Consider the following 72089-nt stretch of genomic DNA (forward strand, 5'->3'; position numbering starts at 1 on the left):
ATAGGAACATAAAACTGGAAATGTTTGGTCTCGATGAAAGCATACTAGCCCTAGATTCTATATAAGAAAAGACTTTCTGATCATTCACATTTCAAGGAGTAACAAAGTAAAATGCTGACTTACAAGGTAGTGAGCTCCTTATTGCTGTATATTTTTAAATCTCTCTGGGATGTTGTAGGTGAAACTCCTACATTGACTCCCACTTTCCCAATCTAAATGATTTCTAGGAATCTATTATATTATGCATTTCAATATTGTTTTTCTGGTCACTGGAATCTCTTAAGATTTTCATATACAGCACTGTAAAATACAAGATCTGGAAATAACATTTGAGATAATCTGTGTAAGACTCTGCTTTTTAGAGGTGAAAAACCAAGGCTCACAAAATTTCCTTTCTTTCATTTGTCAAAGGTTTTCTGAGTGTTTGGTATGTGGAAGACCCTAAAATATGTACTGTAAAGAATACCAACATGAACACAGAGAACTTGCTTGCCATAAATTTATAATCTAATATCGAGGGTGAAAAATAGCCAAAATATAACACAGAGATACAAAGCATAGAGTTGCATAATAAGCAATTCATTCTAATTGGCAAATCAGGAAATTTAGAAGTTGAGAAGGTGTCACAGCAGAGAAAACATTAACAAACTCAGAGGGAGAAAAGTGTTTGGGAAGTGGCTTCCGTGAAGTTGAAAGTTCATACGGGACCAATTCAAGATAAAGGACCATGTAGTTATTGGAAGTAGATTCAGGCCCATTGGATCAAGAATACTGAGATCTGGGTTCTAGCTACCTTGAATATGAATCTCAAAGGTAGACACAAGTTCTAGATGAGCATACCCCAATAGGCCCACGGACTTATTGCCCCATAAAGAAGGGCATAGACAAGAGGTCTTTGAAAGCTTAGGGACAAGGGCAGGAGCCCCTCTTGACCTAGCGTAGGAATTTTGATTTATTCCAAGGCCATATGGGAGCTGTCTGAGTTTTCTGAAGAGGGAAGTGGCATTGTTTGCCTAAGGTCATGCTTCTGAGCCTGGAATCCACATTTTCACATCCTTAGTCCAATGTATCCTTTATTACTCCACACTGCACCTATTACCTAATTAAGATCTGTGTTACACATTGATTAAACTCTAAATTAACCTTGATGTGCATCCATTGTAAATAATATTTTTTAGATATGGATCTGACATTTCCAAGAGAAATCAATAGATGCCCATTTGCATTGAAAACTGATTTTACTTAGAGATAAAAAAAATGTGGAGAATGTGGACAATAAAGACCAGAAATTATTAAGTCAGTCCTAAGATAATGTTACTATTTATTGAACATTCCCAAAGTGTACATATATTACTTCTAATTCTTGTAATAACTCTACAAGGTAGATATTATTAATCTCTATCAATAGATAAGGAACTGGGTTTGTCAGTGTAATGAGAGCCTGTAAGCCACTGAACTGGGTACAAACTCAAATTTGCCTGAATCCAATGCTCATGATATTCCCTCTATAGCACTTAACAGTCTACTGTGAGAAAGAAGGCAGGCTTGTTCAGTTTGTCCTTCTTTGTATGTTAATCTCTATTTTATAATAAAAATAACAGAATGTATATTTCTTAAGGAAAACAATGGTACTTTATGCTACCTTCCCTTCCAATGCAATCAGAAAAGCAACAGCATATAGCAAGCAATTTAATTTGATTAAAAAACCATTGATTCATTCTGCAAATATTCATGAAAAATCTACTATGTGCCAGGGACTGTTCTTGGCCCTGATCATACCTCAGTGAACAAAACATGCAAATTGCCAGCCCTCATGCAGAATTTAGCTTCTTGCAATTTTAAGATCAAGGTCCTTGTGTTCTTGATTGATGTCAAAGAAGGCTGTTCTCAGCTTTTTGAGGACATCCACCATTCCCTGACACATGGCCCTCTTGATAACATGACAGTTGCCCATTAAAGGCCACCAAGAAAAAGTCTCTGCTGCTTCTAGTCTCTGACTTTTGTCTCTCTCATCTAGATTCAGATTTATAGAGCTCCTGTGATTAGGTCAGACACATCCAGATTATCTCTGTTTTGATTAATCCAAAATCAGCTGTTCAGTAACCTGAAGAACATCTGTAAATTTTTCAGTAATTAAAAGCAAAATCTACAGTATTTAAAAATGTAACTAAAATGATCTTAATTACACCTTCAGGAATCCCTTTGCCATATAATATACCATAATTACAGGAGCGATATTTCATCATATTCATAGATTCCATCCACACTAAAGAGGAGGAGATTATATAAGGATGAGATATGGGGAGTTATTTTAAAATTCTATCACAGGTAGTAAAAAAGCTTGAGGATAAAATTATTCCAACCTTTTGCTTTATATTTTTCACTCATTAATTCACTCATCTAATATGTTTACTAAGCACTGGTCTATGTACTGTGCTAGGGGTTGCAGCTAAGTAAATGAATAAGACAGAAGTCACTACTTTCAAAGATCAAAAAATCTAAAAAAGAAATTTTAGTAAATAATAGTAATAAAAATATGTAAATGGCCAGATTTAGCACAAAAGTGAGCAATCAACTCGAAGAGCCAGAGAACATTGTGAAAATGATGCAATACCTACTATATTAATAGGTGGATTCAAACCCTTTTGAATAGACTTAATTTTGAGATTTTCACAGGAATTATCATGGTGACACATTCTCCCTTACTACTTTAGCTTGCTTCTATTTAACAACTGTGAATGTTAAGTTTTCCCACTTCTACTGAAGTGTACCTTACAAAGTGTGGTTACTCACTCCATGAGCTAATCAATGCTTCAGTTAAGTCTGTAAAGTGAAATTGATGAGTCTATGGAGAGGTCTTTCTACGTTTGTGAATAGGGTCAGAAAGGTCCCAGTTTCTATTAACAATAACAGAAACTACTGGTTTTAAACTTTCTTCCATATGCAGGTTGGAAATGTAAGTAAAGTCATACCACTAGTAAATCTATAGCAAGATCCCACAGGGCAATAAAATATAGTGAACACATTCATTTCTTGGCTTCTATACAGGGAAAGTACATGGATGCCTGGGCCCCAAAGGAACGACTTTGTATAGTTCTGTTTGCAGTTACACATGGTCTGTATAAACAGATGAAGGGTCCTTGGCTTCCTTTTGAACCAGGAAGGGTAGTAAGATTCTAGCAGCCAAACGTGAAACACTGATTGTTGGCTACAAACAAGTTTGATCAATGTTCTGGGAGCTTCAACTTGCCATTCTATTTCCTTAGCAAACATTTCATCTTGTGCCAGCCACTGCTGTGTGCCCTGTTTGATTTTGGGGACTGGCTATTCAACATTCCTTCATTTTCTCACCAAGCACAAGGGTGCCAACAAGGCTGATTGTCGTCTCAAGATAGCAGGTGGCAATGTTGGCAGTTAAACAGTTAGCAAGACATTAATCTTACTTTTATTGCTGTGCTCCAGAAAAACATAAAACTGAATAGAAGCCCATTTTCCCACTTCTCAAGTTTTTTCAACTATCAGATTGTTTCAAAAACAAACAAAACACAAAAAACTTAGCAACATAGAAGTTTCTTATAGTACAGGAACTCTAACTGATATTTATTTCAAGAATAAACAAATTCTTCACAGAAAAAGCCTGCTTATTTTATCAGGAAAAATTTTTTTCCTGTAAAATATAATATTGGAATTGCCTTTTGTAATAAGATTTGAACAGTTGATTGTTTCATTGATTGATCCATTTATGTAATCTGCAATTTCTCAACCTCAGCACAATTGACATTTTGGGCCTTATATCATCCAGATTAAAATGAAACATGATGAGAACGCTGTCAGTTCTCTGCCTAGATCTTTTCAGAATCCTTTTATATTTTGTTTTGTTTTCATGCATCTCTTCCCTAGCTACTACTCTGTACTGTGCTCCCAAAAGCTAATCCTCTTCAGAGGACAGTCCTTGGGTGACTGGAGATGCTCTGTCCACAGGTGCAGTGAGCTAGGAGTGCCTAGGAAATATTGGCTGTCAGGGTGGCTCATAGCTATGGGATCAGCTCTGTGATGTAATTTCTATTCTAGCCTCTCCTATAGACAGGCTATGATTGGGACTTGGCTTGACTTCTCCTACCTACATCCCCATCAACTTTTGGAAGAAATTCCTTAACAAATGATCTACAAAATCAGATTAGTATTTTGAAGAGATCTCTTTGGCTGGGTTATGGAGAACAGAAGGTTGGCTGAGATTACATAAAAATAAGATCGACCCCCTAAATACTTAGTGTAGCACAATTTTCTGGAGTAGAAACATTTGGGAGGTCATGTAGTCCAACCTTCGCTCCAAGCAGGAACTCCATTTAAAGCGTCAATCACAAATTAGCTTCAGCCTGAAAATTTGGAAGCTCACTTTCTTATAAAACAGTCCATTCTTTTTTACATAGTTGCAACTATTATAAACTTCTTCCTATAATGAGCCCAAATCATCCTCCCATGAGCTTCGCCTATTGTTCCCAGCTCTGCTCTCTAGAATCTTACAGATTAAAATTAAACCTTTGTCCACGTGTGGTTAATTTTGTGTGTCAACTTGACTGGCCATGGGGTGCCCAGACATTTGGTCAAACATTATTCTGGGTTTGTCTGTGAGACTATGTCTAGATGAGATTAATATTTGACTCAGTAGACTGAGTAAAGCTGATTATTCTCCCTAATATAGGAAGGGCTGATTCAATCAACTGAAGATTTAAATAGGACAAAAAAGCTGAGTAAGGGGGAATTCCTACTGCCTGACCATAGGGCTGGAACATAGGTCTTTGTCTGCCTTCAGACACAAACTGAAAAAGCATCTCTTGGGACTTGAGCCTGCAGGATTTCGGACTAGAACAATATCATTAGCTGCCCTAGTTCCTAAGCATGCTATCTGCAGATCTTGAAATTAAACCTCCATAATCACATGAACCAATTCCTTACAATAAATCTCTCAATAAATATATATTCTATTGCTTCTGTTTTTCTGGAGAACTCTGACTAATACATCATGACATACCTCAGGTAGGGATTTACCCACCTGAGGCAGATTTAAGAGTGTCAGATTTAAGAGTGGCCGATATCCCAAAACTCACACCCTCTGGCCTGTCACAAATTATTGGCATTGACTATACTGTTTTGGAATTAATTCTCATTGCTTTGGATTAAGTTAAAATCTACCACTTTGGATTAAGGCGTTGTACCTTTATGAAAATGTAGTTTTATGCACATTTACATGAGAATTACATGAAAAAATAATACATTAATTCAAGAATAATTTTTGTTATACTATCACATCTTTAAGTAGATGAGATATAGGGAAGTATATTCTGATGTGGTATGTAGAAGATGGATAAGAGGATAAATGCAGGAAATTAGGCTCTTGTAAGTCTCCATAATTCAAGCTTCTAGAAATCCTGAGTGGCATAAGGTGTTTACAATGAGGAAGAGTACAAAAAGCAGACAAAAGACATCTGGCCATCAATTTCTTCTCAGACTGGCCCAGCATAAAAAGAAATATCCACTGATGATTTTAACTGATGTCTAGTTTACACATTCTTCTAAAAAAAAATAATAAATTTAATATTTTTGTATAAATTTTTAGACATGAACTATTTCCTTTTGCTACTCTTATATGTGGTGAATCCAACGGTTAGTGACAGAATCAACAGAGTACTCTTTGGCTATAAGATAACTGCTAAGACATACATTAATATCTGACTTGGCTGGCAACTTTAAGAAAAAATTCTCTAAGAGTATAAGTCAGGGAAATAAAATCTCATGGCCTTAAATAACAACCATTCATGTAATCTAGGATTTTAAAATTCTAGAGTACAGAGATTCTGCATGACTTAAACATGCAAAGAATTTTTTGTGTTAACAAGAATAGTTATTTCCTGGCAAAAATTATTATCTTCATAAGATGATTACTTTCATCTATTTTTAATTTTAGTCATTCCTCTTAATGTATTACTTAACAATTAACAAGTTAATAAAAATAATTTTAAAAATGAGAACAGGCAGTGAGCCATTTGAAGATTTAGACATCTTAATTGGATTCATTTATTTAACTTACAACATTCTACACTTGATAGTAATTTTCCTTTGAGTATACACCAATAGCATTTATAACTTCAATCAACTTTATTTATATACATACTGTCTGAAGAGAATGTGTATCATTTTTAATTTATGGTCCAAATTGTTTTTAATAATCTCTTATCGTATCAGATGATTGGTATTTATTTCAATCTTGCCCTAAATTTCATCATCTTTTAAAAAAGAGAACACTGATCTGACACTCAAAAGAACTGGTTGAAGTCCAAGAATTAAACTATGGCTGTGTGACCTTGAGGAAAGTCATAACATCTCTTTAAGCCTGTTTTTTTTCCTTAGATGTCAAAAGAGGCTTTAAAGAATATGATTTCTGAAATCACTCTCAACTAGAATATTCTACAATTATAATAAGATTCTTTCAATACTAGTTATGTGTATGCTCTTGTTTTATCGGTATTTATTTTTTAAAAAAATTCAAGTAAATTTAAAAAGAACATGCAATTTCAAATACTTATAGGAATGCCTCAGAAATTAAGCCATTTCTAGCCCATTAACTTTACAATCTCTAGCTTATAAAGTGATGGGGAATGTCAGAAGATGTGGGGCAGGGGTAGGGAAGAATCTTCCCTTCATTATGCAATGTTCTACCTATAAAACTCAGTAGGCTTGCTGAGTCTACCTCACTTTCTGAGATCTTAAGAGAGAGCAGAGATTCTCTCTCCACTCTAGATTCCCTGCTGATACTGGGCTTATATCTCAGTTTGAGTGGGAAATTAGTTTATTATTGAATTGTGAGTTAAATTGTGCGGTTTCAACCAATAGGAAAGATGACTGCCAGACTACTGGCACACCCAAACTATATGTAGGATTTGCGGCAAAAGCACCAAGAACTCTCCAGGGAATGCTCCTGGAAAGCATGTGGTAGTTTCTCTTCTTTTGCAGACATCAGATTTTGCAGGCTCACATTTGGAGTATGTACATGTAAAAAGATGGAGAGTCAGCATAAATTGAGAAAAAGCTTTTGAGCTTGAAGTACCCACATTGAATCAGTCTCATTTATTATTATTATTATTATTATTATTATTATTATTATTATTTTGGTTCTCAATATCATGAGAATACCTATGAATTTATTCATCAAATAATCGTATTTAGAGTGGCTAATGTATCCATATTAATGTAGGGGATAAAAAGACAGATATTATAAACACTGCCCTTAAAGAGATAATCTAATTGAAGAGACAGACAAAAAAAAGCAAATATAGCATAAATGCACTAATCGAAATATGTATTAAGTACAGTGATAATAAAGAATTAAGGAAGATTCCACTGGGGCAGCATACTTGATTTTGTTCTGAAAGAGTGAGTAGTACTTCTCCAGGTGGACTCAGGGTGTTAAGAATATGAGGCAAAATCAGGACTCTGAGTATGGAAACTGCACACATAAAGGCACATGGGACTAGAAAATCCATGGTATTTTGGGCAAATGAAGAAACTATTTTGATATTTTTGTAATTTAAGAAATGAGAGGAAGCTGGTGAGGTAAGTTGGAGAGGAAGGTTATAAGTAGGTATATATGAATATATATATGCATTTGAAGTTATACATTTAAGTATTTAACTTACACTAATTTATAATCTCAACCATACAAGTTCTATAAGAAGTAAAAACAAGACAAACAACCAAAATACAACTAAAACCTAAACAAATAAAATCAAAACCTAAATTCATCAATTCCATCCATTCTTCCACTAAATAAACATGTTACAGCATAATCATGCTATGAGAGTCTAAACTTTGCTATTTTCTCTATTGGTCTCAGTTCCAGAACATCCCTCACAGTGTATCTCTCCTTACTAGGTTAAAATTGTTAAAAAAAAAAAAATGCATATCCTTATTGGATTTAGTATATACCCTTACTAGATTTAGACTGTGTAAAAAATACATATTTTTAAAACGTAGTTTTTTTTATTTTTTATACAACCTAAATACAAGACAATTGCTTTACCTGGTGTTTAACCCAAATATAAATGATCTGTTCCAATGCTGGAGAAAAAATAAACTGCATTGGACTATGCAATAGATGCTATATTAATCCCCAATGTGCAACTTCTTAAGAGACTTAGGATAATTCTGATTTTGCAAAAATTTCATTCTCTGCATCCTCCACTTTGTATCCTAACTCCATGGTATTCTGTTGATGGTTGTTCTTGTTTTTTCAATTCCAATAACTAATATTAGAACTTCGAGAAAATAGACCAAAAAAAAAAAGTCCATGATGCAATAAGTCTATCAATACGAAGCATAATTTAATATTAATGAATATTTATAATTATTGTGATATCCCATCACTAAAGAGCATCATCATCATCATCATCATCATCATCATCATCATCATATTATCATCATCATCATCAGGCATATATTTCTCAGGTGGAAAACAAGAGAATATTAGCAAAACTTTGAGAAGGTAGAGTATACTCTATAATATGTAAAGTTCTTTGTCCTTGGTGAATGGTGTCATTCATGCCATTCTGACTGGCTTATTTTATGCCTTCATTCGAATTCCTTACCATCTAAGAAAATGTGTCCACTTTTTTTTTAAAAGGAATACTTCATAGTTTATACAGGTCCATGACATTCTGCTGGGGGTAAGCGAATTGCCTAACATTCTGTTTTAGAGACAACAGGATGATTTTGATAAATATTTGTAAAATGTTTACAGTGATACATTCCTTTAGAAAAGCCTATCCACAGCTGGGATAATCAGTTGAATATGAAGCATACTGATATTACTGAATCATCTTTTTCTCCATTCAGGTAAATACTTAATAAATAGTATGGCTCTACTGTCTTTCATGGAGAAGGCAGAGTCTGGGTGTGGGGACATTGTGGTGGGGAAAATCTGAGGAATATAAGTTGATTCAAAAATTTGTTGGGATATGTGAACAGATCAGATCTAAGCTGAATATAGTAAGTCACCACCAGGCCAAGAATATGAGCTTCTCTACAATAAGAATGCTGGTTATTGCTCTATTGTGGCTCATCTGGGCTGTAGTTCTCACACTATGTGTGAAATGCCATTGGTGTGGGAAAGAATAATATATGTATATTTGAATCTCTATCCCTTGTACATTGTGTAGTAATGAATATTAGATGGAAGATATTCTTCAACTGCAAGACATTATTATTTCATCCTTTGAATGCCTAAACTAAGCATGACATTTTAATAAGAAATAAAATGTGGACTTTGCTTTTCCAGGACAGTTAAAACACCACATAACTTACAATGGAGGATTAAATTATCAGAGATGTAAAAAATCAAGAGTTCCTATATTATATAAATAAATAATGAAATTTCATCTAGAAAATCTCTAAGATGCTATATTTTCCTCCATGATTCGTCCTTTCTGATATTTAAGATACTCATAAATTATTGATCAAAATGTTAATATTGTATAATGAGTTTGAAAAATATGAAAATGGTTTTAAGAGCAAATGAAGGGAAGTCAGAAGAGGCCACAATGAGAAGTTGAACTTAGTTTAAGTTTAAAAGAATAGAATTTAGACTTACACAAATATGAGTTCCTAAGGCAGAGGAAACAGCAGGATCAAAAGCAGAGGAAACAGCTGGATCAAAGGCAGAGAAATAAGATTGTTCATGACTCATTTTGGAGTTAATAGAAAGACTGATGTGGCCTGAGTAGGGGGGTTATTTTGAAAATAAGAGGATTAGATTGGAGGTAGAATATAGAAAGCTGAGAATGCCAGTTTCAAGAAGTTAATATAAAAACAAAATTTAAAACTATTAGTCACAGAGATTTACAGAATATTTTTTTATAATTTTATAGTAAGATATCTTTAAAGCAAAAATTATACACCATAAAATGATTCATTTAACTAAATTCAATTTTAAAACTTCTATATGATGAAAATTAAAAGACAAGAAATAGTAGTGTAATTTTAGAAGACTGTTGTAGCTTCTTACAAAACTAAACATATTCTTACCTAACAATCTAGGCCCTTCACCTCCCCACACTAAAGATTGTGATGCAGGGTGTCTGGGATTAGGCCCAAGGCTCTGCATTCTGAGGTTGATTAGCTCATGACTATAATTCAAAAACCATGTCTAAATCATCTAAATCCCATTAAGAAGAGCCTTTGTAATAATGCAAATTCTTTTTGTATGTATTATATACACTTAGGTATACATTATATATTGGGAAAAAAAGTCTTGAATTGGTCCAGCAAAATTGAAAAACACTGGAAATTAGACTGTGATTCATAATTATCACCCATCTTTGGCTGCAAATCTGAGAGAGAGAAGAGAGTATGACCAATACCTAAGCAGAGAAAATGTCAAATCAAAGGCAATTCACTTACCTGTTGGTCAGTTGGCAAACATTTGTTTTTCCTTGTTTAAGAAGAAGTTAACAGAAGGATAACAACATGGAATTCATGGAAAAACAAAAATGAAAGGACAAAGTTCTCTAGATACTAAAGAGAAGAATAAACCCCTGAAAATAACATAAAACAGAAAGAAAGAAAATTTTATAACATCTTTTGATCTCTTTAAAATCTAAGAAGATGAGTTCTGGTCAAGATGGTAGAATAGGTAGGTGTGTGCTTGCCTCCTCTCACCACCACATCAAGGCTGCAACCAAACTACAGAATAACCATCACTTGGAGTTTCCTGGAGTCTAGTCGAACAAAAGTCCTGCAACTGTGGACACACAGAAGAGACTACCTCAAGACTGATAGGAGGAGTAGAGACACAAAATGGGCTGGTCCCATACCTGCATGTGGCGGTTAAGAATGAGGAGAAAAATCTAGGCTGTGGAGGTTCCCTGGCAGAGTGGGGAGTCCTGGCCCAATACCAGGGTCCCCAGCCTGGGGTTCTAGTGCCAGGAAGAGAAATCTCCACAACTCCTGGCTGTGAAGACCAGTGGAGATTGTGATGGAGTGAGACAGAGGACTGAGGGAGTTGCAGTCTTTCCTCTTAAGGGACCCGCATGCAAACTTGCTCGGTGACAGAGTCACTTGCTCTGAGCTATAGCTCTGGGGCAGCAGCTTGAAAGACAGCAGGCACCAGGCAGGAAGGGACTGGGCTGTGTGGCTTTAGGTAGAGGGCTGGAGGGGCAGCTTTCTCCCAGACAGAAGTGCTGGCCGAGGGCATTGTTCCTTTGTTGAGCCTTCTCCGGCCCAGCTTGCAGACCGAGGCGAGCACAATATCTGAGTCTCCATCAACCTGGCTAACACTGGTTGCTCTGCTCTGATGATTCCCTGAGACCCCGCCCCACCCAACTTGTGGGCCCACCCGAGCCACTTCCAGTGGATTTTTCATACAAACAGCCTGTCTTGGCTCATGCTGTAGACTTTCCTAAAATCTTTCAAAGGTTCACAAAATCCAAACAAACAGCAACTAGGCCTTGGCGTGCCCAATACCTTTTGCTAAGCAACCCTAAGCTAAGCACTAGTGGCAGCTGGCCTTGATTTGCAGCTTGGCCTCTAGAGAAACTTCCAAGCCCAGCATGGGTGGCAGTGATCTGTGGATTGCTTGGTGGCTCATGCCAGGTGATCCCAAGCAGGGTACAGACTGCATCTGAACTTGGCCTGCAGCAGGGCCCCTCCCAAGAAGCCCCAGCCTAAAAACCCGGTGGCTGCCTTCAGTCTGAGCCAAAGCACCACCTGGGGTCACATCTGAGGACAACATACTGCAAAGCAGACAGAGCAGGCATCAGAGCCCTGCTAAAGTGAATCTTGATCCATGTAATCAGCCCCTGCACAACAGCTCCTCCACTAATCACGGCCAGTCATCACAACCAATCAGCCCGAGGGTCAATCCTTTCCATTGATGAGCAAACTAAAACAGCATGGCATACACAACCCATACAAGGGACATATCTGGAAGAACCTGCTTCAGGTAACCAGGGAAGGCTGTGTCACTGGGCCCTGCAGCACACCTACTATATAAGGCCATTCTACTAAGACCAGGAGACATAATAGCCCTAACTAATACATAGAAACAAACATAAATAGGCAGCTAAAATGGGAAGACAAAGAAACATGTTCCAAATGAAAGAACAGAACAAAGCTCCAGAAAAAGAACTAAACAAAATGGAGACAAGCAATCTACCAGATGCAGAGTTCAAAACACTTGTTATAAGGATACTCAATGAACTTAGGGGAAGAGTAGATGAACTCAGTGAGAACTTTAACAGAAAGATAGAAAACATAAAAGTAGAGATAGAAAACATAAAAAAGAACAAATCAGAAATGAAGACTATAATAACTGAAGTGAAGAATACCTTAGGAGGAATTAACAGTAGATTAGATGAAGCAGATGACTGAATGAGTAATTTAGAAGATAAGGTAGCAGAAAATACCCAAACAGAGCAGCAAAAAGAAAAAAATCTAAAAATATGAGGACAGTTTAAGGGGCCTCTGGGACAGCATCAAGCATACCAAAATTTGCATCATAGGGATACCAGAAAGAGAAAAGAGAGCAGGGAATTGAAAACCTATTTTGAGAAATAATGACTGAAAACTTCCCTAACCTAGTGAAGGAAATAGACCTACAAGCCCAAGAAACACAGAGAGTTCCAAACAAGGTAAACACAAAGGGCCCACACCAAGACACATCATAATTAAAATGCCAAAGGTTAAATACAAAGAGAGAATCTTAAAAATGGCAAGAGAAAAGCAGTTAGTTACTTACAAGAGAACTCCCACAAGGCTCTCAGCTGATTTCCCAACAGGAATTTTGTAGGCCAGAAGAGATTGGCAGAAAATATTCAAAGTGAAAAAGCAGGACTTACAACCGAGATTGCTTTATCCAGCGAAGCTATCAGTTAGCATAGAAGGACAGATAAAGAGCTTCCCAGACAAGAAAAAGCTAAAAGAGTCCGTCATCGCCAAGCCAGTATTACAGAAAATGTTAAAGGAACTTCTTTAAGAAGAAGAAAAAAGAAAAAAAAGAAAAAATATATGAATAATAAAATGGCAATAACTACATATCTAGCAACAATTACTTTATTTATTTTTTTTCTTCCTCTCTTTAATTCCTGCCCCTGCCACACACACACTTCCACCCCTGACCTACGGATGTTGCTGTCACCCCTTAAGAACTGAATATCTGAAGGCAAGGCATCTCCTTCCACGTGCTCGCAGCATACACCCGGAGCCAGGCGCACCCGGGGTATAGTCCATGGCTCCACCTGGGGCACAAACCCAGGACCTTCTGTGTCTAAAGCAGACGTGCTAACCACTACACTATGGGGCCACCCCTAGCAACGATTACTTTAAATTTAACCATTTAAATGCTCTATTCGAAAGATAAGATGGCTGAATGGATAAGAAAACAAGACTCTTCCACATGCTGCCTACAAGAGACTCACTGCAGATTGAAAGACACACAGACTGAAAATAAAGGGATGAAAAAGATGTTTCATGAAAATGGAAATGAACAAACAAAAAAGCTTGAGTAGTAATACTTATACCAGACAAGATAGACTTTAAAAAAAAGCTATAACAAGAGACAAAGAAGGACCTAGTTATCCTACTTCTGGATATTTATCTGAAGAAACTCAAAACACTACTCTGAAGGAACATGTGAATCCATGTGTTCATTGTAGCATTATTTACAATAGCCAAGATATGGAGGTATCCTGGGTGTCCATTAATGGATGAATGGATAAAGAGGTGGAGGTACATATATACTATGGAATATTACTCAACCATAAAAAAGCATGAAATCTTACCATCTGAACAACATGGATGGACCTAGAGGGTATTGTGCTGAGTGGAGTAAGTCAGACAGAGAAAGACAAATGTGTGTGGAATCAAGAGAATAGGATAAACAAACAACAACAGAAACAAGCTCATAGACACATAGAGAGCATTTTGATAGTTGTCAGATTGGGAGGTGGGGGATGGCTGAAGTAGGAAGAGGATTAAGAGGTACAAATTGGTAATTACAGAATATCCATGGGATGTAGAGTATAGCATGGGGAATATAGTCATTAGTATTGTAATAACTATGTATGGTGTCAGATGGATATTGGATTTATCAGGGTGGTCACTTCATCAGTTGTATAAATGTCTAATATCTGTAGGTACACCTGAAACTAATATAGTATTGTATGTCCACTATAATTCAAAAAGTTAAAAAATAGAACTACCTTATGACCCAGCAATTCCAATTCTAGGTATTTATCCATAGAAATCCAAAACACTAATTTGAAAAAATATATGCACCCTTGTGTTCACTAAAGCACTATTTACAATAGCCAAGATATAGAAGTAGCCTAAGTGTCCATCTAAAGATGATTGGATAAAGAAGTGGTACATATATACAATAGAATATTACTCAGCCTTAAAAAAATGAAATCTTACCATCTGCAGCAACATGTATGGACCTAGAGTGTATCATGCTAAGTTAAATAAGTCGGACAGAAAAGACAAAAACCATATGATTTCACTTATATATGTGGACTCTACAGAATGAAATAAATGAATAAACAGAAATAGACTCATAGATACAGAGAACAAACTGATGATTGCCAAATGCGAGGGGGTTTAGAGGGTTGAGTGAAAAAGGTGAAGAAATTAACAAGTACAAATTGATAGTTACAAAATAGTCACAGGATATAAAGTACAGCATAGGGAATACAGTCAATAATATTATAACTATGTATAGTGCCAGGTAGGTATTAGACTAATCAGGGAGATCGCTTTATAAATTGTATAAATGTCTAACCACTATGCTATACATCTGAAACTCATATAAAATAATGTTGAATGTCAACTGTAATTGAAAAAAAAATACACACAACAACTTGGATGAATCTCAAAGATACTTTGCTGAGTGAAAGAATCCAGATACAAAAGCATACATATTGTAGGATCCATTTCTGTGGCATTCTAGATTAGGCAAAACTAATCTATATTGATAGTCCTCAGAAGAGTGGTTGCCTGGGGAGAGGGCAGTGTGGGGAAAGGGCACAAAGAATTTTCTAGGGTGATGGAAATATTTGGTATATTAATAGGAGTATGAATTACATGAGTGTGCATTATCATAACTCGTCAAACTGTACACCTAGGATGTATGCATTACGTTGTAAGTTACATTGCAATTTAAAAATATATAATTTAAAAAAGAAAAATAGAAATTAATAATAGAAAAAGCACATATTCAAATTTAAATATTATAATTCTAAATATTAAATAAGTTCAAGAAGAAATCATAAAGGTAATTAGAAAATATTTTGAAATAAGTTTAAATGAAAATACAACATATCAAAATCAGTGAGCTACAATTAGTTCTTTTAGGTAACTTATTGTTTTAGATGCTTTCATTATAAAATACATAGTCTAAAATCAATAATTTGCCTTACGAATTTATAAAACTTAATTTTAAAAAAGAGCAAATTAATCTCAAGATAGAAGAAAGAAATAACCAATTTAAGAGACAAAATGAGTGAAACAGAACATTTTTTAAAACCAATAAACTAAAACTGAGTTTCTAAAAAAAATCAATAAAATTCAGAAATTCTAGTTTCAAAAAAAAGAGAGAAGATACAAAGTACTAATCTGATGATTGAAAGAAGGGACATCATTACAGATACTACAGATATTATAAGGTTAATAAAAGAATATTATAGATAAGTCAATGCCAAAAAAATCAAACACTTAGATGAAGTGGAAAAATGATAGATGTAAATTAACAAAACCTAGAAGAAAGAACAGAGTGAAAGAAATTGAATTTGTAATTCAAAGTCTTCCCATGGTGAAGCCTGGTAGGAAGATTAATACACTGATAAATTCTACCAATTATTTAAGGAAAAAATAAAACCAATCTCACTCAAACTCTTTCAGAACAGAGAGGAGAAAGGAATGCTTACCAACTCATTTTCTATATAGACACATTATAAGAATATAAAAACTTCAGAGCAATATCTCTTATAAACATGCAATATCTCTTATAAACATAGGTTCAAAAATTCTTTAAACATATTATTGTATCTAGTAACATATAAAAAGCAAAATATAGCATGGCCAAATTGGGCTTATCCTAGGACAGCAATATTGATTTCACATTGGGAAATTAATTTAACACCATATTAATAGAATAAGGAAAAAATCATATAATCATTTCAATAGACACAGAAAAAAAACACGATAAAATTCAATACCCATTCTTGGTAAAAATTCAGCAAACTAGGAATAAAAGAAAAAAAAATAGCTTCCTTCTTTTAAAAATAAGCTGCACTAAGACCAGAGTCCCTCCTATATCCATAAAACCCTATATTACGTGTCTAAATTTTCCTTCCGCTGACACCTGAAATTGGAAATACCACAAATAAAAGTTTCAGATTAATCTACTATTTACAAGTGTTAACAATAAAAATGAACAAATACTAGATGATAATGGTTACTTGTAATCATTTAATGTCATTTGAAATTCTTTATTACCTCTTTGCTTCTAGATTTTCTGACCCCTTCTATCCAGAATTCAAGAATCATTTGAGCTCTATTTTCCTTCCCAGAAGTCTATTCCAAATACCAGTTATTACTCAAATCAATAGACAGGAATTAACCTCAAAGCCAACTACAAATCATTCCTGAATATCTTCATGCCTTCATATTTGACATATGCGGGGTTATGTTCTTGACTGGAATACTCTCTCTTTCTTTTTCCACATCCAGGAGTTTATAAACTTTTTCTTTAAATGCCCAGTTAGTAAATATTTTAGGCTTTGCAAGCCAAAAGATCTCTGTTGCAAATATTCAACCTTGCTATTTTAGTGTGAAAGCAGTCATACAATAGATGAAAAAATGGATTTGGCTGTGTTCCAATTAAACTTTATTTACAAAAGCAAGCTGTGACCTGGATTTGATCCCCAGGCCATAGTCTACTTATCTTGCTCGCTAATATCTTTTCCCCCTTTCATATTTTACAGTTAGGAGTGAGAGGACCAAACCATCTACTTCTTTTCTCTTAATACTTGCAGTCGTTCTAGAAGAATAAATGAATAAGAGTGAAAGTAGTTCAGAGAATTACTAAGAAATGTTATCTGTATATTTGCCTTCTTTCTGCTATCAGAGTTAAATTACTCAGGACTAGAACTCAAAGTCTCCCATTTCTATTCATACTAAAAAGATGAACAAAAACTAATTATAATCATAATAATCAAGTTAAATTAATGTAAACTTAAGAAATATCCAGTTAGTGCTTGTGATGAAAAAAATCTCAGCAAAGAGAAAGGCATCCATTTTGAACCTTTGCTTGATCAGTTTCTGAAGTGATCAGGTAGTTTATAGCATAGCCAAGGGAAGAATAGACATCATGTGGTGTTAATCTTTTCTTTGGTTCCCAAGACTGGATAAATGGACACAATGAAAATAAGATCTAACATATAGCAAGTGCATGGATCTTTGGTGTTTGATCCAGATATGTATTGACAACACTTACTTGGGCTACTTGTTCAAAACTGCAATAAAGAACTAATCCAAGAACAAATATCAGTATTAAGGCTCATCATAAGTGCTTTTAATTAAGTTAGTTTTAAAATGTTAGCTAAATACTGCCATAGCATTCCATTCTCCCCAATAATCCATTGACAAGCTCTCCTGATCTAGGTCCAGTATATCTTTAGCAGTGAAATAAATCTCGTTCCAATCACCAAAGTGATCATATTATTATAGTTTCCTAGATACTACATTTAGTGTATATAAATGTTACACATCTCTGCCCTACTAGAGAATGCTGGCTCTTATGTGGTTTGTTGGATATGTCTGAGAGTTCTTGGCTCAGTTTGGCTTATTTTGAAGTCATGAGGCTTGAACCCTTCTCCATTCTCATACTGAGGTCTCTACACAGTACGGGTCATTACCATCCCCTTTGACCGTATTTGTGTTGAGGTAGTAGGTAAGCCCTCAAAACAGCAATCTGGCATTTCTCTCTCCTATAAAACATTGTCAAGTCTAGCATATCCTTAGCTGAGTCAAATGACTTCCATAAATAGAATTTATAAAGAATATAAAGTATCAACAAAGACAGGCAGAAAACTATATTTCTAGTGCCTCAACCTAACTCTCTTTTGGTTAACATTTATTTGATACTTTGGGATATATGCTTACAACAAGTGGAGTTCACTGATGTATTATTCTCAGTGCCTAGCACAAATATGTCTGTTTAATAAGTGAATCAGTGATCTTAAAATGAGAAATTGAAAATTCTTTACAAGAATTTGCATTCCACCTACTAATTGTACCCTATTTTACAAATTTATTACAATAAGATTACTTCAAAAAATTTAATCTGAACTTTCCATACTTCCTTGGTTTTTGATCAACCAATGCTATAAAGTTAGGGGTGAAATTATTAAAATAGGAAATTTTAAAAATTACTTTTTAAAAAAATCACCACTAATAAGGAAGATAAAAGCCCAGAAGGGAGAATATACTTTCCATTTTAATCTTTAACCTTTTATAATTTATTTTTTTATTTATAAAAAATCCCTTCTCTTTTCTTTATAAAACTTAAGAAATCAAGGGGAATTTCTTCTAGCTTATTAAACAGAGTAACTGTAAACTTGCCTGTGTTATGTGTGAGTATGCTTTTCTTTGCCAGTCCACCTAAATCTAAACATAGACATGATGTGCCTGGAGGAAAAACATAATAGTTTAAGGAGTTTAATGCCAGATCCTGTATGAATTTACTCTTTCCCATATTTAGAATTAAAATCTGGAGTGGTTAGGCTTCCATGAGCCATGCTAACCACACTAATAATTCAGGTAAAAGGAGACCCCATATAACTCAGGCATTAGTCCTGATAGCTATCAACAGTATTGTGGAGTACTGTTGGGGGAGCAAGTATTTATCTTTCAGTATTTGATCCCCTTGTATATAAGAAACATATGCAATCATGACTTGTCCAGACTACTCTATCTCCACCATCTCAAAGTCTCTTAGTTCTTTCTCTTCCGGGTAGTGCAGCTCCTAAAAGAAATTGATGCATCCTCACTTTAGTTGTAAGAGAATGTTTCTCAAAGAGGTAAATACATCTTTACAGCCTGTAAATACTCTCGGAGCAAAGAGATAAAAGTAAATGTATCAAAAGAAAAGGAAAAAATGTGACAGAACTAATCAGTGTTGCCTATGGGTGCCCACCAGGTGCCCTGCACAATGCATATAGGCAGTGTAAATGGAAAAACGAAATATATATATATATATATATATATATATATATATATATATACACACACACACACATATGTACATGTAATGGAAGTTCAAAACACAGTCACTCTTCTCCACTTGCTTACAATCTAGTTGAGAAACAAAATTTACCCACTTGAAATAAAATTATAATTAACTTTTTTATTTATATTGAGTGTAACAGACATTTGAAAAAGAGGAATAGATTGTGTTATACTGCTATAGGTCAACTTTGATTTTCCTATCAGTGATATTCAAATGCAATCTTTGTTGGCAACCTAAGTAATACTAAGAAATCATCTTATTCAAATTGCCAGAGCTGAACCCTTTTCAGTAGAGCTAATGTTAAAACTAAAACCATCACCCAAACTCTGGAACTGGGACACTTGAGCTCATGTTTTGACTTTATTAGATATATGGCCTTGGGCAAGTTACTTGACCTCTCTGGGCCTCAGTTTCTATATTTATAAAGTGAGGTATTTCTAGAATTTTCCTTATAGGAGTACAGTGAGGATTAAAAAAATTCATGTCATTTTTAGTACAGTGCCTGCTGGTAAATGCCATATAAGTATTCACTAGTACTTTTAGCACAGTGCCTGCTGACAAGCACTATGTATTTGCTATTTCTGGTTTCTACCACCAACACAGCTGACCTTCTCCAAGATATCAATATAATTTGAAAATGATAGACCATCACCGCACCTTGCAATTGGAAATCCATGAATGCTGAATGCAAGAATCCAAGCCAAGCAGAGTACAGATAGTTTGATGATGTCCAGAAGGCAGTGATGTGAAAAATTGGCCTCATTGTCCCATTGCTTTGACTGAGGAAATGGTTATCTTAGTTAAAAAGACTTTGCATCCACAGGCTGAATAGGTCATAATACTGCAACTGTGTCTGCAGGTGCTATTTTTATGGCCTGCAGCTTTTCTATCTGAAGCCTCCTTCCCCAACATGGGGAGGCCTGTGTGTATTTCTGCTTCTTTTGCCCCAAAGGTATCATGAGGATTGATCTACTATGAACTAATCAATATCGAGATTTTCAGACAACCATCAGTGCAGCACTTCAGGAAAGCAGTAGGAAATTAGACGTTATTAATATATTTTCTTAAATTGCTCAGCTATTTAAGTAAATATATTACTTTTGTTTTTCTTCACCAGAAAATTTAGTATTCCCTTTCCTCCTGGTGAAAAGTCAAAAGGTTCACACATACATCTGCAGCTGAAAGAGAAATGCCCAATTAGACTTGGAATAGAAATAATAGTCTCATGCCATAACAATTTTACGTTTCTGTAACGTTTTGCAATTTTTTAAAAACTTAGTTTTTACATATATTGTTTGCAAGTGTCTTCACAATATTTTTATAAGATGGAAAAAGCATTTGTCTTTAGCCTCACTTTTGATGAGGAAACTGGATTAAAGACATAAGATGCTTTATCTAATTACCTTTTTCACACCAAAAATGGTATTAATTCCAGTTGGGCAGACCCTCAATTTCATTCTCTTTCTAATCTTCAAGACTAAAAACTTGAATTCTCACAACTGCTGATAAAACTGTAAAGAATAGGGGTTTAAATTACTTAGAGAAAAGGTCTTAACTTGACTCTTATCGATTTATATTTTATCCAGTTATAGTTGTATCCAAAGGGAATGAAAAGGAATTATTTACTCTATCTTTCTCCCAAGTCTTTTTGGCCTTGTCCCATAGTGGAGAGTCCCAGGTTTCAATCAATGAATAGACAACTTAAAATTATATTATCTGTCTCTATGCACTTCCTTTTCATTATTTCTTGGATCCTAGTTAGTTCCTCATAGTTGATAGACAACCAGTGTTTAGTCCCTGTCACCTCATGCACCCAAGCCCAGCCCATCTTCCAGACAAGGGGAAAAAATAATCCCCATAGTTAAGGTACAAAGAGGAACAAGTGTCAAGAGTTTTTTTACACTGGCAGAAAATGCAAATACTCCATTTTCTTATCGAGTAATGAATTCATTCATACATCCAACAAAATATTTACTAAGAATTTATGATAAGCTAAGCTCTGGAATAGGTGCTGGGAAACCAAATTTAAAAGATAATAAAATAAAGTAAGTGAAATAAAATAAAAAATAAATAAATCTGATCTCAAAGAGCTTATATCCACTGAGAAATTATAAATTCTCTGAGATGTCTAAGGAAGCCTTCCTGGGCAGTAACAATATACAAAAGACCCAGATCTTGTAGCAACACTCAGCATTAGAGAAAGAGAAAACATTTGTTTCCACTGAAATGCCACCAGGATCATTGAAACTTATCTGGGAATAAGGTATAAAATAAGGATGGGAAGAGTCGGTGCTTCCCTTCCCCAATCCAAAGATATTTTCACATAAATGAAATAAGCATTTAGACACCTTTGAAGGGAAAGAGGTGTACAAAAGGCAACTTGAAGGTAAACAGATGGGGCAGGAAAGTTTCCAACCATCTTCTACCTTAGTGGTCCAGGAAGCAGTGCCTGAGGCGAGTCTACACACTCACCTCACTATTTCTTTCAGCTCCACAAATGTTTCCAGATTCACTGAAGATATAGACAGAAATCAGGAACCCTGGGTGATAAGAAAAAGTATACAAATAAAACAGAAGGGAGATGAAGCCCTGATCAAGGGCAGCAGAGAGGGAGATAAATGCAAACAAAAAGGAAGAAGTACAGCGTTATTTCTGTTTGTTGTTTTTCCCTGAGCAGAGGTTTTAAGCCATTCAGGAAGCAAGAATGAATTTTAAAACTTGGCATAAGTAAACAAGATTTACTTGTTTTACTATTGATAGGATTTTGTCTTTGTTCTTTTATTCTTCCTTCCTTTTTATTTTTAATTATTTTTGAAGCATTCTAAGTCTTCTAAGAGGGATACAAAACAAAAAATTCTCACCAAATAAATATCTCTTAACAGTCTAATTCAGTTCTGATATACTCGATGACAATAAATTACAGTAAATAAATAAACGAATAAATAAATAAATAGCACATGTAGTTTTAAAATTATAATTATAAACAGGACACTGTGAAAAGACTTGTCTAGAGTAGGCAGTTGACAGGGTTGAAGAGAGGAAGGATAATGAATAATGGTAAAGGAATGAGTCTGTTAGTGCTAAAGGGTATGCAAAAGGAAAATTCCAAGTATGTCTCAGTCTCAGAGCAGGGGGTGGAGGCTGTTCAGAAACCTAGGGAGAAGCCAAGTGAGGTCATGTTCTAGGCTGAGGCCATACCTACATACTGGGAAAGGAAAGTTAATACGAAAGATGTCAAAGTGGTATGTCTTTCCAAGAAACCATTAATCTTTAATTAGAATATCTGGGGAGCAAGGTGAGAATTGGGGGTGAAAATGCTCACTTATCTATGTTAGTTGAATTTTTAAGATTCAGTAATTTTAAGGATAAAGGCAATCAAATATTTTTTAATATGACATGTCTGCAATTACTGATGGGAGGCCTCTAGTATAGGATGATTATGTTAAGATGGGGTCTTTAAGCTTAGAAGAGCCTGGGCTGCTGGTGGGGAATAAAGATATCTTTCTTCCCATCCTGTATGATCCACTGGGTTTTTCTTGAGGGCAGAGATCTGTCCACTGAGATTGGTCAGATCTTCATTTGACTGATGTACCTCTGCCATTCTGATTGTTAAATATTTTGAGTAACATCCCTCGAATCATCTTCATGCCAGAAATGTGACCTAATAATGTAACTTTGAGAATCACTTCTTTAAAATGACTTTTCTATTCTCTTTCTCCTTGATTCAAACTGGCCTTATACTCACTGGCTTCTTTTCTTTCCTTATTCTTCCACCTTTGTACATATTGCACATCCATTCTCTTAATCATTAAGCCCTTAGAACAGCATCAAACATTCTTAGGAACAAAGCCTCAAGTCTGTTGACCACAGAAACAGAGTTTTGGTCAAAATAAAGATAACGTCTTGACCTCAGTTGTGTTTCAGTTCCAGATTTATGAAGTCGGAATGACTTTAGTGTCATCAACTTGAAACCAGACAGAATGACACCGTGAATGACATCAGGGCCTGATGCGATGATTAACTGCTTCCCATCCAAGCCCCAATCAATCAGTAGAGCCCATGACCCCGAATCCCTTAGCTATTAATGAGTTTTCCCTTATGTAATCTATCCCTTAGAGGCCATCAGGGAGCCAGCTCTTTGAGCGTTAGCTCACCTTTGTCTTTGGGCTTGTCACCATTTCCTTAAATAAACCTTTACTTTGCTGCCAACCCCTGCTTGTATCTTGTTTGCCTTTGATGCTTGCAGGCAAAATGAACCCACTCCCCTTTTTATTTGGTAACAATAATAAGAAAAACATCCCTGGTCAAGTGGTATTGTTTGCTTCCAGGTGACTATTACAAAAGAGCAATCCTCCTATTGCAATACTGTCTTCCTAAAGAGTGGGATCCATTAGTAGTAGAACCTTCTGAGAACTCTCTATATTAAAATAAATAATTATATGAAGACAATATGTAGCATTGTAACTATTAAATGGACTGGCTCAAGAAAACCAGAACTGTTTATTGGCAAACCTAACCCTCCTGACGGACTCACACGAGGTTTTGTGTTCTACACCTGGGGAGGAGATATGGGGAAACACTGGTCTCTTGGAGTATTCCCAAATTCAATAATACCAAAGAGATCTGTAATCCAACCAAGACAAAATTCTTCATGCACTCTGGACTCTTTCCAGACTCTCTGTTCCCCTCAGCATTCAGGTAACAATAGTCAGCTTTCACCTCCAGCCACTGCAGTGCACAGACCACTTGCCTCATGCACTGCAATCTCTGGAACTCTCTAATTTTCACAACCTGGTGTGTAATGTGTGAGGAAGGGCAGCCAGATAGATCATGAGGTGTGATATTAAACATGCAAGGTCATTCCACCTGGGAGCCGATCAGCAGACACAAGGTCAAAACAGTAGATGGGCTCTGGAGTAAGTTCTCCATCCAGAGCAGGGACTGATGGTTCCACGCAATTGCTTGCTGAAATCTGACTTTCAAGAATCTAGTTCTCACCAGACAGAGACAACGAAACTGCAGATAAAAGCTGAGGACAGGGATATAGAAAGGCCTACTGTTCTGTGTTTGATGAAGATTTTTTTTTTTTTTATTTTATAAGAAAACAACTTTCTTATTTAGTTTTTTTTTTTTTTAACATGTTTCTGTTTACTTTGTATTGAGACATGTCACAGAACTTCAAGGAGTATGATAGGCATCTATTTGGATCTAGTAGGAAAACTACCATGGATAATAAGTCTGATATTCAGGTGTTCTTTGGACACATCTCATCTCATGGAGTTTAGATTTTTCTGTTCCTTTTTTATTTAGAAATGATTTTCATGGCATTGACCTTCTCAGACACCTGGTATCAGATGGCAAAAAAACCATGCTCAGATAGTAGCAAGTTGTCAAGGCAGGACAGGTATTTGTTTTGCTTCACTTCTAGAGCAGCCTGCATGTGGAAACATGGCTTTGATTTTCCTTCACATTCTTCTTTCTATACACATGTTGTCAAAAACTCGAAGAGAAAATATCCATGCCTTGAACAAAGAATTGCGCCTGCTATTCTCCCTCTTGTCATTTGCTATATAACGGCATACAGTGTAAGTGCTGAAAAGAACAATAAAGCAGAGGCAGAAGCTGCAATACAGGTGCTCTTTAATGTATTGTTAGAGGAAGTCTCCCTGGTCTGGGTTTGAGGAAAAAGGAATTTGAACAATCAAATAATCAAGTAAGGGTTGAGAGCACAGAATATGATTTTACATTGTTATAGATGATAGCATAAATTTTAAAAATATAAAAATGTAAAAAATATAAATGGGTGAAGTTTATGGTAAAAGGTACAAACATCTAGTTAAAGATTAATAGGTTCTGGGCTATAGTGCATAGCATGGCAACTATAGTTAATAATACTGTATTGTATATTTGAAGGTTGCTACGAAAATAGATCTCTTTTTAAATTTTTAATTAAGTTTATTTGGGTAACATTGGTTAATACAATTACATAATTTTCAGGTGTACATTATCATTTGACATGTGTATATTCTATTGTGTGTTTACCACCCAAAGTCCAGTTTCCTGCAGCTACCATAAATTTTATCCCCTTTACCCACTTCACCTTCCCCCTAAATCCTGTATTTGACCCCCTTTACCCTATCTACCTCTCCCCTCCTCCTCCACCCCACTAGTAACCACTAGTCTATAGTCCTCTGGTAAATACTAGTCTATAGTCCATGTCCATGAGTCTCTGTTTGTTTATCCTGCTCATTTGTTATTTTTAGGTTTATATCCCACATATAAGTGATATTCATGTGATTGTCAACTTTCTCTGTCTGGCTTATTTCGCTTAGCATGATTATCTCGAGGTCCATCCATGTTGTTGCAATCAGACAAGAGAAAGATATAAAAGGCATCCAAATAGGAAACAAATAGGCTGTATTTCATCTCTTCTTATGGCTGAGTAATATTCCATTGTATATGTGTACCACAGCTTCTTTAGCCAATCACCTATCGTAGAAAACTTCCGTTGCTTCCATGTCCTGGCCACCATAAATAATGCTGCTATGAACATTGGTGCGCAAATATCTTTTTGGATATGGGTTTTCAAGTCTTTGGGGTAAATATCCAGTAGAGAAATTGCTGGATCATATGGTAGATCAATTCTTAGTTTTTTGAAGAACCTCCATAGTGGCTGTACCAATTTGCAGTCCCACCAGCAGTGAATGAGGGTTCCTTTTTCTCCACATCCTCTCCAACATTTGTCATTACTTGTCCTGTTTATTATAGCTATTCAAACAGGTGTGAGATGGAATCTCATTGTGGTTTTGATTTGCATTTCCCTAATAGATAGCGATATTGAGCATCTTTTCATATATTTGTTGGCTATTTGTATGTCCTCTAGGGAGAAGTGTCTGTTCAGGTCTTCTGCCCATTTTTTGATTGGATCATTTGTTTCTTTGTTGTTATAGAGTTGTATGAGTTCTTTGTATATTTTGGATATTAGGCGCTTATTGGAGGTGTTGCTTGCAAATATATTTTCCCATTCAGATGGTTGTCTCTTTATCTTGTTGATGATTTCTTTTACCAAGCAGAAGCTTTTTAGTTTGATGTAGTCCTATTCATTTATTTTAGCTTTTATTTCCCTTGCCTTTGAGGTCAAATTCATAAAATCCTCTTTAAGTCCAAGGTCCTTGAGTTTCATTCCTATGTTTTCTTCGATACTATTTATTGTTTCAGGTCTTATATTCAGGTCCTTAATCCATTTTGAGTTAATTTTGGTGTGTGGTGATAGACAACAGTCTTGTTTCTTTCTTTTGCAGGTGGCTTTCCAGTTTTCTCTGTACTATTAATTGGAGAAGGTTTCCTTTCTCCACTGTATGTTTTTGGCATCTTTGTTGAAAATTATTTGCCCATATAAATATGGGTTTACTTCTGGACTCTCGATTCTGTTCCACTGGTCCGTATGTCTGTTTTGCTGCCAATACCATGCTGTTTTGATTACTGTCACTTTGAAGCATAATTTGAAGTTGGGCAGACTGATGCCTCCAGCTTTGTTCTTTGTTCAGGGTCTTTTGTGCTTCCATATAAATCTGATGATTTTTTTTGTTCTATTTCTTTAAAAAATGCCAGTGGGATTTTGATGGGGATTGCATTAAATCTGTATAATGCTTTAGGAAAAAAGGTCATTTTAACTAGGTTGATTCTTCCAATCCAAGAACATGGAAAATCTTTCCATTTCTTTGTATCTTCTTCGATTTATTTGAATAGGGTCTTATAGTTTTCATTATATAGGTCCCTCATATGTTTCATTAGATTTATTCCTAGGTATTTTATTCTTTTTGTTGCAATTGCAAAAGGAATTATTTTTTCCACTTCTTTTTCTGACACTTCATTATTAGAGTATAGGAACACTGTGGATTTTTGAATGTTGATTTTGTATCCAGAGACTTTACTGTATTTGCTTATTGTTTCCAGTAGTGTTCTTGTGGAGTCTTTAGGGTTTTCTATATGGAGAATCATGTCATTCGCAAATAGTGACAGTTTGACTTCTTCGTTTCCTATTTGAATGCCTTTTATATCTTTCTTTTGTCTGATTGCACTCACTAGGACTTCCAATGTTATATTGAATAACAGTGGTGATAGTGGACAGCCTTGCCTTGTTCCTGATCTTAGAGGGAAGGTTTTTAGTTTTTCACCATTAAGAATAATGTTGGCTGAGGATTTGTCATAGATGGCCTATATTATGTTATGGTACTTTCTTTCTATACCGATTTTATTAAGTGTTTTGATCATAACTGGATGCTGTATCTTGCCGAAGGCTTTTTCTGCATCTATTGATATGATCATATATTCTTATTTTTTAATTTGTTTATGTGGTGTATCACATTAATCGATTTACATTTGTTGAAGTATCCCTGTGCCACTAGGATGAAGCCCACTTGATCATAGTGTTTAATCTTTTTAATATGTTGCTGTATTTGGTTTGCTAGTATCTTATTGAGGATTTTTGCATCTGTGTTCATGAGAGATATTGGTCTGGAGTTTTCTTTTTTTGTGTTATCTTTACCAGGTTTTGGTATTAGAGTAATAATGGCCTCATAAAATGTGTTGGAAAGTATTGCCTCCTCTTCGAATTTTTGGAAGAGTTTGAAGAGAATAGGTATTAAATCTTCTTTGATGTTTGGTAGAATTCACTGGTGAAGCCATTTGGTCGACTTTTACTTTTTGGTAGGTTTTTGATGCTTGTTTCAATTTCCAAACTGCTGATCAGTCTATTTAGATTTTCTAGTTCTTCTTGATTCAGTCAAGAAGGAAGTCAAGACTGAAGGTTGTATTTTTCTAAGTACTGGTCCATTTCTTCTAGGTTATTAAATTTGGTGTTATATACTTTTTCATAGTATTCTTGTATGATCCTTTATATATCTGCAATGTCAGCCATAATTTCCCCTCTTTCATCCTTGATTTTGTTTATTTGTGTCTCTCTTTTGTTTAGTGAGTCTAGCCAGGGGGTTGTCAATTTTATTAACCTTCTCAAAGAACCAGCTCTTTGTTGCATTTATTTTTTCTATCTTTTTTTGTTTTCAGTTTCATTTAATCTGCTCTAATTTTGATGATTTCTTTCCTTCTGCTGACTTTAGGCTTCATTTGTTCTTCTTTTTCTAGTTTTTTAAGATGAAGCATTAGGTTGTTTATTTGGGCTTGTTCTCATTTTTGGAGGCAGGCCTGTAATGATATGAACTTTCCTCTTATGACTGCTTTTGCCATGTCCCAAAAGTTTTGATATGTTGTACTATCATTATCATTCATTTCTATGTATCTCTTGATATCTTTTTTCATTTCTTCTCTGACCCAGTTATTCTTCAGTAGCATATTGTTTAATCTCCATGTATTTATGTTTTTTCCTGATTTCTTTTGGCTGTTGATCTCTAGTTTCAAAGCATTATGATCAAAGAATATGGTTCGGTATGATTTCAACCCTCTTATATTTATTGAGGCTATCTCAGTATCCCAGTAGTCAATTCTTAAGAATGTTCCGTATGCAATAGAGAAGAATGTATAAACAATTGTTTTGGGATGGAAGGCTCTATAAATGTCAATTATGTCCAGTTGGTCTAATGTGTCATTTAAGGATGTTATTTCTTTATTGATTTTCTGTTTGGATGATCTGTCTATATCTGACAGTGGGGTATTTAGGTCCCCTAGTAAGATAGTGCTTTGGTCTGTTTCTCTCTTTAGTTCTGTTAGCAATTGCTTTATATATTTCAGGGCTCCTTGATTGGAGAGAGAGATATTAATAAGTGTTATGTCTTCTTGGTGCATGATGCCCTTTATCATTATGAAGTGTCCCTCAGTATCTTTCTTTACCTTTTTTTATTTCGAAGTCTATTTCATCTGATATTAATAATGCTACTCCCACTTTTCTCTGAATGCCATTTGCTTGAAATATCATTTTCCACCCTTTCGCTTTGAGTCCATATTTGTCTTTGGAGCTGAGATGTGTCTCCTAGAGGCAGCATGTGGTTGGGTTTTGTTTTTTTGTTCCATTCTACAACTCTATGCCTCTGTATTGGTGAGTTCAGTCAATTTACATTTAGGGTGATTATTGAATATGAGGTGTTCTGATAGCCATTTTATCTTTTGTTTTCTGGTAGCTCAGTGTTTCCATTGCTTCCTTGTCCTTGTGTTTGTTTTCTTTATTTTGGTTGGCTTTTGTGGGTTTTCTCTCTGGTCCTTCTTGTTTTATGTTATGTACAATGGTTCTGAATCTTTGGCATGTGGTTACCATTATGAATATGTAAAGGACAGTTATATATATTTTCTTCTGCATGTGCCTTCTCTCCATTCCCCTTTGCAAATTTGGATCTTTGAATACCCCCCTTTTCAGTCATTGTTATCTCAATTTGTTCCTATGTATACTGAACATTCATTACTATCTTTTTATAACAATTCCTTTCTTATTATTTAAGCTTATAATTCCCCATTCTTAGTAAGGGTTGCCCTTCTCTGCTTCTATTTGCCTGATAGTCACTTTACTCCTAATTAGGTATATTTTTTTTTTGTTATTTCGCTTTAGATGAGCTGACACTTTCAATATTTCTTGTAGTGGAGGCCTCATAGAGGAGAATTCCCTCAATTTTTGTATGTCTGGAAAGGTCTTAATTTCTCCTTCATATCTAAAGGAGAGCTTAGCTGGATACATTATTCTAGGCTGGTAGTTCCTTTCACTTAATAGTTTAAATATTTGATGCCATTCCTTTCTGGCTTGTAGGGTTTGCACTGAGAAGTCCGAGGATAATCTAATGGGTTTACCTTTTTAAGTTACCATTTTTTTTTCTCCCTGGCTGCCCTGAGAATTCTTTCTTTGTTATTGATTTTTTAATAATTTTAATACAATGCATCTTAGTGAAGGCCTTTTTGGGTTGAGATAATTGGGTGTTCTGTTGACTTCTTGAGTTCCAAGCTCCAGCTCATTCCTTAAATTTGGGAAATTCTCATCTACTGTTTGTCTGAAAATGCTCTCTAATTTTTGTTCCTTTTTTTTTTGCCTTCAATAATGCCTTTTATTCTTATGTTTCCTCTCCTGACAGTATCAGCTAGTTCTTTAATTTCTCTCTCATTATTTTTCATTCTTCGATTTCTCTCTTCTTTTTTCTGATTTATTTCTAGATTTCTGTCTTCAATATCACTGATCCTTTCCTCCATTTGGTTGACTCTATTTCCCAAGCTTGCTATTTCATTTTTCAACTCTTGCAGTGTGTTCTTCATCTCCAGAAGTCCTATTTGGTTCTTCTTGAGAGTTTCAATCTCATTGCTCTGCTCATCTAGTTTCTTATTTATTTATTTTTTATTTCTTAAATTGTTGATTTGAGTTGTTTTAGATCTCATTGAGTTTTTTCAGAAGTACCATCCTGAATTCTCTGTCATTTAAGTCACACATTTCTATGTCTGTAAGCTTATTTTCTGGAGATTTTTCTCTTTCTTTCTGAGATGCCTTGTCATCTTGGTTGTTCATGGTGTTTAATGGACTATTTCTCCACTTGGGCATTAATGGAAGTGTATTCTGCTGTTTTCCAGAAAGATTTATTATATAAAGGTCTCTCTTTAGCCTGTTGCAAAGAAGGTGCTTTTCTTTTGGTTTCCAGTAGGTGGCATCTAAGCTTCTTGGATCTATATAGAGCCTAAGGTCTTTTATTTTCTTGTAGATTTTAATCACACTCACTACTCTCAGTTTCGGTCTCTGTTACTGTTAGCAACAGTTTTGGTTGTGTTTGTTCAGGTTCCCCTGGGTCTCTGTGGTGATCAGTCTTGGAGGGTATGGGGGAGGGGGCCTCTGGGTTGGGGATTGGGGGCTGTGGCTCATCCTTGGTTTTGCAACCGCAGTCGGCAAAAATCAACTGTTGTTCTTTTGTGGTCCCATCTCACTTCTCTGTTTTCTGCCCTGATGTCTGGGCCCTGCAGCCCGCCGGCCTCAGGGAACTCTTAGCCAACCCCGGGCAGGAATCTTCAGAGAACTCGCCCTGTGAACTCACTGGTCCTTCTCCCCTCACCCTCCACCTGCAGGGACCTCCTGCGGCAGCAAGGACCTCCTGCGGCTGCAAGAGACATCTTCTTTATTACTGCCAGTCCACCACCACCCGACAGCTGGGGTTCTGACCTATGGTAGCTTTTATGTGCAGATCCCACACTCAGACATGCTCATGTGCAGTTAGGGTGTTTTTTGTTGAGTTTTAGTTGTTTAGCTTATTATTGTTTCAAGGAGAGAGATCTGGGAATGTCTCTCACTCCACCATGTTTCCAAAGATCTAGAAAGTAGATCTTAAAAGTTCTCTCCACAAGAAAAAAATTTGTAACATGAAGCGATACATGTTAAGAAAACTTATTATGGTGATCATTTCACAATATATACATATATCAAATCATTATGTTGTACACCTAAAACTAATACAGTGTTATATGCCAATTATATCTCAATAATCTTGGAAAAGTATATATAAAAATGCATAGCATTATCTAAATTCACAAACAAAAATTTTTGGCATATTTTCTTCACAATAATTCTTTAAGATGGATAGAAGATTTAACATTATCCTCTCCCCTTTTATAGATAGTAAAACTGTTAAATAATAAGAAATTTAGATAGTTGCAAGAGATAAAGCCAGGATCATGAACAAAGATTTCCTCACTTGAAATTCATCATGTGTTCAAAGTATATTTATTATCTATTACCAAAGCTACGTATTAAGCTTTGTGGAGGAGCTCATTTATTATAGATTGCAAACCAAAGTAGACTTGCCTATTATGGCCTGCACTGTTTATGACCCCTGATAGAAGTCCATGTTTGTGTCTTCTGTCCATGTCCTCTTCCTCTTACAGCTGATTCCTACCAGAATAACCCAAGAGGGAGGGTTTTATTTTATTTTATTTTATTTTATTTTATTTTATTTTACTTTATTTATTTTATGCCTACAGTACCTGGTCTTATTAGGTGGTCTCCCATTCTGAGTACTAACCAGGCCTGACTCTGCTTAGCTTCTGAGATCAGACGAGATTGGGCTTGTTCAGGGTAGCGTGGCCATAGACAGAGGGTTTTCTAAAAACTTCATTCCATTTGGTAAGAATTTGAATGAAGAGGTCAATGATCTATAGACAGTGGATTTTATGGATGAACCGAACTCAAGTAGAGCACTCTAATAAGCTAATTGCACAAGGAGAGAGAAACAAAAAAGTTCACTGGCAGAGAGGGAGTAAAAGAAGGAGGGAAGAAAAGAATGGAGTAAACTATCACTGAGAAACAGAGATAACTGTATTTTTCCTGTAGAAAGTATAAAGTTGCCAAAGACACTGCTTCAAATTCTCAGCCAAAGCACATGTCATTCATGGAAACTATAAGATTGGTGGCTGGACTAAAAAAAAAAAAAATCCAATAATTTTTATCCCAATTAATACCTCTAGGGATAAAATCCTACATTAAAATGACTGTCATTAAAAAAGATGAGATAGGAGCTGAAGAACTGTCATCACTTGTTTAATTTAGCTACATAATATCCCTGAGAGGCAGAGAATGTGGATGGAGAAACTAAGGCACCAAGAGGCTTCATCCAGGTCACTGAGCTTATTAATGGTAAGGAACTCCTGGCTCTGAGTCCTGTGTCTCTTCTTCAGCCACAACTACATGACAGGACATATTTTATTCTCTTAAAACACTCCCTAGCAACACTTTGCCATGCTCAAAAACAAACCAACAAAAAAAAACCCAACAACAACAACAAAAACAAAGCTTAAGACCTGCCATTTCAGAATAATCACAGGCCAACGGGGCCCAACAACAACAACAACAACAACAACAACAACAACTTTAAATTAATGCAAATAAAAAGTAGGGATGGGAGGAGAAGGCTATTCTTAAGTCTATAGCTTATACAATAGGATGTATTCCAAAAACTTCTTAGCTTGCTTTCTAGTGCTATCCCTATTTATTAGGATAACTTACCCAAAGTCATTTAATTTCCCCAAGCCCAACTTATATCTGTCAAACAGAAATAACAATACTGATCACCAGGATGCTATGAGAAATACAGATGAACAGAATAAAAGGGGCACTAAAGGCATGAAGAACTTAAAATCATGGATTAAGAGGGTAAAAAGCCTTGATAGGTAATCTAGCTTTGAAATATAGAATTAGGTTAAATATTCTCCCCTGCCTTGGCAGCAAATAGAAACTTACATACACATGTACTTATATCTCCAGAACGTGTTGTCACACAATTGCAAAGAATGCAGAATGAGAGGGATTCATTGATCTGCTTCTATTGCTCCCTTCCACTCTGGGACTCCTTGCTCAATCCAGGATGAAGGGTTGGTTGAGAAAACAGAGATCATCATGAAATAGAGTAAAATTTATTTTGGAAACTTTCCAACCATTTTCATCGTCCCACCATCCCCACTCCACCTCCTAGCTGTCCTCCTCTCTATCCTTTGCCATATTCACTAAGTGTCTATATGCTATCCACTATTATCCAAGGCTATACACTACTGACTAATATGACGAGGGACGTCCTCACCCAAGAAACTAGTTCTATTTACCTCTAAACCTACAAAAGTAATAACTAATACATAAACTTCATGTGTTCCTCTACAAATATTTGTGGACCTCATAATTTATTCGGTGCCAGCTTCAGCTCTTAGATATTCTTCTCATACCACAACAATTCTTAATCAGATGAAATACAGCTAGGTTCCAAAAGACGACAATGCTAGAAAGGTCAGGTACACAGTAAGCCAATAAAACCTGGTACTTACATCCCCTAGAGATTGGGAGGGCAACGATACATGTGGGACAAGGCTATTGCTTAAAAAGTTGAACAGAAGCGGGATCTTACAGTGGTCTTGACTTTCCTATTCTCTGGCCAGCTGCCAAGACTATGCTTTCATCAGTGGACACATAAGCATATGGGAAGCTCAACTCTGGGCAATCACCGTAAAGTCAGAAGATAAGAGTGGCCAGCAGGTATTGCTCTGGCTCTGAAAGGGAGAGAATCTGGGGTGGGTGGAGGAAAGCTTGTTCCCTCCATGCCCAAAAGACAAACAGTTCTTTTCAAAAAAATTGGAATGAAGTCTGAGGCACACATGTGATCTCAGATTGAAGAACAGCTAAGAATTTACGGATTTCTCTACTGATGTTCAGAAAGATTCTCCATTCAGTTGAAGTGGCATGTCTTCAATTCTCACAGCACTTGTTATGAATAAACCAGACTGGCCTTGTTACCATCTGAAATTCTATAACAAGTATTTTTCAGCCTTGGCCAGCATTCTAAGAACAGCAGAATTCTCACCACTGCAAAGTCCAAGGAAATCAGAATATAAACCTACTGTTGATATATTTTCTTTTGACATACACAATTATTCTGAAACTGCTGACTTTGAATATGAAATACAAAGATGTTTTATCTGAAAATTCTACAAGAACTTATGGCTTCAGGAAAGTCCATTATACCCCTATTGCTGTAATGCCATATTGTGTTTTGATTCTTAATTCACTATATTCTTACATCTAGAAACCCTTTCAAAAAGTTCAAATTATAATCTCAAATATAAACCCCCTTCTCCTTTATTATTCACTTTGTAATTTTCATCAATGCCCAATGTGAAAGATACTTCATTTAGTACTACTGCTAGCCGTATATCCATTCCCAGGTTTCTGAGACATCTGCCAAGACCTATGTCTCAGTCCATGAGCAAAAATATCATGGACTGTTTGTAGAGCTTTGTTTTCTAGAAAGATACGTGAAATGGAAATTGGCAAATTGCAATTGCACTTTAGCATGTCTGGTGAAATTATTTTGGATCTTTGATGTATGGGAAAGTGGTTTGGATGGCTGGCCAGACCAGACATTGTGCATGTTCATGCCAGGGGAGCCAAAGCAATACAGTGACCCATTCCAGACTATTGGGGGAAAAGCTGCTTAATTAGGGAAGTCTCTAGTTCTGAAGGATGGGTGATTTAAATGCTCAGTAGGAAAAGTTATTGGTCAGTTGATGGGTCAGCTACGGTCTGAAGACTTTTTCTCTTAACATAACAATTTGTCTTTTGACTTTTTAAAACCTCCAGTAGACTCCATGCTAGCCAAATATTTAGTGGTTTTGTGATATTTTTCGGTATTCATATCAGCTGCAGTTTTTCAGAAACCCATTTAAAATGTTGTTTCTCTTCCATATGGCATTCTGAAAGGGAATAGGGTATTACAAATTTAAGATTGTGACAAAAAAGAATGCGCTTTGTAACTATTTCTGTACTTTCAAGCTTCTTAAATGAGTTTGATTTATATTGTGCCAAGACTGAATACCATGTTTATCATTAGCACTGTGATTTAAAAAAATATATAGTCCTTTGCAACTGGAATAACAGTATGTATACTACATGATAGGCTTTGGTTTTTACCTTTTGCTATATTTTGAAGTTTGATTGACTGATTCCATAAGTTAATTTTGAAGAAGGACAGATCATCCAAGTTTCATCTCAACACTTTCAAAACATGTTTAGCACCACTTCACAGCCTAGGACTCAAAGCAAAGTTGTTCTTAGTCTAAACTATCGTCCCATGTATGCTGAGAATACAAGTCTTTCTTATATTTTTCAAACTCTTGGGGCTGTAACTTCACCTGTTCTCATGAATGTGACTCTATAAGACAAGACAAATAATGTACCCTTCTGAGAAGGCCTGGAGTCCCTGCCAAGCCCATGGCTCCCTTCAAGGTGGTTCTTCATCCATAGATTACTGTATTTTATATTCTGTGGTCCCCAACCCTCCCTCCCACCTACTTTGACTGCAGCTTTTCTTGCCAAAGAATGTGTGCCCAACCCAAAGGCAGCTATTCATAGACTGGGCAAGGGCCAGGAAGGAGTCCAACTGGAGAACTCTCCTCAACAAAATGGTGGAATGACTGATCCTATCAGATCTCTCACTTGGAATCTGAGGGAGGTGTACAATGTCACAGTCAGTAGTGAGAAAAGAACTTGAGAGGAAAGTAAAAGAAGGTAGAAGGTAGAAAGAGTAGGAGCCTGAAGGTAGCAAGAAATAGAGAATAAGATAGAAAGGAAACTAAACTATGAACATGGCAGAATGTCACTGGAGTTGTCATGTATCACCAGAACTTCAGATTATTAAAGTGACTGCTGCATTTTGACTGGTCTTCGAGTTCTTTATCACTTTGGCTGTGGAGTTGCTAACACATCCTTTTTATATCACATCTCCATTACACAGAGATACAAGAGTCAGGGACTTTTTCCAGTTTCTTACAAATAATATTGAAACCCGAAGTAAATAATTTATTTACTATGAAATCAAACCTCTATTTTGTGGATAGATGTTCTGACAAGTTTTATGAGGACTACAAAGATGAAAATCTGTAATTACTGCTCTTAAGGGGCTCATTGGTTTAAAGAGATAAGATTATAGAGTGCTTATTAAGGCAATGAAAGGTTAAAAGTGAGCACTCTGGAGCCTGATTGCCTGCTTTCAAAGCTTACCCCAACATCACTAGCTGTGCAATCCTGAGCCAGTTACTTAACTTCTTTGTGCCTAGGTTTCCTCATCTATTTAGGATAATATGAGGTAAGTTCTGTAATGGGCTCGGAATGGAGTTCAGAATAACTGAGGTTGCCCACGCCCTTCCCAGGTGTCTGAGGTCCTTGTGGAAAGGGAAGGAATTGGGTGGATTAGGAGCAACTTCGTATAAACTCATTCCTCTTGAAAAGACAGTTCGTATGCCAAACCAGGCAGGATAATTGGGGAATAATATCTAAATTCTAAGGCAGCTATCCAAACAACAGATACCACTCAGTGCCCTTGATCCTTGTCACAGAAGATCCTTCCTCTCATTGGTCACTCACATGCCAGGGAAGAAATTTCACTCCCCTGTGTCCCCACTCTCCTTTTGCCCTTTCCTTTGCCAGACATCTGCTACACATGCTGTTCTTGTGTCTGTTTCACCTTTCCCCCACACGATCTTGTTCTCTCCCCTTCTCTTCCCTCTTCATACTTTCTTACAGGAAAGAACCAGGGGCAATTTTCTTTACAACATATGTAACCACACAAAACATACATTTCCCACTTGGCTCTGGTGTGTTCATGAGTCGATCAAGACCATCTGTGCTTGCATATCCAATATCACCCAGTCCACCCCATCCCCTAAATCTAATCCTTTCTGTGTAATTTAACAGAGTCTTTGTGCTACAAAGCCCTTAATAATTTTTAAACAAAATTGCCTTAATACATAGCAATTGCTAAATGCAATACGGAAATATTTATTTCTCTTGCCAGCTATAGATTCCAGAGTCTGTAGCTGCTTTGCGCAACTTGCAGAACTCCATGTGATGCAAACCATAAAGACATGTTTCTTAAAAGCTACTCCTTTGGGGAGTCTAGCAGCACATGATATTCAATTCTACAAGAAATGAACATTGCAAATTATCAGCAGGTTAATTGCCAGGACAAGAACCCAAGCCAGCCCTATGATGTTGACTTTCCCATTGACCTGTCTATGGCTGACATCCGATAGGCAATGCTAAGTCTTTCCTGTGACACCTGATTTCCAGTTGTTGACTTGTGCTTATCATCACTGCAAAACACTCAGGCATAAGTTCTACTGACAGACTGGAATCTAGCTGGAAAGTAACAGCACCAGAGCATCCTGGAATATGTAATATGGTCATATATCTACAGTCATATATAAGCACTGAAGATAAAAAATAATTTTTGTAATTCTATACCTACAAAATTATTTAAGTGTTCACGAATTTTCCAGTGGATGTGGAAATATCTAAAGAGTCGTTCTTTCGAGAATTCTTGAAACCCTATGAGTTTGCCATTTGCTCCAACGAATCTTTGAAATATTTTGTGTTCTGCCAGATCATTCAACTAATGCTGGTCGAACCCTTTGTTGTATGCAGTACATTTGGATAGATTCTATGGAGAATGCAACAGCAGCAGATCAGATACACATTTTGGGCCCCAAGAACCTTATCGTCTACTAGAAGAAATAAGACATGCATACAAGTGGTAGGGAAATTAACAGCTACTTAAAGATGTCCACTATCTAATCTCTGGGATCAGTGAATGTGTTACTCTAGTAGCAAAATGGGACTTCAGGTTAAGGACCTTGTGATGGGGGAGATTATTCTGGATCATTCAGATGGGTTCAAAGTAACCACATGATTCTTAAAATCAGAGAGATTTACCCATCTATAGTTGGAGGAAGATGTAAATAATGAGATGCAATGCTGATGGCTATGAAGATAAAGGCTCCATGAGCCAAGAAATGTAGGTGGCCTCTAGAAGCTGGAAAAGACAAGGAAACGAATTTTCCCCTAGAGCCTCCAGAAAGGAATACAGTCCTTCCCACACCTTGATCTTAGCCAAGGAAGAGCCATGTCATATTTCTGACCTCTAGAACTGTAAGCTATAAAAATTGTGTTGTTTTAAGTCCCTAAATTTGTGGTAATTTGTTGTAGTAGCAACAGAAAACTAATATAATACATAATTTTAATACAAGTTAGAAGTGTCATTTGCTATAGAAAATATATGAAGTGAATGGGATCTTAGATAAAGGTTAGCATGAGAAAATTGACTATCTTTATCTTCTCTTACTCTTGTCATTTTTGACTCCAGCTTTGTATCCCTTTAGAATTTTTAATAGATAACATCCATATGAAAATATCATCATAATGTCCTCCCCATCTTCCTGGGAGCTCTGCAACTCAAAGCTATGGAGATCATGCAAATGGAGTGAGTGATTTATACAAGATGGGAAGGTGACAAAACTGGCTAACCCTGAATTGAACACAGTCCACATCAAGAGGAAGTTTCCAAAGCTGTGATTCACATAGCCAAAAGTAAATTTCTGAGATTACAATGACAGATTCACGATAGAATCTTAATGATGCCACATGCCAGGTTATCTAAAACCTTGTTTTCATTTTAAAAATTATTTTTGTAGCATTCCTGGAGTCAGATACCCACTTTAGCAAACTGAAGAAACTAGGTCCAAATATTAACTCCTTTACTCTAGTCTGCATAGCGAGTCAAGGATGGAGTTGAAATTTCTAAAATGTCTGACTAAATGGAAAAGATAAACAAAATACAAAAGTGGGAAAAAATAGAATCTAAGTGGGGATCAATAGAATTTACACGTTATATTTGTTCATGCATATTTATATATGATTGCACTTAACACTCAACACAACGATGTGAAGGTCTTAGTATCCTTGCTTTATCGATGAGGGAACTGAGATCCCAGAGGTTCAATAAGTTGTTATTTAGTAGCAATGCCTAGATTTAAACCAAGAAGTGACTAGAAACCCATACTATTTTTTGCTAATGACATCCAAGAGAAAGATAATAGATTGTAGGTCTCTGTAGGGCAAAGACTGTGGATGCTAGAAATAACTCTTCATGCCCAGCACTTAACATAGTGCCTGCACATAGGAGAGCCACAAAAATGATTTTAAAATGAAAGAATGCAGTCTGGCAAATAGCAGTCTTCTCTGTATGCCTCATTACTAGGCAGAAGACAAGGTAGCGTACATTTTGACAAAGTCCTCAAGTGATTTTAGGCAGAGGTTTTAAATCTTTGGAACATATCTGAATCACCTCTGGAGCTTTTTAAAATTCAGACGTCTGGCCACATTCTAGTATCTAGACTTGCTGTTTTTTGTAGGATCCCTGTTATTGGGGATTGTATTAGCCCTTTTTTGGTTTAGGTCTCACAATGAATCTTTTCTTTTTTTTAAATAATATATTTTTTTATTTTTTCAGTTATAGTTGGCAAAACTATGAATCTTTTAATCCCCATTGAAACACAGGTTTCAGGATAACAAATAGCAGAAACCAAATGGTTTTGTCCTTTATTTTTTTCCTATTAAACAAGATAATAAACAAATGACACCTAAAACTCTCCAGCCTCCTAATATGAGTGAATACAGTTCTAAACTGTGAGTGGACCTAGTTTCCCCAGTAATGAGGTGCACCCAGAGTTCTGCTCACATCTGCCAATCAAACTCTGTTGGTGTAGGGAGAACAATGGTCAATTGAAAAACTGTACTTGTTTTGGAGAGGGCTATATGCTTAGACATATAGCCAAAAATCAAAGGTTCTTGAGAACCTTGTACCATAACCCACTTACTTCATTCTTTGTTCTGAGGGCCTTGTTTATGTCTCTTACCTAATAGAAATATAAAACAATGAGCACTCATAATTCTAAGTAGAACTGAAGTTTGAATGGAAACTCTGCAAACATTATACTATCTCCCTTGTTGTAGCATGTAGTTTATTTTCAGCAAAAGGGGCACAGAGATCTGGGTGAGTTAAGAACAATGGTCATAGTTTATTGAATCCATCTGTTTTCTTAAAAAGTTGAAATTTTACTCGATGGTGTGCAGGGTTCTCTTAAGTCCATCTCAGATGGATGCACTAGACACACTGAATTTTAAAAAAGGTCCATAAGTCTTTTGATGCACACAAAAATTGATGACCAATGTTCTATAATCAAAATCCCAAATCCTCATATAAGTGAATAGTGGCCAACCTTTCAAATATTCATCATATAATAGGTGTAAGTCTTGAATCCACACACCCTCCATTGTCTTAATGAAGCCGCTCTTCTCAGTTCTCTTAAATAAAAAGAAAGAGACTCGTGGAATCTAGGACTGGAAATATTATACAAAAAAAAAAAAATCCAAACTTTTGAAATTGTAGCTAAAAAGAATTTAAGTAATAACAAATTATTTTAAATGATATAATGGTAGAATTTTCTCAAAAAGAGAAAAACAAATGTTCAAGTAGACCTTTTGCAAGACAGTTTCAACAATGAGGTCAATCAAGCAAAGTGGCATTTTTCCTTGGAATTCATTGAGGTATTCAGGTCATAATTGGCTGCGGCATTTGGGAAAATATGGGGGAAGAAACTTGGCTCTTGGGAAGAAGGGAAAAATTATCTCAATGCCCCAGAAGTTCTCTTTTAAACTCCATATTTGCAGTAAGAAATTTAGAGTTAGAAATTTCAATAGAGAATATATCAAAGCCACAGATTTAAAACAAGAGAAAAGGTCAAGGAGGTAGTTAAAAAAAGAAAGGAAAACTCTATAATAAACAGTCTTAGATAGTTAATGGTAAAATAATCTAACTAAATCATAGAAAAGACTGATGTCATGTCTAAATGTTAAATTGGGGGTAGGTGTCTTCTGCTTATAATCTTTTTACACCTTTGTTGAATAGAGGTACACTAAAAGGATGACACTCCCATTAAAAGGTTTTATTTATCAAATTTAACATTATATTTCTTTATCATATTCCTTGCTTGCTTTCTATATTCTTTTCTTGAAAAGATTGCGGATTATTAATATCTGCAACCCATCACTTGATTATATATTTCCAAAGTACCCACTATGTGCCTGGCAATGTCCCAAGTAATATAAGAACCACAGAAGAAGTAAAACATGATGTCTACTCTCAAAAAACTTAAAATATTATTGCAGAAATAGAACTTATGCACATGCAGACATTAAGTAACAGTCGTCTGTACGATGCCCATTGGAAGTATAATGTAATTTCTGGAATGGGAGCAAGCAATGTGGGCTAGGGTATTTTGGGGAAGACCTCAGAGAGAGGTTGGGCTTGATCTAGGCTTTAATGAATGGAATGGGGGTGGGAGGCCTTAAATAAGAGTGTAAAATGAGCTCAGAGGTAAAAAGCTCAGAGTATAAGGAAATGAATATATCTACCTGATCATTGGACTTGAAACATAGATATCTGAGATTTGGGGCCAAGTAATGGAGAAAGATTGTGGCACAGGAATGAGCCCTGGTTTTGAGACCGAATTCTAATTTTGCCACTGTAACTTCAGCTTCCATTTAATATGTGTTTAAAAAGCAGGAATTTTAGATTTACTTATTTGAAAATTGCTCCTGATTTATCTCTATTTGAATATTGTTCCTCAGCCTCAGTGCTTCTCAAAACTGTTCTAGCTCTGGCCTTGGACGACTGTCCCTTTCCCTGATGCAGGTCACTACCCAGAACTGTTAGGTAACCGTCATTGACAGGCTGTTGCTTCTTTTTGCATGGAGAGAGTGGTGTTGAGCAAGATGCAGTATTGCCTTGACCCTTTTTTTTTCCCCACAGTGCCTTAAGATGAGGCTAAATGAGCACAACAGGCATAACACAGTAATCCTCAAACTAGGCAGCACATTAGAATTACTTGAGAAACTTCTAAAATCCTGCTATTCAAACCATTGAATCAGAATCTCTAGAGGTTGAAACCCAAACATTAGCATTCTTTAAAGCTCTCAATCATCTAGCAGATTCCACTGAACAGTACTGACTGTCATATTCCAGAGTCCACAAAAAGATCTGGAAGGAGAGAGACTTGCTGCTAGAGGTTCCATAACCTAGCTCAGGAGAGTGTGGGCCCACATAGTACATTCTATTTAAGATCTATCTTCTATTTAAGATCTGTCCACCAGTATGGGTTTCAGACATCTCTGTTTCCTCCTTTGATTGGCCAGAGAATAATTGTTGAACCAAGCATATGCATGGCTCCAAAGATAAATATTTATTCTGAGAGATTGTATGGTCTAAACCCATGATAACAGTAGAAATATATTCATAACTGCCTCATAATTTCTCACAATTGAGTTGATGTTTTACACAATTATGCAGATGTGTGTTCATTCCTTTCCTGCCTTTTCTCTCTCTCATCCCAAGCCTTTTTCAGTTTGTGGTCACTTTTAGCCTTCTCAAAAGTAAGGAAAAAGTATTTTATTCATTTAATAGCAGTCTTTTAGCCATACACAGAGTAGCTGAAGTTTAAGGATTGCACCTTAAAAGAATTATGTGCTCAAACATCTTTGTTTCTCTGTGAGGGTTGAGAAGGTATGATTATGTTCTTCTAGATAATATCTGTGTAACTTTTGGCCGAGTTTCTTAGCCTTTCTTGGCCTCAGACTTCTCATCTAGAAAAAATAATGCTAGCATCAAACTGCAGGGTCACTTGGATATTATATCTCATTTATGAAATATTGTATGTGAAGCACAGTGGGCAGAACAAGAGTGTTCAAAAGTTGATCATTAGTATTCCAATTTGAAAAGATAGGTCAACTTTTCATTTTAAATAGGAAATAGAAGAAAGGGAAGAAGGAGAAATAAAAAGAGAAGAGCTAAAATTCATATCATTCAAATGCTCACTAATGTGCTAAACTCTGTGTTAATCTCTTTATAAATATGTTATTTCACTAATACCTACCCATGCAACAGGTATTAATATGGTCATTTTTATAGATTAGAAAATTAAAACCTGGGGAGCTTAATAGAGGAAGCGACTAAGTCAAGATTAGAAAATAGATTTTAGGCAACCTTGGCTTATGAAGTTTTCTTGGGCTACTTCCCATACCCATCCCCACTAGATGCCTATGGTTTACACAAAGTTTTCTGACTCTTGTTGCCGTCTTTAGGAGCCTCAGAGCCTGGAGCGATATCAGAGCTCGTGTGTGCGCTCACGTGCACGTGCATATTTCAGGTGGAGAGAGGTATTAAGATTGAATTATTTCTATTCCTCCATAGTATATTTTCTCCACTGGTTTATACAGGACCATCTCATTTTTCACTTTATTCATCGCTAATGATTTAAATCATCGCTAATGATTTAAATCATCGTTAATGATTTAAAGAATACAATTAAATAAAGTAATGTTTTCAGTTTATCCTTTATTTAATTGTATTCTTAGAATAGCTATATTGACGTGCGTGTTTGTGTGTGTGTGTGTATGTGTGTGTTTGTGTGTAATTGGCATAAGGCGTGATGATTATCATATGTTTCTTTTTTCACTCAATATTAATTTTTAAAAAGCTACCTACATTACTGTGTCCTTTTCAAGAATACAGATACTCCAAGTATTTCTTCTCTTTTTCTCCAACATTCTATAGTGTGTACTAAATCACAGCCCCCAGTGGCAGACTTTAAGTTTGGCTGTATGCCTCAATGCCACATACAACATTTTTTTGTAGTCTGTGTGAGACTTTCTCTTGGAGATTTTATATATCTAAATATCTCCATATGGTAAACCTATGCTTCTTTGAAATAAATTCTGATCACTAGAAATGGTCTACATGCAATCTACTTGTACAAGAAGGTTCCTACTATATACCCACAGAGCCTCTAGCTCTTGGAGTTGTCTGGAGAACATGTTATTTTAAAATAATAGTCACCTCTATTGACATTAAGTTCTAAAAAGAGAGAAGAAGATGATCCAAAGAAGGACATTTTGTTAATCAAATCAAGTTCTTGAAACAGGTTGGTTATAATCCCTCTTCTATAAGAGACTGAAAATATTACATTTATTGCGGTTTGTGTCTCAGCTAAAAGAGAGGACACTATATGCCCTCCATTTGGAGGGATAATCAGTGCTTTAATTTAATGGGAAACCTTGAAACTTTCTTTTGTAACCACTGTGGATTGCAAATATGATTTTTAAATGAGAGTGTTAGATGAGCAATAGCAACTTGGGTCCCTGGTCGACCTGCCAAGAATAAAATGTGAACACATTTTATCCAGAGTTTTACATTAGGACATGGACCCTCCATGGCTGCAAGGTTACCATGGCGTATGAGACACAGATAGTCAATGACCTAATGGAACTTAAGGATAATGGGTAAGATAGAAAGCAAATAATAATTACTTAAGATACTTGTGAGTCTAAAAGCTTAGTAATCTCACTGAAATGAACCTCTGAATCATCTGGATGTCTGAGCCTGGTCACCTGGGATCTGTAGTTCATGGCTTCTTATCACCCAATTTAGAAGCCTTTCTTAATTACTCTGTCTGCAAGAAAGATGGAATTCCTTGCTTTGCATAAACTACTTTCCAACTCAAAATATATCCAGGGCCTTGCTTTTTATTTAAGCAACATTTTCTTAATTTGAAGTTGTCTGGCATGTCCAGATCCATCTTTTTGGCCAGAATACTATTCAAAGATTAATGGTCCTGAGAGAATAATGTTCTTCACATTAGGTTTCTGAGGAGCTGTTCAATCTGTTTCCTAATTCGGCAATGAAAGTGATGAGCTGGAACAAAAATAACCTTGACAGGAATTGTCCTCATCTATTATTTTTTCTACATCTCAAGAGGGTCTTGTGGGCTCTTGAACTTGCCCCTTGAGCTAAGTAGTTGGAAAGTACTTTGACTCCTGGCAGCTTACCCAGTAGTGTGATAAAAGTGACTTAGCTACCTTAGTTCTGGTTTGCGGGAAACAGCAGAATTTTCTATGGTTATTTTGTGCACTGTTACAAAAGAGAAAACTTTTCTTTCATATGTGTGGGCTCTGTAGACAGGAAGGATTGTGAAGAAAAAATTATATGGTAACAACAAATATGATTGACTCCTGGGATTTTAAGTATGATAAACAGTGCTTTTCTCTCCACATTATCAATTTCATGTGTTTAGAAATAACTGCTAGATTTTCTTTTAATACTATTATAAAATAGACTTACTATTGATATGACACATGGAATAAATTTTAGCAAATGGGCTACTCACTCCCTACACTATATGTGGGTTGTTATCTGTGTTAAATTAAAAAAAAAAACAAAACAAAACAAAAACAAAAATCAAAAAAAACACAAAACCGTGCTTTTCATTTTACTTTGTAGAATTGAATGTCTATAACAAAATGTGTTGGAGATTTACAGCCATCTTTGTGGCTAATATAGCCGTGTAAATTATGAAGCTGAGAGGATTCTATAACGGTACCATCTGTTGGACACACTGCATTTTAGGCACTGCATCATTTGCTCATTCATTTATATTTTTAACAAATATTCAGTAACTACTTAACCTCTGATGGCCACTCTGCTAACAAGTGGGGAAGACCAAAACCAAAGAGAAAACAAGCAGATAATCATAAAAAAAAAAAAAATGTTTAGAATGTTATAATAAAGAAACAGTGTACTATGGGAGAACAGAAGGAGAATTAGACTAAGGGACATGAAGATAGAAAAAAAATTATGTTTAATCTGAGACCCGAAGGATGAAAGGGAATAATACAGGAGAAGAGAGAGCAGAGGAATAATTTACAGTCAATGGGAACAGCCTTTGAGAAGATTACAAATCAAAAGAAAGACTATAGCATACTGAAGGAACTAAAAGGAGTCCTGGTTTCCTTTAGCTGGTGTGTGTGATGCGAGTAGGTGTGAGCAGTTGCCACAATTTGAAAGTCTTTGTAAAGTATGTTTAAGATTTTAGAATTTATCTTAAGACAACATTAGATAGGCAGTACTATCTCCATTTAACAGATAAGAAAATTGGCTTAGAGAGGTTAAATGTGTTCATATTTATCCAGCAAGTAATTGGTCAAGCCAAGATTTTAAACAAGTACTGCCTAGCGCCAAAATCTGTGAATTTTACCCTTTTTGTCTACTCTTCTAATCCACATAAAATTTAGCCACTGAGTGGCCTTATCTTGACCAAGTTTTATATTCAGAGAAATTTTGATCCAACATTCAAACATGACTTTTTAAAAATTAAATATATAGTACTATTCCTCAAGAAAATTTCAGAGTGGGAATAGTTTCTATCCATATTTCAAAATACAGTTTTATATTCTCTTTTCTACCTCTTTGGATCTCAGTAATGCCTATGCTTGTAAGTTGTTTCCCAGGTCTCTCCTCTTCCCAAGCTGTAAACACAAATGTTCTAAACCTACTATTGAGACCATTTGAATTGAGATTCCCCTACAGCTATATAGGCACTCATACTCCTTACTGTAACCTTCATTTTTTTTCCTGCTAGTAACTCTCTGTCCACTCCATTGTGAATTCAGCCATTGTCTAAAGATGCTCTAGTTCTTTCCTCTCTCCTTCCTCCAACTGGCAGAAGAAGATTACACCAGGTGGAGCTCTCCCTGTTGGAGGACATAAACACCAAAATGATCACGGCTGAGGAGAACTCTGACATACCTTAACCCTTATATCTTCCTGCATGAGGTACATGTATGAAGTGTAACTGAGAACACAGTGACTTGGAAATAACACTGCTTCTCTGCAAAAACAGAACACCAATTTCACACATCAATTGATAAATAAACAAATAAATGAAAAGAAGAAAATTTACTTAAGCTGAAGATTTTAAAAGTATACTATTAGATGAGGTGGACCACTTTTTCCTGCTCCTTTCTGGGAAAAACAACTATAAATCCTGAAAATGATATAAGGCACAAAAAAGAAGAGAACTCTAAAAAGTAAAAAGAAGAAAATGAGCTAGTTTTGGAGAAGAAGACTGGAAAAATTGCATAATGACAATTGAGGAAGGTCACCCAGGCCCAATGTTTCCTGATTCCCAAGCCAGAAAAAGAAGGCTGCTGAGGTAGGTTTATTCCTCCTGGGATTGAATGGGAGTCCCTCTGACAATAGCAGGTAAGCCAGACTCCATAGATAAGAGGGATGGCTTGAGAGCCCCACCAAAAATAAGAAGTCTGGGCAAGCATTCTCCTCTCCTGCAGAGTCTGAGACTTCTGTTTTGCACCAATAGATACTAGGTGGAACCAGTCTGTAAAGCTCTTTATCTCAGAAGCCTAAGTATCTCTTATCCCTGCCCATATATATCAGGATAACCAGGAGGTGTCAACCTTCCCATACTGAAAGACTCTCAGAAGCCATATCTTTTGACACCCCTTCTCTACTCTCCACCAACACTAGCAGGAGCAACAGGTGCTCCAGAATCACCAGGTAAACCAAGTAGACTAAACTAACACCACAAAGGCTGAAAATAAAACCATTGGACATGGCCCATAAAGTAGGCAAAGCCTCATGTGATAAACCTAAACGAAGTACTGCTTGGGAAAAAAAATACATATACATATGTATACATTTATATATGATGCAGTGTTTCTCAACATAATAGATAAAAATGTCAAGAATAGAAAATCACTCACCATAAAAAGAACCAAGAAAATCACAATGTCAATGAGAAAAGACAATCAACTGACACCTAAACAAAGATGAATCTGATGTTGGAATTATTTGACAATGATTATAAAGCAACTATCATAAAAACATTCCAACAATAAATTACAAATTTTCTTGAAAGAAATAAAAAATAGTAAATATTAGCAAAAATAGAAGTTATATAAAAAAAGAAACAAAAATTATAGAGTTGAAAAATGTAATAACAGAAATAAAAACTCACTGAATGGTCTCAATAGTAGAGAGCAGATGATGGTGGATATAATCAATGAACGTGAAGACAAAATAATAAATTGGCTGTTTATCCAATCTGAAAAAAAGAGAAAATAGAATAAATAAAATTAATAGAATCTCAGGAAAATGAGGGAAAATGATAAAAATCAACATTCATATTATTGGTATTCCAGAAGAAGAGGAAAAAGAAAGTGAGAATGAAAAAGTATTTGAGGAAACAATGTCTGAAAATTTTCCAAATTGGTGAAACACATAGATCTACAGATCCAAGAAGCTGAGCAAATCCCCCAAAAGGATAAAGACTATAAAATCCACACCAAGACATATAATAAACTTTTGAAAACTAACAACAAAGAAAAATCGTAAAAGCAACCAGACAGAAATTACATTATCTGTAGGGGAATCTCAATTCAAATAACAGTGGATTTCTTATTGGAAATCATGGAGGCCAAAGAATGTGACACAATATTTTTCAAGTACTTAATGAAAAGGATTGTCAATTGTGAATCCAGTATCTGTAGAAACTATTATTCAGTATAAGGAGAAATAAAAACCTTTCTCAAATGAAGGAAAACTAAACGAATTTGTAACTAGCAAACATACTCTCAAAGGTTAGCTAAAGTTCTTCATACATAAGAGAAGTAATGAAAGAAAGAAAAGAAGTAGTGCTAGCAGCATGAAGGAAGGGAAGGAAGGAAGGAAGGAAGGAAGGTGAAGGAAGGAGGGAGGGGAGGAGGAGGGAGGGAGGAGGGGAGGGAGGAGGAGGAGAGAGAGAGAGAGAGAGAGAGAGAGAGAGAGAGAGAGAGAGAGAGAAAGAAAGAAAGAAAGAAAGAAAGAAAGAAAGAAAGAAAGAAAGAAAGAAAGAAAGAAAGAAAGAAAGAAAGAAAGAAAAGAAAGAAAGAAAGAAAGAAAGAAAGAAAGAAAGGAAGGAAGGAAGAAAGAAAGAAAGAAAGAAAGAAAGAAACTTGTTTTTCTTCAATCAGCATAATTCCTTAAAGAGTTATCCAAGTTATTGCTTATATCAATTGTCCATTTTTTTATATATTGCTGAACAGTATTTTATGTTATGCATATACTACAGTTTGTTTAACAATTTGTCTGTAGAAATGAGGACAAGTTAGTGATACCTGGAATTAGGATTGGGGAAGGGAACTGGTGCAAGAAAGAGAGGAAGGTGTAGTTATAAAAAGGCAACAGGAGGAATTCTTGTGCTGTTGGAATTGTTCAGTATCTTGACTGAGGTATCAGATATACGAACCAACACATGTGATTTAATTGTATAGAACTTAATACACACAAACACACACATATACATATATACACAGATGAGTGGGAGTAAAACTGGGAAAGCTGAATAAAATTGGTGAATTATATCAATGTCAACATCCTGGTCATAATATTATACTATAGTTTTGAAAAATGATACTATTGGAGAAAACTTGGCAAAATGTGTACTGGATCTCTCTGTATAGTTACAACTTCATATAGCTACATTTTTCTCAATAAAAAATCTTTAACAAAACTCCAGGTTGGCTCTCATAGAGCCTGCCTCCTGAAATTCACTGTGTGTGTCATAAAAGATTCTGAGGCTTCCACCTTATTTTCCTCTGAATTATTCACTTCAGGAAAGCCACCCATCTAGCATCAAATTTTTTATCTACAACAATGGAATATAAAAGTGAGAGCTATAAGGTTTATTAACAAGAATTAGTATCATTGTAAAGATTCTTATCTTTCCCAAATATATCCTTTATTTTCAGATCTCACAAAGATTTGAAAATTGTACTCTATGTCTCTCCATGTATTCTACCTGAGGCAATTTCCTGAGAAAGTTATGTATGAACTCTCTAGATAGAACAGGTATTTATAGAAGACAATTATGAGCAAATAATCTGGTAATAGTCATGGTGAAATCTAAATAAATGGTTTTAACATAACTGAAAATTATAACATAGGTGATGAGAGAGAATTTATGCCATAAAACAGACATTCTGTGAGGGGAAAAAAATATTGACTAGGAAGCAAAATATGACTTCCTAAGCAAATTCAAGAGTTGGAAGACAGGTGAAGAGTTTAATTGGAAAGTATAACCATCCTAAAAGTTCTGTAAGGATGATGGGCAGGAATGGCCAAATAAATACAGTGGGTGGGGAATATAACATTATTTGATTTCTATATACTCTGTAGAGATAACTGTTAAAGATAAGATATTAAAGATAAGAAGGTAATAGCTAGTAAAAAGGAGATACCTAGTCATACTTTCAATTTAAAAGGGAGAGAAAATAAATATTTCAAAAAGAACATGGGAAAGTCCTTACTGTAGATTTCAAAGCAAGGCAGAGATAAATGTCTACACTAGGTCCATCTGGCTCCAAATCCCATGTATTTCTACACTATTATTTGGCTTCTATCTACAATCCAAACAGGTCTATACTAAAGACATTCCAAGTTAATGAGCATTCATCTCATTTCCATCATGAAATGATGAAATGATTTTCATCGTTTCCAAGATCAGAGAACAAAGCAACAAATATCGTTAATGACTGACCCTAGTGGCTTACTCCTGCAAAATATCAGGAGTAAGTAGCAACAAGAATAAAGAAAAGGAAACAGGAATTACATTTCATGGTAATAATCACTCACTAAAAAAATGCATTAGGTATGAGAAAAGGTCATCTGACTCATTCAATGATCACCTAAGAGATCAAGAAGAAAAAGACTCGAGGAATTTGTGGTGTTCAGGAACACTCCAGACCTTTGGCCTTTTGATATTTGTTAAATATATATTTTTCACACCATCCTTATCCATGTTGCTAATAAAATAACAGCTGTATTGCAGTTATTTAAAAATTATCTATTTCTTAGAACACGTTCAAATATTTCTAGCACTGGCTTGTAAAGAACTCTTTCAAAAATGAACCTGGAGATCTGAGGTAATGTAGGGAGAGTAAATTATGTTTGCAAAGGATTTTAAAGAAAAATTCTCTTTTTAATTTTATTTTATTATTTTTACCTCCTTTTTTATTAATTAATTTTTTTATGGTGACATTGGTTAATGAAATCCAGTAAGTCCCAGGTGTACAATTCAACAGTAAGGCATATATATATATATATTGCATTGTGTGTTCACCTCCCATAGTTAGATTTCTTTCTGTCACCATAGATTTAACCCCTTTTACCCCATCTACATCCCTCCTCTCCCCATTCCCTTTACCCGCTGGTAACTACTAGTCTATTGTCCATGTCCATGAATCTCTGTTTGTCCTGTTCATTTGTTACTTTTAGTTTTATATCCCACAAAATTTTTTTTAAATTAAAATTTTATTTAAAAATTGTATATTTCTTTCAGAAGAATGGTGATTCTTTTAGGGTGTTTTTACTTGTTCTGTGACAGAAATATCCTTATCCCTCAGATAGTGCAGTATTGGTCCTTCCCTTAACAGTGCTAAGAGGTGTGAATGAGGTTTCATGGAAAAAATGAGACTTGAACCAGGAGTGTTTGAATCAGAAAGAAGCATCATTACTTAATGTTACAGCTAAAGCTACAAGTACGTGAGGCCCTGAATTATTTCTGTTTTGCAATGTGTGTGGATGTCACCTTAAAGTTTCTTAGAGAAAAGTCTCATGCTGAGATTTGGACCTTTTCATTCCAAAGCAGTCAGAACATTTTTTAAAATGACAAGCTCTGAGCACAAATACCAAAAGATTGAAGAAGCTAGAGGCACTGGATAACAGGAAAAGATGAAAGACCTAATTCAAATGCTGGGCCAAATAATGACTAAGGAGAAATAATAACCATCTGCAAATATTTGAGGAAAATATGGAGCAAGAAGAGGAGAGGAATTTCTTTGAGTTATCCAAAGGGGTATAACTAAGAGAAACAGATTAAATTGAGCAAAGAAGAATGTAGGCAGAGAATGAGGGGGAAAATGACCATGTAATGAGATCTGTCAGTCTGTGGAATAATCATTCATAGGAAATTGTGGAAACCCCATCACTTGAATAATTTTCAGCTAAGTGGAAGAATTGCTCTATTAAAAAGGACTATCCTACCTTGGGAGAGGGGAGACTTGATGATGAGCAATGTGTCTTTTTCATCTTCAATTTCTATAGTTTTGGGAAAAAAGGAACAGAAAACTAAATGAGCAAGCAACCTGGTAGACTATGTTGGGGGAATTTTTTTTTTTTAAATCTAGAAACCACAGAAAGCAGTCATGAGCAAAATAAACAATTGAGAGAGAAAACCCACTAAAACATACCAATTTCAATAAATATGCAAGAATTTAAAGCAAGGCCAAAGCAGGAATGACTTCAAAGAGAAATTGGGTATTTATTTAGGAACTTTTGTTTTTCTATTCACAATAAAATATCAAACTCATCTCAATATTCTTCTTAAGTAATTCAAGGACTGCCATGATTATCCCTGAGTTAGACTAACACAGTTGTGTCCCTCTAGATCTCAGCAAACCTAGATACTTCAGAATAATCTGGATGATCCAATCAATCATTTATGGTGGCTGGACCCCCAAAATACTGGTTAGGCAAAGAACTAGGCTGCTCATAAATAAATAATACACAATTAAATCATTAAATACATAAATTCTATGAACACATAATGATCATTGACTTTAGGTAAAGTAGAATGTTAGATAATGTCAGGAATACAAAGATACATAAAACTTGGTCATTTTTCTCCTTGAGCTTTGGGCTTACTTGGGAAGATAGACAGACTGGGAAACTTCAAAGGTCTTTGGGTAACTAAGCTTCTCTTGGACAGAGATGTTCTTTTAACCCTTGCTTAAAGTCTCAGGGACTCAACCTGCTTTTCTCTTTGTTTAGTAGCTATTTTCTCATACTCTATCCCTCTCTGCAAAACTCAACTTCCCCATTTCTTACTGCCATAAAGAAACGAGTCAATTCCTTTTAAATTTTAGATTTACTCAATATTGTGTTAGCAACAAGAACCCATAATAACAACCAATACTTAGTGCCCACTTATACTATGCCAGGTACTGTGTTGAGTCCTTAAATTGCACTATTATTTTTAATCAATGTCAAAATTCTATGAGTTGATTAATACGGTCATCCACATTACATAGATAGATTAAGGCTAAGGAATGCTTATAATTTGACCATGGTCAAACAGAAAGAAAGCAATGGAGCTATGTGATATGAGCACAGATTGCTAGAAACTGAATAATGTCCCCCCAAATCCATATGTTGAAGCCCTAATCCCCAATGTATTTGGAGATAGGGCCTTTAGGAGGGTAATTAAGATTAAGTGAGCTCATACAATGGGTTCTAATTTGGTAAGATTTGTGTCCTTAAAAGGAAGAGACACTAGGGATATCTCTCAGCACATAGAAAGAAAAGGCCATGTAAGGACACAATGAGAAGGGAGCTGTCTACAAGCCAGGAGGAGCGGCCTCACTAGAAACCAACCCTGATGGTGTCTTGATCTTGAACCTCCAGCCTACAGAACTGTGAGAAAATAATGTCTGTGTTTAAACCACCCAGCTTTCAATATTCTGTTACAGTAGCCTGAGCAGACTAATACACATGTCATCTCACTCTTTTCTTTAAATCACTCTCTATTCTGTGAATTATTGGTCACTAAGTCTCTGCAGACATGTTCTTTAGAAAAGCAAGTCAAAGCACAAAAATATTAATTTAAAGATTAGTTCCCATTCAAACATCTTTCTCTGCTTAGTAATTGCATTAATCCTTTGCCCATTTTATGAAACTATCTTTATTAGTTTATGAATGGCTATCCAGTCTCTCAAGTATAAGAAAAAGGTGCTGGAAAATCACAGGCAAAACGATTAAGAAATAATCTGGAAGAGTTAGTCCAGTTTAAAACTGAAGATGAAAATAATGACAAGAATGATGCCAGAATAAACACTCTAAGAGAGAATGTTTTTGAATAACAAATTTTAAAGGATTATTGGGGAAAAAAATTGATGAAGCTTTTATATCTCTTTGCAAAAATGACCCTTCATGTTCTATAAAATGTTAAATGTAAAACAAAGGATGTTATAACATTATATCAAACAATTTTGTCTGATTTCTTCATGAAAATTAACAATTTGCCCTCTAATTCTTCCTGATATTAGCACATGGTTGAAGTATATTTAATTTAATAACCTAATTATATTACTGGTTTAATAAGTATACTTTATAATCTTTGGATTTATTTTTCAGTGTGAAGTTCAAGAAACCTTTTGTTCACTGTTAGATGTGAAATTCTGTCCCCCTCTTGAAATAAATTCACTTCGAGTAGCCTTTTCGCAGAAGTAAATTATGAAGTTTGTAAAACTCAAATAACAAAAGTTATTTCATTTATGATTCTCCACTTACTTCTTAGACAGTAAATGGAAGCCTCTTTGGTATGTTGCCTCTACATTTATTTCTAAGCAGCAGAGCTAACAATCAATCTCCATCTTTCCTCTTCTAGTTTCTGTCACTACAACAATAACAGTCACAAAGCATATCATTTTGTGTTTAAGCTCTAAATTCAATTAATAATTCCACAATTCTTTATTTTGGTAGACTTCCTCGATTTAAATCCAGGCTACAAAGACCTGCTCTATGTTCTCTAATAGGATAGTTGTTTAATCTAAAAATGAGTCCAACAGGTAGAGAGAAAACACCTATGAGAACAAAATAGAATGTTATTTGGAAAAAGATGGTCATCATTTTTAAAAAGCATCCACTACATGTACATTTACGGAGCAAATAAACAATCATGGCAACCAATAGGAGAATAAAAATTAATGTTTTGGGAAAATGCTGCATTGGCAAGGTTTCCAACTCAATTTGGTGTGTTGAGTTCTTGAAATATCATCTAAAACTGCTCAATCACAACATGTCTGAGGTGTCATCTTTCAACCAGTAGACTGTCTAATGGCCTGAAATATCCTGTTCATTTTCAAAAGCTTTCAACCTCTCCACAATAAGGGATTTCTGAATATTTCTGATCTGTTCAGTCATTTCCCTTGTATTTTTTCCTGACGCTATATTAAATGGATGATTTAAATATTAAGATTTATGTGTCATTTAAAATAAAGGCCGTCAGTTTTTTCAGAGTTGTGATTTGGCTGCCATCTGGCTAGAGTAATAAATTCATTCTTGTTTAGTGACAAGGCAAAAAGAAAAAAAGATGACCAGAGAACAGTAATACTGAACCAACTCTGATCAACAGGCTTGGGAAGCCATCTGTGTATTTGTGTGATAGCAAAGAAGTAAGAAAGCATTGGTTTTAGTGTCAGACAAACCTGAGTTCTGGTTCTGAATCTCCTTACCACTGTATAAACTTTGACCAACTATGTAACTACTCTGATCTTCAGCTTCTTTATTGGTAAAATGTAAACAAAATGGGGTTATTGTGAGATCAAATACAGTAATATATATATAGTGGGAAACACAGAGTTGGCATATGGCAGGCAAGTCAATAAAATTATAGATTATCATCAAAATATTCTATAAGAAATAAGTAATTTTTTAACTGCCTAACCATTAAATTACTCTTTCTCAAAATATAGTATGGGAAAATTTGCATCAACATATGGTGTGGGATGTCTGCTGAAAATGCTCATTTGTGGCTCCTACCCAGATCTATTTAAATTTCTTAATTCATTTATCTATTGAATGAATCAACAAGTATATGCCTGTCACAGTCTGGCATTGGGAAAACAATGATGAACAAAAGAGACAACTTCCTTGCCCTTATACAATTTATATTCTAGGGGGTAAGTCACAAGTAAATAAACAACATAATCAACACACTATGATGTGTTATAAAATTAAACAAGTTGATGATATAGAACATAATCTGGGAAGGCCACCTCATATACGGTGGTCTAGTAAAGCTGTTCAGAGGAGATAGCATCTGAACTGAGACTTGAATGAGGAAATTGAGACCACCATGAAAAAAGCTAGGGGAAGAGCATTCCAGGAAGAAAAAATAAAAATTCCAACAGCCTAGAAGCCTAAAACACTTGGCATGTTGATAAAGGAGACCAATATAACTGGAATGTAGTGAGAGAGAATGGTATGAAATGATATTGGAGATGTTAGAGAAGAAAAAAATCCCCCCTCTACACCACTCAGATTCTTTTTTTTTTTTTTCTATTGTAAATTTTTTCCATCTGGGAACAGCTTTTCCAGGATTATAATCGGCCTCTTTTTCTGGGGAACTGTACAATAGAAGGTTAGTGGTATAAACTCTAAGACTCACTATATTGCTATCTCAAGACTACAACTGATGTGTATTGTCTCTCTCCTCTACTAATCTAATTCTAGGTTCTCCTCAACCTCAGTTAGCACTTCTGCTGCTATAGGTGGTTTACTTGGCAGGGTGACCCAGACTCTGAGCAATCTAAGTCCCTGGTCACCCTGTCATTCTCTGGCCATGAGCACTGTACTTTACTATTTCCATCAAAATTGAGCAGGGTTGTAGGAGCATGTCCAAAAATGACCCATTGGATCATCTGGTTGCCAAATATATTTTTCCTTATTCCCACTCTGCTTCCCCCTAGTATTCAGGGCCAATTATGCTTTTCTGCTGATTTCTTTGCATGGGTAATCCAAAGTAACTGGATAAGAGCCTGATCTTATTGCTTAATGGGACTTTTACCATATTCCCCAATAAAAGCATTACCCATCTATCCTCTAGCTGTTGAATTTGAAAGCACATACTCCCCCTTTCCCCCATGTAGGTCACTGGAAGTCATGATATGTAGGGCAATTCTGATTTCTATACCTTGAAGATGAGGTTCACGAATACATGATACTATATAATAGTCATCAATTTAGAGAAGTTGTGAGCACATTTTTTTGTGTTTATGTGAAAGGCCAAATAGTAATAATTTTAGGCTTTTCAGGCCATATGGTTTTTGTCACAACTATACGACTCTACCATTATAGTTGTGGTTTTTGTCACAACTATACGACTCTACCATTATAGCTTTCACAACTATACGTCTCTACCGTTATAGTGTGAAAGCAGCCACAATAACATGTAAATGAAAAAGAATAATTCTGTTGTAATAAAACTTTATTTTCAACAAAGATGGCAGGCCAGATATGGTGCTTGTACTGGTTTGCTGACCCTTGACTTACAGTGTATAGTGCATCCTGGAGGATAGCATTCCAGTTTTGCAAGGTAACATATCCTAGCTGGTACCAGGGCTGCATATTTAAAAGGCCATTCAATTACTCTGTTGGGCTTTTGGGCAGAAGACTGCCATGTGACAAGACCCACTACCACACTCCCTTTGTTGTAAGTGGGATTTTGTGTCTAATTTGATGTTTTGTGGGATATTTGGTTATCTGGTCAGTGGACTGAATATTCTGGAGCCATCAGTACTGCTGGCTAAGACTGTGTCTGCAGGAATGACAAAATACATGCTGCCTTCTCTAGGGTAAAAGTGATCCAATATAAACAATTTACTATAAATTGGCTGGTTATCCTTCTCAAGATATGGTACTGTATTGAGAGCTCAGTATTAGTTTCTGTTGCTGGCATGTTGAATATTTAGAAGGGTCAGTAGCTACATAAGTTTTGATAAGTGGGAACAGATAGTTTGGGCCCAGGCATAGCCTCTATTCTTGCCATCCTGGCTACTCCATTCATGAGACTATTGTCCCAGCACTGAGGTAGTGAATGATAGATACAATCTGATATCAGCTGGCCCAAAAATTCAACACAGTATTTTTCCTCACCATAAAAATCTCTAGTAACAAAAGGTCTCCTGGGCCTTGTGGCCCATATTAGGCTTGCTTGTATTGCAGTCTGAACCTGCCATAGACCTCTTATCTGTTTTTAAACCTCACTTAAACTGATAGCTTTTATGTCATTTGGTAAATGGTCCAGGAAGTATTCTCAAGTATTTAATGTTTTGCCTCTTGGTACCTAAAGAGGCATTATACTATCTTTCTAGTGGTAAGAAGTATGAGTTGTGATAAGTTGTTCCTTACTATGGAGGTGATACATAGACATGCTCTTGACCACTGTGAAAATCATTGATGTGGCAGTCTATGAATGTTCATAGGGTGTATCTCCCACCCTCTGGAGCATACACGTCTTGTCAAGGAGCACATATATCTTATCGAGGCCTCTAACACACTTGCCACTTCTTGCTCATTTGTCCCAATTAACATAAGTCATCAAAATAGTGGACCAATATGATATACTGTAGAGTATCCAAATGGTTGAAATTTCTTGGAACTATATTACAAGAGGACTAGAGAGTTAACATAGACGGGATCAAGACCATGTGTATTCTGTATTTTTATTCCGTGTGAATGTAAACTGGTTCTAACCCTCTTTTTCGCCAGATCGATGGCTCATATATCTAAGTCTATTAATCTGCTATAGCAATGATACCACATCTGCCATAGCCTCTACAATTGGGACTACTATTTTGCTGAGTTTTCAGTTGTATGCTATTATTCAACAAGGTCAAAAAGTTTTCATAGGGGTGAGACTAGTAGATTAAACAATACGAATAACCACCTCTGCCTCCTTTAGTTCTTAATCTCTGCCCTTCCTTCTGAAATTCAATATTGCTTTTATTTGTCATCTTGACTAGGGATGGAGTGGGCAAATTTCAATGGCTTCCATCTATCCTCCCCTAATGTGATGATGTTTATTCCACAGGCCAGGGAACCAATGTGGAATTCGTACCAATTACTAATTAGATGTTCAGAGATGGACTAAGAGCCCACTCACTGTGAGCCATCCCTAGGTCAGAGCTTCATTTATTACCCATTCTAACAGGAGTTCCATGATGATACTTCAGATTCTGAGGTGTCAGTGTCAACTCAGACCCTATATCTACAGTCCTTGAAATGTCTGGACATTCCTTTTTCCTTGATGCATGGTTACCTAAATAAATGACTGTAGGTTTCATTTAGAGCAGGGGGAACTATTACCATATACATTTACCATGGAGTTGCAGAGTCCTTCCTCCTGTTGACCCATCTCCTTTAGTTGGTAGGTTCTGGGCCTGAGACTTGGCTCAGGAAACTTGGCAAGAGATAATCCAATTTTATTGGGGTTGGTGCCCTCAGCCTCCTAACAATTGAATTTTTATTTATTTTGGTTGTATAAGTTAAGCAATATCCTTGTTGATTGTCCATTATCTTTCCCCTTATGAACATTATGTCCTATTAATCACATCACAACTCTCTGCAGGTCAGACTCTGAGTTGCTACTCCAGTCTTTTCATTACAATACTTGGGCACAGCTTGCTTCTGACAATTAAGAACCTAGCATCTATCATCCTCATGTCCAGTTCTGTAACAGTATCTCCTCCTATCGTTCTTTGCCTATGGGGGAAAGCCATCATTAAGCATCCCAGTAACATGCATGTCTCTCTGACCAGAATAATCCTTGTTGTTTTGATAAACAGTGTCTTCTTAGCCCTCTCACAAAATATTGTCAACTATTGGTTCTCCAGGTGTAAATAACATCCTCTCTAGCATATTCACTTCTCTCTGCCTATTGATCCCTATCTCGGCTGTTTGTTACAGTGGTTCTAGAATTTCTACTTCACTTAGAGCAGGCCTTTATTTCTTCCAAGCTTCTAAGGATCATCCTAGCAGTCTGTTAAACTTTTTTCTTGACAGGGAGTTAAATCCTATGTCTCAGAAGAGCAGGAAATAAACTCTCTGTTATCTAACTTTGTACACTGTCTCTTCATTTAGAACATCAAGAATAAACCTCATAAAAACTCTCTTGGTCCTTGCTAAAATATGTTAGCCAGGTCTTACTTATCCTTTAACATATATTCCTTTTTCTTTATAGCAGACCTAGCACTTCCTGGCTGGGCTATATTGTAAACTGATGCAAGATAGTTGTCTGTTGGTCAGGAGAGGATGTGAAAACAAATGCTAAGAGTACATAGTCTTTTACAAAGCAGAAGAGGGAAACACTAGCCTTTAACTGGGATGCATGGATCACTTCTGCAGGTTCAGGGGAATCAAGAGGATCTAGACATTTAAGATTTTTGAGAAATCAACATATATGTCCCCATCCTTAGGCTCAGGATTCCATGCCTTCCCAACAGGGTCCTGATGTCGGCATATCAGATTCATCACAATTGAACCATCAACTTTCTCTGAAGCTCTACTATTCTTATAAAGTTCTTTCCTTCCAGTTTCTTTTTGTGCTATTAAGAAGGCCCTCTGGCTTTCAGAGCTCACATTTAGTTATCAATTATCCTCAGTATTTTAATGCCTGTCTTAAATGTACCAAATAGCACTATGCAAAGGCTATTTGATTTCATAGTCCTTATAATTACTATGTTCCCAGAATCATTCAAATGCCTAAGATTCCCTTCTACTGGTGCATATCCACCAGCATCCTATCCCATTTCACCATCAGTTAATATTTTAACAATACCTCACCCAACATGTTGAAGTCTATAGTATTCTACCCACCAACAGTGATTGGGTCCTTATTACTACTAGATGGCCAGAAAGAGATCTAACTCTATGATCTCACTTTATACTCTACTTCCTGGAACCATGCCTGATAACATCAATGGCCAGAGGGACAGGATCCCTGTGAGAGAGACTCTGAGATGAAGATTTGTATGCAGGAGATTTGGGGGGGATGTGCTTTTGGGTGCAACACCTATTAAGGAAAGAAAAGCAGTATCAATCCAAGGGACAAGTTAGCTGCAATACGGTTCTCCACCAAAGGCCTCAGTCGGTCATCCAGGAAGTTCTAGAGATGAGAATGGCCATTCAGAGTCATCCTAAATGCAGGCAATGAGGTTGAGGCTTTGTCGTCTCCTCAGCAGTCAGTTACGGATGCATGCTGCCCCAGGGAAGGGAGTACAACCTTGGATGAGGTAGCTTTCTTTAGCACAGGGCAATTCCCAGAGAAAGATTCAACTAAAAGTTATTAGTAACCAACACTTCTAAAACCTGGGGCAATGAGTGCTGTGGTTCTAGAGGGTAGCACCTGGATTGCACATGAGAGCATCCGCTATACCATCACTATTGAACCTAATTTTGGGTGAGCCTAGAACTCTAGACAATTTTAAAAATTACTCTGGTGGCAAAGAAATGTGGAGCCAGCAGAGTTCCTGGATGTCTGATCAAGCAGACACTTTGAGAAAATGGGATCTGCATAACAAATGGCTCACCTCAAATGTCCAAGAGTTTTACATTACCGCAGCTGCCAATTGTTTCTAAAGATCCAAGACAATTACTCACTTATTTTTTCCCAAGAAAATCTCTTCCAATTTTACAAGTGAGGAAGGAATGTCATAATATTTAGAATAATAGAATGAATTGGTATGCTTCCAGTAGAGCCAACCCTACAATCGAACTTCTTATTAAACTGATCTTCCTGCGGATGAATGGTCAGCAGAGCCAAAGCCCTCTCACCATCTTCTGAGTTTGATCTATGAGTCTGCACAATATAACTCTTCAGGATAGGAATTTCTTTTAACTCTTTGTAATCAAGACATCATTCAGTCAACCAAATGCTTATTAAATTCCTGTGTATCTATGGCAAGAACTATCAACTAACTATCAGGCTGTTGCAATATTAGTGACTCACAAAAGTAAAGCATGCAATTTTTTCCATCAACATTTAATGTGCAGAATGTGACTTGATTTTTCATTATGTACTTTTTAGTCCATTAGAACTCTTGTGGTTCTAGTTGATTGACACATCAACTTCCTAGAACTAAAGAATTAACAAGGTTCAAAAACAAATTGCTTGGTCTAACTTCAACATCTGAATTCAATTCAACTTAGATCCAAATCCCTGAAGTCTTCAAAAAGAAACAGTGAGCCCCAGATACCTAAAAGCACTGTATTCTGCCCTTTTTGATTTCTGATGATACTTGTAGGACAACTTTCTCTGTGGAGGAAAGCAATCACGACATGCTATTACTCAGTAAACCATGAGAATTGGTCAAAGGACTGAGTAGAGAACTAAACTTTTTAGTTGCCAACAATATTTAAATGCTTTTAAGAATGCTAAATTTGAAGACTTCATTCATATACTCTTTAAATAAACCAATAATATAAAACGTACATAAAGAAATAAGTATAAGTATGTGAATTGATGTTAAATTCATTATAAATAATTAACAGCTCAAGGAGATTGGTTTTATATACAGTATATTCTTCCTTTGGTGCTTACTGTGTGTTTAGGAAAATGAAACTATATTACAGCTGGAAAGTCAGTGACCTTTATACCAATATTCCAGACTTTTCTTTGGGATTCCACATTCAAGGAAATACTTGAGACTATGCAGAAGCTTCAGCCTTTCCTGGACACAAAGCAACCTGAGGACTGCCTGGCTTCTTTCTGCACAGAAGAGGCACTGAGAATTGTCCAGGCTCTAGAACCATGTTCCTCATCACTATGCAAACTATTCCACCATTTGTTAAAATCTTATGAGAGTAATACTATTATTTCTAATTTCATAGATGAAGATTCTGAGACAGAGATGTTAAATGTTTTGCCCCTAGTCACGAAGCTAGTAAGAATGGAGACATTCAATCCTGGGCAATTTGCTTAGAAAACTTGTGCTTTAGTTACTTAGCAATGCTGACTTCTGTTCACATTATATTTATTAACAATATTCATAAAACTAGGAGTATTTGAGAAAGAGAAGCAGGAATGAAAAATATATGAATCATAAAAATGAAGTTGTTAACTCGATTTGATCCTGGTTCTTTACCCAGTCGGGCGTCTGCATTTGATTTGCAAGTCTTCACAAGAATCATGATTCTCAGTGGACCACAAATGTTTCAGACACTTAAAAGGAACTGGATGGGTAATTTTGCTGGTGTTGATGTTGAAAATAGTGTTACCCAGACCACTCCTTTCAAAGCTCTGAGTTATCCAGGTGGCATATTTGCTTTTCCAGCTGATTAATCTAATCTAAATGAATAATTCGTGCAATTCTATCAGATGTGATTCTTGGGCTTTTAAAAACATTTTTCTTGGCATTATTTTTTTTTAATGAAATTGTGAACTAAATTATATTATTATGTCTCATGTTTTATTCTTAATTTAAAAGCAACATGCACTTAATGTATAAAATCTAGTAAATAGTGAAATCTGTACAAATCAAAATAAAATTTATTTATATTCCTATCTGATAAAGGCACTAGTAATACTTCCATAGATATTTCTCCATCTGCTCTCTTCACTTTTCCTTTTTTCCTTTCCTCCTCCTCCTCCTCCTCCTCCTTTTCTTCCTCCTCCTCCTTCTTCTTCTTAATATTTCTGTGCCTATACAATTAGGGTGCATCCTACATGTGTGGCTTTCCATTCTGCTTTATATCATTGCAAATTTGCCTAAGTCATTAGATATTTTTCAGAAGCAAATTTCAGTGAATGATTGAATGACACCATATTATATGGATGCAGCTTAAAGGACATTTGGACATTTTTTAATTAAAAAAATAAACCGTAACAGATGTTTTTGTTCATTCCCTTAGTCAAATTACTATCACTGATTTCCCATATGCCTGCACCAGTCTCTTTAATGAGCTCCTTCAGCTTCTCTTAATATACTTTGATCTAGTCTTCACATTGAAACCAACAGTATTTGTAAAATTAAATGCTCTTAAAATAAAGATCAGAGACTTTACTATGGTCCACAGATCCCTGGATGACTGGCTGCTGCCTCCCTCACTAGTCTCATCCTAAACTAGCCATCCTCCATTTATTCCCGGAGCTGTCACCACAAGATCTTTGCTAAGGTTGTTTTGTCTTTCTAGAGTTCACCTTCTTCACCTAATTAATCCTATATGATTTCTATTTTAAGTTAATTACCACTTTTCAAAGGAAATCTCCCTTGATTGTCCAGAATTCAAATTCCTTATTATATATTCCAAGGCACTCTGTATATTTCATTCATAGAAATGACTATGCTTTGTAATTACACATTTTGTGTAATTATTTAATTAATACTTACCTTTTCTCCTATACAGTAAGGTCATTTAGTAGAGAATCTATGTCACTGTTCTCTTTATAAAATTATACATTTTTTAAAAAATCTTGAAGTATTTGATAGATATGAAATATTATATCACTGTCATTTTATTTACATTCATTTAAAGAAAACACATTTTAAAATTTATATTGGTCATCTGAAGTTTTTTATATGTGATCATTGTTCTAAATTTTGTATATGATCATTGTTCACATTTGTATTAGGTTAACATGTTTCTTATTGATTCTTGAGTGCTCTTAATATATTAAGGGAATTAATCATGTGTCTCACCATTTGCAAATATTTTCTTCTAGGTCAAGATTTGCTCTTGAACTATGTTTACAGTATTTTTGGTATTTGTAAATATTAAACTTTGTATAATCAAATTACCAATTATTTCCTAATGATTTCATGATACTCTTAAGCTTGAAAAGAAGGGGCATTTTTAATCTCAAGATCAAGTTAAATAGTCATATTTTTTCTTGCTTTATAAGATTTTATTTTTTATTACATTCTTATTGTTACCTTTGGAATTTAGGTGAACATAATTGGATTAATCATAATCCTCGGTTCATGACATATTATCATCATTGGTCCATGAACAGTTCACTTGTATTCATTATTTCATTATTAAATAATTAATATTGAACCCTGAACATGCCAATCTCATCTGATCTTGGAAGCTAAGTGGGATGTGTCCTCGTTAGTACTTGGATGGGAGACCATCTAGGAATACCAGGTGCTGTAGGTAATTTAAAAAAATTAATAATGAATCACATTACCTATCAAGAAATCTTCACAAAAATACAGTGTTTTAAAAAGTATATTTAGAGACTTCTGGTCAAAATGGTGGAACAGGTAAATGTTGTGCTCAACTCCTCCTATGACTACACTAAAACTACAACTAAATTATAGAACAACCACCTTCGAGAAACATTTGAAGACAAAATGAACAGAACTCCTATAACTAAAGATGTAAAGAAGAAGCCACTTCAAGACTTGTAGGAAAGGCAGAAATGTGAAACAGGTTGATTGGTCCCACACCATCATGTGGCAGTTAAGAATCAGGAGAGATATATCTGTTGTGGAGGTCCCCACTGAGGAGTGAGGGGCTCCCAGCCCCATACCAAGTTCCCCAGTCTGGGCCACCAGTGCCTGGAAGAGGAGTCACCACAACATCTGGCTGTGAAAATCAGCAGGGATTCTATCTCAGAGAGACAGAGGATGGCTAGAGTTCCAGGTATTCCTCTTAAATGGCCTACCCATGGACTTACTCACTGATAGAATCACTCACTCTGAGCTCAAACACTGGGGCAGTAGCTCAAAAAGCACCAGGAAAATAAGAAGAGGAAGTAAATTATCTGACTTCAGGGCAAGGGTTGGAGGGACAGCTCTTTCTGGGACAAAAGTGCCAGCAGGTGCTATGGTTCCTTTTTTGAGCCCTCACCCCACCTAGCCTGCAGGCTTAGGTGGGCACCTAAATGTGAGTCTCCAAAAAATTGCCTGCTCTGGTCCCACCCAGGTGATTCTCTGAGACCCTGCTCTGGTCCCACCCAGGTGATTCTCTGAGACCCTGCCCCACCCAATTCATGTACCCACCTGAATCTCTTTCAGTAGCTGTTCCTCACAAGCAGCCAAACTTGGCCCTCACTGTGGACTTTCCTAAAATCTCTCAAAGCTTCATGAACCTCAAACATACAGCAGTGGGCCTCAGTGAGCCCTGTACCTCTTGCTAAGTGGCCCCAAACCTGGTAATAGTAACAGACAGCTTCAGTCGACAGCATATCCACTCCCAGGTGCCTCCAAGCTCAACAAAGAGAGCTACCAAGCCCAAATCACTTCGTAGCTCTTACCAGGTGGCTATGGACCAGACACAAGCAGCAGCTACTTTGGCCTGCATCAGAGCCCCTCCTTAGAGACCTCGGAACCAACATACCCAGTGGCTAGCTATAGATCACACCAGGGCACCACTCAATTAGCTCCACAAATGACATACTCAAAAAGTGGACACGGCAGGCACCAGAGTCCTTCTAAAATGATTCCTTAGCCATGGGTTCAGCTCCTGCACAACAGCTTATCTGCTATAGTCATAGCCAGTCCTCATAGCCAATCAGCCTTAGAGTCAGTTCCACCCACTGACATGCCAACAGTATTCAAAGCTCGACTAAAACAGGAAAGCACACACAACACACATAAGGGACACCCCTGGAGCACCCAACTCAGGTGAACAGGGAAACTGTGCCACTGGACCCCACAGGACATGTACTACATAAAGCTGCTCTGCTAAGATGGGAGACATAGCAGTTCTACCTAATACACAGAAACAAATATAGGGAGGCAGCCAAAATGAGGAAACATAGAAACATGTACCAAATAAAAGAAAAGGAGAAAATTCCAGTAAAAGAACTAAACAAAATGGAGGCAAGCAATCTACCAGAAGTAGAGTTCAGAAATTGGTTATAAGAATGTTCAATGAACTTAAGGGAAAAATAAATGATGTCAGTGAGAACTTACAAAAGAGATAGAAAGCATGAAAAGGGAGATAGAGAGCATAAAGAACTATTCAGAATACATTAGATAGAATCAATGGATTAGATGAAATAGAATCTTATCAGTGATTTGGAAGAAAAGGTAGCAGAAAACACTCAATCAGAACAACAACAAGAAAAAAGAATTTTAAAAAATGAGGATAGTTTAAGGGGCTTCTGGGACAACATCAAGCATACTAACATTCACATCACAGAGGTACCAGGAGGAGATATAGCAAGAAATTGAAAACCTATTTCAAGAAATAATGACTGAAAACTTCCCTAATTAGGCAAAGGAAATGGACATTCAAGTCCTCAAAGTGCAGAGTCTCAAACAAGATAAACCCAAGAGGCCTACACTAAGACACATCATAATTAAAATGCAAAGGTTAAAAACAAAGAGGGAATCTTAAAAGGCAGCAAGAGAAAAGCAGGCAGTTACCTACAAGGAACTCCCATAAGACTGCAGCTGGTTTCGCAACAGAAACTTTGCAGGTCTAAAGAAATTGGCATGCAATATTCGAAGTGATGAAAAGTAAAGACCTACAATCAAAGTTACTATACTCAGCAAAGCTATTGTTTAGAATTGAAGGACAGATAAAGAGCTTCCCAGACGTGAAAAAGCTAAAGGAGATCATCACCATCAAACCACTATTATAAGAAATTTGAAAGAGACCTTTTTAAGAAGACAAAAAAAAAGAAAAAGAAAATTAAAAATGTGAATAATAAAATGGCAACAACTACGTCTCTAGTAACAAATAATTCAAATGTAAATGGATTAAACGCTCCAATCAAAAGATAGAGTGGCTGAATAGATAAGAAAACAAGGCCCTTTTATATGCTGCCTACAAGAAACACACACAGAGACTGAAAATAAAGACATGGAAAAACGTTTCATAAAAATAGAAACAAACAAACAAACAAAAGCTGGGGTAACAATACTTATGCCAGACAAAATAGACCTAAAAACAAAAACTACAACGAGAGACAGAGAAGGACCCAGTAATTCCACTTCTGGGTATTTATCCGCAGAAACCCAAAACATTACTTTAAAGGAATATGTGATCCATATGTTCATTGCAGCATTATTTACAATAGCCAAGATATGGAAGTAACATGGATATCCATCAATGGATGAATGCATAAAGAAGAAGTGGTACATATTTACAATGGAATATATTCAGCCATAAAAAAAGAATGAAACCTTGCCATCTGCAACTACATGGATGAACAGGTATTGTGCTGAATAAGGCAGAAAGAGAAATGAAAATGCCATAGAATTTCACTTCTATGTGGAATCTAAAGAAAAAAATAAACAAACAAAAGAGAAACAAACTCATAACGATGTAAACTATAACATAAGGAATATAGTGAATGTTATTGTAATAATTACGTATGGTGTCAGCTGGGTACTAGATTTATCAGGGTGATCACTTCGGAAGTTACATAAATTTCTAATCTCTATGTTGTAGACGTGAAACTAATGGTTCTATATGGGTTTTAGGATTGTATGCCAACTGTTATTGAAAAATTTAAAAATTATTTAAAAATTAAAAAAATTAATTGCCATCCCAAACAGGTGTGAAGTGATATTTTATTATGGTTTTCATTTGTATTTCTTTGACAATTACTGATGTTGAGCACTTTTTCATACACCTATTGTATTTACATTTCTTCTTTTGAGATATGTGTATTCATGTCCTTTGCCCATACAGGTCCCTGACTGAGGATAGATTGATTTATGATTTTTTAACTTTATGGTAGTTCAAAAGCAATATGCATTCAGTAGAAACAAAGTAGGCTAAGATATGATGTCTGGTAGATTAGGTGTATTAAATGTATTTTCAACTTATGATATTTTTGACTTAGGATGAATTTATCAGGACATAACCCAATCATAAATCGAGGAACATCTGTATTTAAATCAGATTACTTGTTCTGTTTTACTACTGAGTTGTAGAAGTTTCTTATCTTTTTTGGATTTTAACTTCTTATAATATGTATGGTTTGTACATATTTTCTCTCATTCCATAGGTTGCTTTTTCATTTTCTTGTTTCTTTTTTTGTTTAGCTTTTTAGTTAGATGCAGTCCAACTTGTCTAGTTTTGCTTTTATTGCCTGTGCTTTTAGGGTCATATCCAAAAATAAATAAATAAATAAGACCTATTTCAATGAGCTTTTTCTCTATTTTATTTGAGGTGTTTTATAGTTTTAGGTCACATATTAGAGTCTTTAACCTATTTTGTTGATTTTTATATATGGTGTGAGAATTCCATTCTTTTCCATGTGGATATCCAGTTTTCCCAACACCATTTATTGAGGAGACTATCCTTTCTTCATTTTGTATTCTTGGCACTCTTTTGAAGATTAGATGACTGAATAGGGTGGATTTATTTTGGGGCTCTGTATTTTGTTCCAGTAGTTTCTCTATATTTTATGCCAATATCATACTGTTTTGATCACTATAGTATTGTAATATACTTTGAAATCAAGAAGAATAATGCCTCCAGCTCTATTCTTCTTGCTTTTGCTATTAAGATTCTCTGGTGGTTTCATATGGATTTTAGGATTGTTTTTCTATTTCTGTGAAAAATGCCATAGGAATTTTGATAGGAATTGCATTGAATCTGTAGATCTCTTTGGGTAGTATGAACATTTTAATATTAATTATTCTAATTTATAAACATGAAATATCATTAGTTTGTATCTTTTTTTTCAATTTTTTCTCATAAATGTTACAGTTTTCAGTGTACAGGTCTTTTACTTCCTTTGTTAAATTTATTCCAATTATTTTATTTTTAGGATGTACTATTATAAATGGGATTCTTCTAAAATTTCTTTTCAGATATTTGTTGTTTGTATATCAAGATGCAAACGATTTTTCTATGTTGATTTTGTATCCTGCAAATTTATTAAATTTGCTTTTTAATTCTAAGTTTTTGGTGGAGTCTTCAGGTTTTCTATAAAAAGGTTAGAGTCTGCAGCATATTGTTAAGATCTGCCAGGTGCTATGAGCTGCCAACCTTTTCTCTGCTCCTAGCTGTTTTTAGATTTCTTAGCAACACCAGTTCCCTCAGTGTTCTGGATGGTGTGAGACAGAAGTGTGCCTCTTGGGCGACATCTGACAAGGTTAAGAAAGCAGGGTGCACACTTTGCTCTCACTCTCTCCCATGGGAGAAATTATAGCCTGAAGGGGTCTCTCTTGACTCTGAGCTGGGCAGGGTGACATGGGTAAAATGAAACTATTCTTCTTACCCTCTTCAACATATCTATTCGCAGATTTTTTGCTCCACTAAGGTGCTGAAACTTCTCAGGTGTACTCCCAGGCTCCCATAGGGAATTCTCATAGGGGGTGGGGGGGGGCGGTGTTATTAAAATCAATGATTCTGTTGGGGATATGAATGCCAGAACCTGTTATTTCTCCATCTCGCTGAGGTCACACCAAATCTTAGCTTATTAAGGATTTATCATAACTTTTTTCTACATATATTGAGCTAATCTTACAGGTTTTCTCTTTAATCTGTTGGTATGGTGAGCAATGTTGAGAGAGTTTTGAGATATTAAATCTTACTTGAGTACCAGGAATAAACCTTAACTTCATCCTATATGTCATATGTTCTATACACTGTTATAAATTTAGTTTGCTAATTTTTTGTTCAGGATTTTTACAACTATATCTAGAGTTTTAACAGACAATATTTTTATTTCTCTGCCCTTGTCTGGTTTGAAATCAGTTTATAATGGCCTTGTAGAATGAATTGAGAACTCTTTCTAATGTTCCTTGACACTTTGAACGGTTTTCTATAAAATTAGAGGATCTGCTCATTAGAAGCTTGTTAGAACTCACCTGTAAATCATTTAGGTTTGTTTTCTCTGTGGGAAGATGTTCTTGCCAACAGCTAACTGTTTATGCCTACTATAACAAACACAGAGGCTAGAAAAGTAAAGCCTATAATCTCTCAATTTCATCCAACCTTGAAACTTATATTAACTTTATAATTGTTGACACTTTGATGGCAAAAACTCATCAATTTCAATGAAAGGATTAAAACTGTATCTTTCCAAAAAGTCTGAATGTTACAATACCATAATCTTATTCACCATATATTCATTCATGTTTTCCTAAAGACAATGCTAGCAGACACAGATTACTACTTCTGTTGTCCAAAATTTTCAATACTGTGATTATAACTGTATCAGAGTCAAATAATAGCCACATTTATAAAACACTTGTATTATTTACTTCTTTAAGTTGATTTACTTTTTGTTATGGTAAATTCAAATATCAGAAAGTAATCAGTATAATGAACCCAATGTACTCCTCACTCAGTTTATCAAATTATGGAATATAGTATATCAAATATATAGTTACTTTTCTCCAATAGCATATTACAGTGAAGTTAAAATAAAAAAATCATTTCCTTTCATTTTTTTCCAGCATTATTGAAATATAGTACACAATTAGTTGTTTCTATTTACTTTGTACAATTCAGTGAGTTTTCTTCAATTATAGTTGGCATACAATAATATATTAGTTTCAGTTGTATAGCGTAGTGATTAGAGATTTATATAACTCACAAAATGATCACCCATTTCTTTTCATTTTTAAATCAGAACGTATCGCTAATACAGTGGTTCTTAAACTATGTCTGGTTGACTCGTGGTGATCTTCACTTAATAATACTAAAATGTTGGTTGCCTTTTTCTCTTCCATCCTCTCATGAGTGGACAGTGAAGTTTTCCAGAGGCTACATGACATGTGATATCATGAAGGATTGAATGCAAAAGCAGACGTTAGAATCCATCTGTTTTCTATTAAGAAAACTTTTAAAGATTTGCAAAAATATAAAATAATGCCACACTTCTATTTTTTGGTTTTAAACATTATACATTTTAAAAATAAAAATATGTTATGTTAACATGTAACTGCATTATTATTATTTTAAATAATATTTTGTTTTACTTTTTGAGTTTTAATTTATTATGCACATAGATCAATAAATGTAAATCACTTAAACAAAATAACTTT

The sequence above is a fragment of the Pteropus medius genome, unplaced genomic scaffold, assembly GCF_902729225.1.
Source record: "Pteropus medius unplaced genomic scaffold, Ma_sr-lr_union100, whole genome shotgun sequence".
Taxonomy (NCBI): Eukaryota; Metazoa; Chordata; class Mammalia; order Chiroptera; family Pteropodidae; genus Pteropus; species Pteropus medius.